Source organism: Hibiscus syriacus, unplaced genomic scaffold (genome assembly GCF_006381635.1).
Source record: "Hibiscus syriacus cultivar Baekdansim isolate YM2019G1 unplaced genomic scaffold, ASM638163v2 tig00110384_pilon, whole genome shotgun sequence".
NCBI lineage: Eukaryota > Viridiplantae > Streptophyta > Magnoliopsida > Malvales > Malvaceae > Hibiscus > Hibiscus syriacus.
In genome coordinates, this window is record NW_024062715.1 from 1630371 (window position 1) to 1702459 (window position 72089).

Consider the following 72089-nt stretch of genomic DNA (forward strand, 5'->3'; position numbering starts at 1 on the left):
ATCGCTAGTCATGGTTTGAAGAAACAGATGGGTCAACATAGCATCTCCACCCGGATGTTGTACTTTCAGCCATGGCCCGAAGCAAGTATCCTCAAATATTTTCTTTGTGCAGGTGAAAGCTTTGACACAATTGTTATGGCCAGGCTTACTTTATTTCTTAAGGTCAATTGAGCCAAATAAAAGTTCTACAAAAACAATAAACATACCAAGTTAGATATACCAAAAACTACACTGTGAAGATATACCAAGAACAATAAACATAAAGAGTAGTAGTTTATTCTTCAAACTTAAATTTGCAACACTGTGAATTTAGTATTTGTCTTTGTTTTTTTGTTGAAATAATGCAATTCATTCAAGTTTCAATTTGCAGAAGAAGAATAGTTTCTGAAACTTAAAATCGCAATAAGAAAATGAAAATCGCAACACGAAAATGACTATCGCAACGCGAATTTGACTATCGCAACGCGAAATGAAAATCGCAACGCGAAACTAAAATCACATTACGATTATGTCGTTGCGATTTTCATTTCTCGTTGCGATTCTCGGTTTCAAATACTAAAATTGAAACTTGAATAGATTGCATTACTTCAACCAAAAGACAAAACAAAGACAAATACTAAATTCACAGGGTTTAAAGACTAAACAGTTTAGCAATATTGGCAGCAATCGAATGAATTTAATAAGCAATCTAAATGAAATGGTTAATCTATTATTGAAATTACCAGTAAACTTATCATCAATTTCAATAGGAAAAACCTAATAATAATGCAAAAATTTCAAAATAAAAATAATTAAAAAAAGCTAACCCTCGGTGGTTGATTTTCCATTTCTGACCGTGAATGATTGTGAGGGTGGCTTTGAGAGATGGAGATAGACGGATTTCGCCGGAGATGGGGACTGATTTCGTCGGAGATGGGGACGGATGTCGCCTTAGAGAGTGAGAGATGGAGATGGGACTGAGTTGTGATTCAGGGTTTTAAGTTATGAGTTGCGATTACGGAATATACTGTGGATGATTCAGTGTTCCGATATATTAATATTCGTGTTTGGAATTTGAAAAAAAATACGCATTGCGATAATAATGGCGCTTTGAAAATCACATTGCAATAGTCAGCATCGCGTTGCGATAGTCAGCATCGCGTTGCGATAGTCAGAATCTCGTTGCGATAGTCAGAATCGTGTTGCGATTTACATATTCGCATTGCGATTTACATATTCGCATTGCGATAGTCGGAAAATCGCAACGCGAATTTAAAAAATCTCAATGCGATAGTCAGAATCGCGTTGCGAATCTGAAAACTGATTTGCGATACCGGAGATCGCGTTGCGAATTATCGATCACATTGTAATTTTGTTGGTCATTTTGGCAAATACAAAAAAAATTGGTTAAAATCGTATATTATAAGACATTTTCGATCAATGAGGTTATTTTCTCTATTTTTTTACTTTAGATTTAATTTTTAATTATTTATTTATTTCCATCATTATATTTCATTCTTCTTCAACATCTTCACTTACTCTGTCAGCCACAGCCACCGTAGATTCTGAAAGTAGACAAACCTTTCTCGCTACTTTCAGACATCCGATAAGATAAATCCCAACATCCTTCACTTGAGTAAGAGATTTCCAGTCGTTGTTCAAGAATCCGGTACATATGTCTCGACTATCCGAGATCCAAACTTTGGCATAGGCAATGCCTGAACCCCACCATTTTTCAAGTAATAAAGTCACACTTCGAACATTTGGCCTTGAAGCAAGGTTGGAGGGCTTTTTGGTGTAATCTGGATACACTCCAGAGTGTTGCAGTAACCTGATATCGCATCTAGATCGACGGCATGTTCGAGGGCAGTATAAACATCAAAACCTTGATCGGCACCAAACTGACGCATATCCGCCTTCGAGTATCCATAATCCCTTGAACGAGAATCCGGCATATCCGTTGGGATCGAATGGACCAACCAAGCTTTGCAAAGTGGCAGTGACTCAGTGAAACGTGTCCGAGTGAAGTTGACCATAAAAAAGAAACAAGAAGATACGATGATATTGTACCTAATCACCAGATGCTATGCGTGCAAATGCTATTGGAGTTCCCTTATCAAGCTAAGCAGTGAACTTCATTGTCCGATGGTGGCCATGGTGGTTGTGATTAGGGATGTAAAATCAGATAATCGGACAAGTTTCAGTCAGATCTTGGTAGGTCGGGTAAAATCGGGTACATGTCAACTCAGGTTGATTTGACATCAGATCTAGATTGGGTTCAGGTCAGGTCAAATCAGTTCGGGTTATTTTCAGGTTGATTTGATACCAGTTCCAGATCGGGTTCAGGTCGGGTCATTTTCAGGTATGATCGATGTCAGTTCAGATAAAAACAGTTCAGGTCCAAAGCAGATAAAGACCAAGTTAATTCAGGTCGGATGTTTATTAGGTACGGATTGAGTTCAGGTCGGGTCTTTTTTATTTTTTGGATTAATTATTTTGTCATCTTTCGTGATTGTTGAATTGCAAGTTGTAATTGTATATGATTTCGAGTAAATTAAGAGAAAAATAAATATTCATGGATCAATTTTGTAAAAAATATAAATTTAATGACAAAATTGAAGAAATGTAAAATTACAAATAAAATCTTAAAATATAAATTAAACAACACACATAGGTAAGGGACTAAATTGAAATAAATTTAAAATGTGAGGTTTAAATTAATATAAAAAATGACTAAATTAAACACATTTAAAAAATTATGGGCCAATTACAAAAATATAAATAAATAACAACTAACAATGGAATATGTAAATATAAATTTAAGGACTAAATTGAATACATATAAAAATGAAAGACTTAAAATTGAAATAAATTAAAAAACACAAAAGGATTAAATTGAAATAAATGCAAAATGTGAAGAAATAATGAAAAATATACTAACTTGCATTCATTTAAAAAATTGAAAAAATATAATATATAGTCTATAAACAATGGTTAATATATGTAACTTATAGTATATGTATACATGTAAACTTTTAGAAAAAAATAACATTTATTTTGACTAATGAATTCATTCGATGAATTTAATTTCTTTATACAATAATTGATTAATGAATGGAGCCAAATTCATGTGCACTATGCCAAAAGATTATACAATATAGTTTCATGCTGCATGCGTGACAAGTAATTTATAGTTTTGTTGGGGCATTAGTACAGCAGTGGGTTCTTCTTTTAAGGGACAAAGAGAAGCCTAAAAGTAGGAGATTTAAACTAAATTATAACATAATACCTCAAAGTGTGGGGAAAATATATATTTTCTATTCCAAGTGTTTTACGAATCACAAGACTAAAATTCCTCGAAATAAATATCTGATATCACAAATAGACATATAGAAAGTAGAATTTATTTAATATAATGTTTATATTATCTATTTTTTTCCAATTACAAATCGAATGATACTGAATATTTATAATTACAACATCGCTTATTTAACTGAAAGTTCGAAGTAATTAATTATCGATATTCAGTCATACATTATAACAATAATTTAGCTTCGATATTTTCCAATATCGATACTAGAATCGGGAGAGACACACTCTTTGGTTACCCATTTTAGTTTGGTATATTGTTTTAAGACACACATAGGTAAGAGACTAAATCGAAATAAATTTAAAATATGAGGTTTAAATTAATATAAAAAAGTACTAAATTAAACACATTTAAAAAATTATGGGTCAATTACAAAAATATAAATAAATAACAACTAACAATGGAATATGTAAATATAAATTTAAGGACTAAATTGAATACATATAAAAGTGAAAGACTTAAAATTGAAATAAATTAAAAAAACAAAATGATTAAATCGAAATAAATGCAAAATGTGAAGAAATAATAAAAAATATACTAATTTGCATTCATTTAAAAAATTGAAAAAAATATAATATATATATAATATATAAAATTATATATAAACTATATTTATATTATAAACTATATAATTATTATAAACTATATAATTATTATAAACTATATATATAAATTATATTTATGTGAATTATATATATAAAAACTATGTATATAAAATTATAAACTATATTTATATTATAAACTATATAATTATTATAAGCTATATATAAAAATTATGTTTATGTGAACTATATATATAAACTATGTATATAAACTATAAAAAGTATATAGTTTATAAAATATTATTTATATTAATATAGTATATATATGTATGTATAACTAATATAACTAATATATAGAATATATATATATATATATATTAAAGAAATACTATGCATAAACTATATAAAGTAATAAATTATATAGTTTATAAAAATCCTAAACCTTATACCCTAAAACATAAACCCTAAATCCTAAACTTTATAAACTATATATGTATAGATACATTTGATAATTAACGTATAGTTTATATAAACAATAGCGTATATAAATTATATATGTAACCTATAGTCTATAAAAAAATACATTAATTCTTCTGTTAAGGAAATATCTAGATATTCTGTTACTAAGTATTGCATGTTGCAGCATGAAAAGCATAAAAAATTACAGCTTGATTCAATGCATTCTGTCTCAAGTCGTGTTTGTTTTACATGTGATGCTTGGTCTACCTGCACTTCACGCTCTTATTTTTCCCTTACTGCTCATTATGTTGATAATAATTGGAAACTTCAGTCTAAAATACTTAATTTTCGTTGTTTTCCTCCTCCTCATGATGCTGAGTCTATCTTTAAGTTTGTGAAAAAGATGATATGTAAATGGGGTCTTGAAAAAAAAAAGCATTTATCATTACACTTGATAATGCTTCTGCAAATGATAGAATGGTTAAGAGACTGAAAGATGATTTGAATGTCATTTCTCCTCTTCCTCGCAATAGTAAGTACTTCCTCGCAATATTAAGTACTTTCATATAAGGTGTGCTGCTCAGATTAATGTAAATCATTAATATATATTACATAATAAATACTTTTATTATTAATATTATTTTTTCTTTATATAAATTAAACTACATAATTTATATAAATTAAACTATATTAATTTTCCTTTGCATTATTAATAATGCTTTATCTAATTTACATTTAAATAATTTATTAATTTTATTAAATAATTTTATATAATATGTCTATTTATTAATATAATTATCATAATAAATATTTTATTATAACATTTAAAAAGTAATCATATTAATATTTTAATTACATCATAAGTTAAAAACTGATAATTTATAAGATTTCCATGGTAATATATAAGTCAGATAAATATCAGATCAGATCATTAACAAGTCGGATCATTTACAGGTTAGGTTAAAAACAGATCAGATTAAAAACAGGTCAGGTTGAAAACAAGTCAGGTTTAAAACAGGTCGGGTAATACCAGTTATTTACCAGGTCAATCTCAGGTTCGGGTTCATATCAATAGGATGCAGTTCGGGTTCGGGTATCATATTTTCGGTTCAATTCGGGTTCAGGTCGTTTTCAGGTCGGATGCAGGTCGGGTTCGAATCCACAATTTCCAAGTCCAAATCGGGTTCAGGTCAACATCAGTTCCGACTCGAGTAGATTTCGGATCGCCACAATGCAGGTCAAAAATAATTTTGACTCGAATCGATTTCAGTCTATTTTACAGGTCGGGTCAACTTTTTACAGCCCTAGTTGTGATCAACGAGGAACAGTTAAGAGGTTAAAAAAAGGTCGTAATTTTAATGCTGATATGGAAATAAATAAATTGTTAAAAATTAAAACAAAATTTAATAACGACTAAGAAATTTTTTTTATATGTTTTAATTGTATTGGTTAGGATCATATCATATTCTACGTGATGCGAAGGGTCCATAAAAAAATTACTCGTACAGAAATAGTTAATTAATTACGTTAGTCGCAGTTTTTTTATTTGTTTCTTTAAATCTTCGTCTACTACTGTATCCTCCGCAGGTAATTAATTGTTTCTTTAGAACCGAAATCATAATAAATATGAATAACAATCAGCATTAATTTATATAGATTAAAATATTTGAGTCTTTCTTTAACTGTGATCTTTAAAGATAAGTTTGCTATTGTCGTAAAACTCTTAGACTGGAAAAGATTAATACAAGTTGACCTATATTTTGTGACTATTACCTTTTTATATAGATTGAATATTAAGTTAATATTTTAAGTATTTATAATTATGTCTCTCATCAAATTATAAATACAACTTATGATATCTACACTTTGATTTCATAACACTTTAATACATATAACCCATGTAACATAATTGATCACTTTATTTTATGTCATACTTTATGATAACATTGTACATTATACATATGTGCCATAAATATGAATCTTAATCCAACATATTCGACTACTGCATCCTCCACAGTTTCTCGAATCCTTTGCCATATTCCTTCATATACCCTGACAATAAAATATATAATAAAAATGGATTTATTTCCTTAACCGAGAATTTGTTGCTTCTTTTTCGAGCCTAAGTTTGCATCCCGCTAGACATTCTTTGAACCAGTAAGAAAGATTGTCATTTTCTACAAAAACCACATACATTAACAATTCAGAATATTTCCAACTCGTTATTTAATCATTATAATGTGATTGAAATTAATTTGACACAAAATACACAATCCAAATGACTGCTACGTACTCAAAATCATGCATAAAATTCAAGACTGAGAACGTATTTATTACTCGATCCTTTTGCACCGACCGACTGCAAATTTGGAAACAGGCGAACTCACGCATCAAAGAGTGAGTTTAACCCAAAACACAACTTTTTTCTATTACATTTCAACAACCATAATCAAAACAAGATATAGCCAGTTAGAAACACTCATAGACATGAGTTCATTTTCCTTCCCGTGACTTGCCGAGTCGCCAGTGCATTAGCCAAAAACCCTCCAGGGCAGACAGCTATCTACCTCTACAGGATGGATCCCCCAAGCTCGGTGTTTTCCGTTTAGCGCTGAGATATTGGTCGAAGCACCGGCAAATAGTTTTCGGTTGTGGACGGTTCGGATGACCGATCCGAAACCACCAAAACCTAGCCAATATGCTTTTATGAAGACCCCATGGATGGATCCTATCAGTTCCAAGGAACTGAGAGGTTGGTTTTGATCATAGTATCAAATTGTGGTTGCGGATTTTGTTACGGATGCGGTTGCGGTGTCGTGGTTGCTGTAAATGTTACGTAACGTGTTGCGGCTGTCCCGGGCGTGATATCTTCCTAAAAATCACAATACGTCTAAAATATTATATTTATACATTTTACAGTTATTTTTTAATATACTAATATTAATATACTCTTTTAATATTTTATTTTGAAAATAAAAATTAAATTTCATATATAAAAATTTATTAAAAACAAATACAAACCATAAAAGTGTTATCATATTGGATATTGGGTAATAACAATTATAATGTAAATGAATAACATATAAACAATATTACTAAGATCATATCAAATTTTTTATATTGTAACATAAAAATGTTCATTTTACATAACTTAGAAAAAAAAAATACATAACTACAAACATACAAATTTTATATCTTACAGTTTCACCTCCAAAATGAATGGCGTGATGGGTCTAAAGCTTTTTCATCTTCGTTATTGTCTTGGTTTTGATTTCTTCCAATTCCATGTGAAGAAGACATCACATTATGTGTATCATAAGATGCATCATTGGTAGGAAACATGTTGTATGATAAATGATGACAAAAAATCCATAACTTAGATTTTATTCAAGGTAAGGTGGATAACATGAATTTGGTTGGTAAGAATGAGAACCATGAGATGATTCACTAATTTCATTATTATTTGTAGCTTAACTTATTTTATTTATAATATTATTTATTTATTTTGTCAAAGAATATATATATTTTTTATTTATAATATTATTTATTTATTATTCTTTATATTATATATATTAGATAAAACTTTTATAGTTTAATAGTAAATAGATAAAATACATATACTATTATAATTATAGTATTATATTCCTATACACAATTTATATAATAATAAATAAACATATAATTATGATACTTAATGTTAATATAAAATTTTAATTTAAAATTAATCACGTTAATTTTAGATATGATAAAAAATTAATTTAAATTTAAATTAATTTAATTTTAAAATAACGTTAATAAATAATTTAATTAATTCAAATTTAAGTAACTATTTTTAAACATAACTATTACGATATTATTAATGATATATATTTATAATCTAGTTTTAAGAATTAAATTAGAACAATTTATCTATGTAATTTTATATTTCAGATAATTTAAAGTTTGTTGCGGCGTTGCAGTGCAATTTATAGCATGTTGCGGTGTTACGCAACGGTTTTTTACCACAACAATCTTGATACAATTCCCTTATCGCGTTGTGTCGATATTACGTCGCGATAACCTTAAAAAACGTTATGATGTGGACGTTACGCTGCGTTACGACCGTAATTTAGTACTATAGTTTTAATATAAATCCAAAGGGGTGTCTCAAAAGCTAGTGGGGGAGGACTCGGCTCTTGCTAGTGGCCATTAAATTGTTGATGATTTGAGAGGAGTGGTGACCGGTGACGTGCTAAACTCACATCTACATTATCCAAACCAGTCCCTTAGCTTCTAACTACTACTTTTTCACCAGGAGAAACTTCAAATTATATTTGTCTTGCTCTTGTTGCGTCACTAAATTTCTTTCCCTTCCGCCCTACCCATGTGCAATAATAACCCTAACATCATCTTAAAGATAACTTAATGATCAAGTTTTTATTTAATGGAAATATTAAAGTATTGAGAATTTAAAATTTTCATGTTTGATTTTTATTATCATGTATATTTACTTTAATTAAATATATTTTAATTTATCAATTCAATTAATTCCTACTCTTTATTAAGGTAAAAGGTGATAATCCGTAAACGAGTGAAGCACAAGTATTGCTAATTTCTAATCGAAAAGTTTAAAGTTAAACTCAACTAGACTCTACTCCAAAGTTCTCAAGCTTAAGATTGTCAAGTTCAATTTGAACTCAAAAAAATACTTGATTTCGGAATATTCTCAAACTTAACTCAATTGTAGCACAAACTTGAGCTCAAATTAGAATATTAAGTATATGAAAATTTTATATTATATATTTTATTAAAAAACATATAAATATTAATATTATTAACTAAATTCGAGAGGAATATTGACTAAATTTTAATTAAATCAAACTCAAATAATTTAAGACAGTTTCATATTATTTTGGAGCCCTGGGTGGTCTGATAAAAGGATAAATAGTGGCAGTGCTTTTCCTCGGTGCCATATTATTTGGATTATTGGACACGTTATTCGTTTTGGGTTGCATCAGTATATCCTCCACTCACTCATGCTCATCTACTCACTTTTTCCAACTGTCTATTTCCCCACTTATTTCATATTACTTGGATTAAACCGAATTAAACCGAATTAATTAATCAAATTTTGCTGACCCTTTATCTAAGGGCCGAATTAAAAATTTATTATAGCAGGATTAAAATATATTTTATTTTTTATAAATATAAAATTTTTAATTGAAATATGTTTGATAAAAAATTATTAATTTTTTCAAAATATATTTTTCAATAATAATTAGGCAATTTTACCCAAATAAACCCTAACAACAAAATATTACATGTCAGATATCCTTTATCCAAATATTATTGATCTAACACCCTTTATGAAAAAGCGCAGATCATGAGGCACGCCTTCGCAGAATATTGTCCGAGCTGGCGTCACAGTGGAAAAGCGCGGATCATGAGGCGCACTTTCACGGGGTTCTGTCAGAGCTGGCGTCACGTAACAAAGGCACGACGCACATTCGTTGGGAAATCTGACACGTGCAGGGAAGGCGCAGATAACGAGGAGCACCTTCCATTATTCACGAATTATTGTACTGTAACACCTATATTCCGTATACCTTTCCGTACATGAAATATAGATGTCACATTACTTTTAGAATAATGTTTATCATTTGAAAATCCTTAAAATTTTATTTCAATTTGATTAACCACAATATAGGGTATTTCTAAAAGTAACATTCTAAAATTATTCCTTAATATCATTATAAAATGTTTACCATAGTTTAATTACATGCCAACTAAGTTCTTAAATTGAATAAGATTGTCATAATATTACTAATGAATCAACCTTTAATTGATGAAAGTTGCTGCTACTGCTACACTCCTTACGCACTAATCCTTGCCTTTACATACGCGTGAAATAAACACACGTTAAGTAATTACTTAGTGAAACATAATATCGTAACGCAACTTTTAAATATACAAATCTCGTACTAAATCGTATATTCTTTAAGTATCATATACTCCTCCTCATTCAAACCATATTCCATTCACCATTTTCTTAATTCTTTTTCGTATGCCTAGCATATTTATCTTCCTTTATATTTTTCTTTTCCATTTATCTCTTTAGTCATTATTCTTTATTTTCATTGATAGCATCCATTCATGATTATAATACATCTTTATGCATTTCAATTATGTCATCCTTACATGTTTTTTATACACTATTTTACATTTCATTTATGGCATCCTTTCATACAATTATGCATTGTTGTACATTATATAAATATATCATCCCTTAATATCACAATACATTAAAATTCCTTTATTCTTTTATTCATCAGTGTTTAACGTTCGTCTAACTGTCATAAATGAAAACTTTATGCCAAATTCACAGCTAGTCCATTATTCTTTTACTCAACGGTACTTAACCGTTCATCTAACTGGCATAATTGACACATTTTTGTCAAATGCCCAGCTAGGCCTCAAAGACACTTAGTCTTTCATCTAACTGGCATAAATGACACCTTTCTTTCATATGCATAGTTAAGCCTCTTGATCTTTTATTTTAGAGCAGTCTCTACTATATTAATCATTCATCATATCAATTAACTCTTTCCATCATTATACATTCTATGGTTTATACTCATACTGTCAGTACAATAATACCTCAATTTTCTTTCTATAATTTACATGAATTACTCATCCAACACAATTACGACAATTCACCCTTTTATTATGAACTTCTGACAATTCCATCTTTCACATAATCTTTCAATTCAATAAGTATTCCATAATCTACATCCCTAGTGCTAATATCATCATTTATTAACCATTTGTAAAATCTATGTGGTTTGCATACCCATTACTAATAAAAGATCCATTTCCTTATTATGTAGTTCTTATGTTTATACCCATATGTTTCTCATACGGAAATTCGTACACATAGTTTGAATTTCTTGTCCTTTAGCACCCAAGATGTCCAATATAGAAATTCATACACTTAGTATGAATTTCTTATCATGTTAACACACAAAGTGCCCTATCTGGAAATTCATACACTTAGTATGATTTCCTTATCATTTTAGCGTACGAAATGCCCTATCTGAAATTCATACACTTAGTATGATTTCTTAACATTTTAGCGTACGAAACGCCCTGTCTTAAATTCATACACTTAGTATGATTTCTTAACATTTTAGCGTACAAAAAGCCCTCTCTGAAATTCATACACTTAGTATGATTTCTTAACATTTTAGCGTACGAAACGCCCTATCTGAAATTTATACACTTAGTATGATTTCTTAACATTTTAGCGTACGAAACGCCCTATATGAAATTCATACACTTAGTATGATTTCTTAACATTTTAGCGTACGAAATGCCCTATCTGAAATTCATACACTTAGTATGATTTCTTAACATTTTAGTGTATGAAACGCCCTATATGAAATTTATACACTTAGTATGATTTCTTATATTTTAGTGTACGAAACGCCCTATCCAAAATTCATACACTTAGTATGATTTCTTATATTTTAGCGTACGAAATGTCCTATCCGAAATCCATACACTTAGTATGATTTCTTAACATTTTAGCGTATGAAACGCCCAATCTAAAACTCATACACTTAGTATGATTTCTTAACATTTTAGCGTACGAAATGCCCTATCTGAAATTCATACACTTAGTATGATTTCTTATATTTTAGCGTATAAAATGCCCTATCTGAAATTCATACACTTTGTATGATTTCTTAATATTTTAGCGTACGAAACGCTCTATCTAAAATTCATACACTTAGTATGATTTCTTATATTTTAGCATACGAAACACCCTATCTAAAATTCATACACTTAGTATGATTTCTTATATTTTAGTGTACGAAACGCCCTATCTGAAATTCATACACTTAATATGATTTCTTATATTTTGTACACTTAGTGCCCTTTGAAAATCACCAATTTACATTAATAAGTCATACAAATAGGTCTATCGTAACATATATGTACATATTTAAATGCACTCACCTGACTTGCCTAACTAAACATCCAAAGCATAAGGCTGATTACTCTGGTACTTTGCCTTTGCCCTTTGTTTTGCTTGACTCGGAAGCTTGGTTTCGATCTGACTTAAGCATCCATTAAAACATGTACCATACCCAAAGTTAGTATTTTTCTAACCATTATACTTAAATAATACTCAAAAGGACATATCATTAACTTTCTATAATAATATCAGCCTATTTTTAACCTTTCTGGCTCTATAGTATCGATACCCCTATCATGGTATCGATACTACTCTACTATGGTACCGATACCCCCTTCTAGTATCGATACCAATTTTTGATTTGATGTTGTTTGGTATCGATACCCTTACCATAGAATAGATACTACTATATATTATGGTACCAATACTCCTTCCAGTATCAATACCCATTTTAGATTCGATATAGACTGGTATCGATACCCTCTACCATGGTATCGATACTACCTTATTGGTATCGATACTACTCAGGTATTTCATCCCATTTTAGCCTATAGTATCGATATTGTTCTTAGCAGTACCGATACCCTTGCCAAGAATTTCCAGTTTTCAACTCGATTTTCATCCCATCTAATACTTACCTATCCATACTAACATTCCTTCATTTATCCTCTTAAAACATCTAAAATCACTCAAGAACATTCAATTCTAAGAATCAAACCACTTTTTCTAATATGTTCTTAATCCCATCTAATACTTATAATCTCTAATTTACCTCTATGACAAGTCAATTCTACCAATAAACCTCAATAAACACTTATATGTTAACATATCACTTCAAAACCCATTTTCTAAAATTTTTCATATTTCCTCCATTTAATAGTTTTAACCTTCTTTAATCCTTCATTAAGCTTACATATCACTTAATGTTACCAAAGCAACCCATAATTTAAAGAAAGAACTAGCTAATGGAAGTTTACCTTATACCATGGAGGATAACACAACTCACGTGAAGGAGAAGAAAAAGAAAAGAAATGCTTCACTTTCCTCTTTTTCCCTATTTAAAATCCCTATCTATGATATATTTTTAAATTCCTTTATCTTCTTAAAAGACCAAAATTCCCTATTACTTTATCAAGTGATACATTTTAGTCTAAACACTATTACAGATCCTTCTCATCTTTTGTTATTTACTCGAATACATCCACATATATTTAAACCCTTTTAATAAAGTCCCTAATTCAATATTTGGGGTATTACATGTGCACTCCATTATTACCTGAGCCAACTCTGTCGGTCACATATCCCCCTCTCCTATAAATACCCCTAAATGCAAACATCAAACCACAGCAAAATTACTTTCACATTCTTCATTCTATTAAGCTATGTAAATTTTGTTACAGTTTTTAGAAGGTAAAATTATTTTTTATTATATTATATTTATTTTATATTTAATTATTTGACCAAATTTTATTGTACTAATTATTTTTTATTATTTTTTGTGGTTGTAAATTTGAAGGCGAGATAATATCTCGAGACATTTTACCGATACGATAACAATATTAAATTATGTTATTTAAATTATTATGATTTTTTTATTTTTTAGCATTAGTTTATATTTTATTTCATATACTATTTATTTAATTAGGTGTGTTTCAACTATTGTTTTGGCAGATATATGACTCTCAATCTTTCAAACTCTCAAAATGAGGCGTATTTTAGCTATTGTTTACTATGATGGAGAAAATCGAGAAGATGAAACCAGCGTTGTCTTCATATCGAATCATTTAGTCAGAATATCCTTCAAGAGAAATATCACTCTTGAGGATCTGATCACTAAAATTTCAAGGAATGTTAATATTGGAAGTACTAGAAGAATGTCCTCACTTTAGTACAGATTTCCAACTGCATTATTTTCGTTAACTTATACAACGTTCAAACTCTCCAACGATAACGATGTTGCTATGATGGTTGATGCTTAGAATCAAAATTCAGACAATGATACATAAATGTAAGCCATATTTTTTTGAAGTGTCTGTGGTTCGTGGTACGCCATTATGCTTCAACTATTGGTTGGCTCAACAAGCTGATCAAGTTGACAACCCAACTCAAGTAATTTGTAATGATTTTAACTCGTTAATGGGAAATCGACATCCTGGTACTATCCCATCAAGTTCAATGGGGAGACATTCATCAGTAACTTGTTACGATCTCCACTGAGGTGGCTCCACAAACAATTTGTATGACAACATCGCCTCTAGTTCAAGGGGAAGGCATTCATCTGCCAATTTCTTTGACCTGAATATGGAGATGCCCTCGACACAACAATCTATTCAGTACCCATTTGACACGATGCCTACAAGTTCCAGGGGAGGCATTCAACTACGAGTTTCTTCGACCTCAATATGGAGATGTCTGCGACACAACACTCAATTCAAAACCTGTATGACACGATGCCTTCAAGTTCAAAGAGAAGACATTCAACTACTAGCTTGTTCGACCTAAATATCGACATCACAGAGGAACCCTCATCTCTACCAAAATAACATCTTCGTGAGCCAGGTGTTGATGATGCTGAGACTGGACTATGCATTGAGCCAGAATCACTGTAATTCAACATGGACTCCGATGATGATGATGTAGATAAAGTTTCCACAAATATAGTACATACAGAACCTCCAGCACACATATATAAATTTGACTACGGTATAATGTACAGGCTAGAATTTACGGATATGCCTAATGTTGGTGACTACGGACTTAAATCATCAGTCAATGATGGTGAGTTATATATCTAAATGAAGTTTCCATCCAAAGAAGAAGTGATGATTGTAATTAAGAATTACAACATTCGTAATTCTCTTCACTCTAGAGTCAACCAATCCACCACCGAAAAGTATGTCTGCTACTGTGTCTAACGTGATAAAGGATACAACTGGATGGTTCGTATATCAAAAAAGGAAGAGGAAAAATAACATATGGAAACTAACATTATACAAAGTCCTTATACATGTGTGGTAAAGGGATCATCTAGGACCATCCTAACTTGAACTCTCATATCATCTGCCAATCCATTATGCCCATGGTCAAAGCAAGCTCCCATATAGCTATTGCGGTGTTGATTTTAGCTATACAGTTTTAATATGGGTACACTATTTCCTAAAGGAAATCATGGAAGACAATGCAGAATGCTATTAAAAACTTTACGATGAGTGTGATTCATTTTACAACGAACTACCAAGTTGGTTTAGGGTAGTGCGCAGACTGAATCCTGGGACAATAGTGGACTTCAAAACTTACCATACATACCATAATGGTCGAGTACCTCGCGATCAATGCCAATTCTACCATTTTTTAAACTTACCTACAGTGCATTAATGTTGTGAAATACTGCAAGCCTGTGGTTCAAATTGATGAGACATTCTTGTATGGAAAATACAAGCAAGTTTTGTTATTAGTAGTTGTCCAAGATGGTAACCACAACATTCTTCTAGTTGTTTTATCCCTTGTTGAAGGGGAATATACATATTCTTGGGTCTTTTTCCTCAAAAACTTACACTTACGTGTTGTCACGAGGGGAAAAATCTGTGTCATTTCAGATCGTGGAGCTGGGATCAAGGCATCAATGAAGTCATTAGGTCAATTATGGAAGCCACCCTATGTCCAACATCGATATTATATCTAACATATTGCTGCAAATTATCATGGAAAGTTCAGGAAGAATAATGAACACCAATTACTTGTGTGCATGGGTATGTCACAATGTCTAATTTCATTTCTCAATCATTTTCATTTTTCATGGGAACTTAACAGTAAGTACTGCATTTGACGCTCATGTTACGAACTAATAACTCAAACGTTTGAGTCCATGCTTCAAGATTTGTGAAGAAAAAATGAGCAAGAGTACAATTACATCAGCCTCTTCAATAAAGAAATGTGGACAAATGCATACGATGGTGGATATTGATATGGACACATGATGACCAACTTGGCTGAGGCTATCAATTCAACATTAAAGGGGACGCGCCATTTATAAGTAACAACTTTGATTAAAATGTCTATTTTTCGTTTAGGAGCGTTTTTTGCAAAGCTCGGGGGACAAACTCTAACTTGGATGCAAAACAACCATACTTATCACCGAAGATTAATTGCAAATCTACAAAAAAGAATTGATGCATCAAATGAAATGTTTGTAACAAGCTTCTCGTCATAGAAATGCCACGACCTCTTCAAGGGATTGAAGCTAACTCGTTCAGAGTTAATCTACAAGACAGGTGGTATGACTGTGGGTTTTTTAAGCTCTGAAGTATCTATGCTCCCACGTCATAGCAGTTTGCTCTTATACCCGTCAAGACTATAATCGTTTTGTAGATCCCGTATACCGACTTTCAGAAGTATTTAAGGTTTATGAATTTGAGTTCCCCCCATAGGTAATGAGAAAGACATATATGAGGTTCATAATTGGCTTCCAATTGTACCAGATACATCCTTATTAAGGGTGGCAGGTCATCCAAAATCCACTAGAATTCATTGTGATATGGATATTCGAGAGACATCTAAAGAAAACAAAGATGTGGGTATTGTAGAAACCTAGGCCATAATAGGAAAATCTTCATCTCTTTTATCATCATGTAATCGTTGATGCTGAGACGATGTAATTGTTGTTTATGAAGCCTCAATTTGTGTTATTTCATTTTCGTTTACTTTTAATTAATGTTTTACTTAAGTGATGGGCTACTCAAGTGAAATTTAAATAAAAACATTACAAATAAAATAATAAAAATAATAAAAACAATTAAATAGAAACATTAAATACAATTGTTATAATTCAAATAATTAAATAATAAAAACATTAAGAAACAAAATAAATAAAATTCCATAATTAAATAATAAAAACATTAAAAAACAAAATAAATAAAAAGTTTATAATTAAATAATAAAAACATTAAGAAATAAAATAAATAAAAAATCCATAATTAAATAAAAATATTAAAAAACAATATAAATAAAAAGTTCATAATTAAATAAAAACATTAAGAAACAAAATAAATAAAAATAAGTCTATCGATGTCTGCGTCTTGAATGTGTTCCACAGGGCGGTGGTTGTCTATTTCGATGATGATTTCTTCGTATAAGTTGCTTTTCCTCCTCACTCTCATTATCATCAGTAGCAATATCAACTACATTTTGTTGAAGAGAGACTAATGAAGATGTAGCACCTCCATAAAATAAGGACCCTAGAGGTGTATGACTAACCATCCCACCGCTCATAGAAAATGTGAAAACTAAAAAAACATCAATATCGATGAATGCAAAAACTAAGCCGGAGGTGTATGTCTCTGGTGAAGCATGACCCCTAAAAATAAGCGGCATACGAAGACCACGTTGGATCTATAAGTATGAGAGTATATCCGCCATGAGGTGTTATAAAACCCTACGATGGAAGCATCTGAAACGGCTGTGGTGGCATCGAAAATGGCTATGGTGTCATTTGAAAAAGCTACGATGGCATCTGAAACGACTGCAAAATCTGTTGTGATGGTTCCGGTGCTACAGATGAGGATGAGCCGGAAGCGTCTACTCTCCGTCCATGAGTCGAGGGATGATAATGTTGTGACGGTGGACGTTTTTCTCGATGCCGACGAATGCTCCCGCCTTGTGCTTCCTCAGAAAGTAGAAACGTTTTTTTGGGCCATATTTAACACACTTCGCATATATTATATATGTATTTTTAGTTGGACTCTGCAACATGAAAATTAACATGGGATTTTATGCAATATTCTTTAATAGTCAATGTAGTTTCATTTTTTCCTTTAAATTGTATCCCAACTGATAATTCATTTGAGTTGTGAATGATTAAGTCATGTGGTACGAATTGAAATGTGGTATGTCAAGAATTCAGGTGCTCTCATTGCATTATAATCTATCTCATACATGTAAGTGGTAGGTTGATACAGTGTTGAAACTTCATCAATGGCCATATCAGGAACACCACCACTGCAAAAATTGTCATCGTCAAACGAAATGGGTTCCTTAGTTTCTTTATCTTCTCTAGAATTATCATGTATTTCTCCATCGATTTTCAGGATCAACATCAATAGTTGATTTTGAATAATGTCCGCTTCTAGCCCCATACTTTGCTGCTGTGATTGTCTCATTGACTTCATTTGTACTTTCCAATAACGCCATAAAATTATCGTAAACAATAATGAACAATGCTACAGTGTACCGATGCATTGCTACAGTGTACCAATACACAAAAACATCGAATATAAAATTGTGTATCGATGCACTACTACACTGTACCGATGCAATGCTATAGTAACTTCAGCTCAACTTATATAAAACTCATAAAAAATTAAACTTTCATCACTATAAAATTACTATTAACATAAATACGTTTAAAACATTACCAAACTCAATCAGAGCATGCATACTTAATTTAACGACTTTGTTTACATGTCAATCTATTTATCACATAATAATACATATTATTTAAGTTTCTTTTGATCTGGTAGTTGTAGAAGTAATGATGTCCCAGCTGTCTAACCTTGTTTGTCTATCTTCTCTGATCCTACGTGTGAAACACTCACACACTAAGTCATCGACTTAGTGAGGCACAATAATAATAACAATGAAATACAATAATGATGCTATAATAAGATAAAGTGTAATGAAATCATATATGTAATCTATATAAGTGCATAACAATGTATCTTACTAATAATCTCATCAAATTAACCATCATGAATTCGTATTAATAAGTTCACTAGCCCATGATACAATACTAAGAACCTGAGGTATGTGAGTATTGTGAGGTTGTGCACTATGATGTCACCACAGCTCGTATAAATTGCACCGAAGTGCCACGTAGAATTGAACCGTAGTGCCATATAAAATTGTCCATAAGGACCATATAGAAATTCCTTAAGAATCATATACATATACCAAGGATTAAGTAGGTGTCTCAAAAGACCTCATACATGTTCAAAAGAATATATATATGTCCCGAAGGACAACGTAGAATTGTCTCGAAGGACCGCGTAGACCCTCTACTCTTGGCATGCCAACTATACCTATAGTTCTCATCTACATAACATGGGCTTTCATAATTCACATAGTTTATATCTCGTAGACATGTAAATTCTTACTTTTATCATATAGCTCGTGTAACTTTTCAAACATATTCAGTTAGAACATTGTCATATAATGCATATAATATGAATTCATGTCATGTATCATAATATGGAATGTAATCATGTATCAAGATATTAAATCTAAACTTATCACAAGTCTAGAACTGAATATACTATTATATTCATGCTATGCATATGCACTCACCTATATTTCCTTGCCTTTCCCTCGATCAATCTTACTTGTCTATTGTTCCAGAACTCGTTTAGGCTTTATATTTTACATAAATATAATTTTCAAGATGATTATCAGAAGCTTAAATCTTATACTTCGATGCTATTAACTTAAATTAATAATCCAAATTCCTAATTTCCTTTAGGAGTGTACCGATGCACTATGGGTGTATCGATACACGAATTAGGTTCAAAATTCCCATGCATTGATACACCCCTTAATGTATCAATGCACCTTCAAAATTGGTCCTAGTGCATCGGTACCCATTCATAGTGTACCGATGCACCCTGCCCAGACTTTTTCACCTGAAAATTCATCAACTCTTCACTAAATTTCCTCATATAAAACTCCTTTCATACCATTAAACTCAATTACAACCATTTTAACTAACTTTTATCATTCCAACACTTTATTATCTTCTTATATCATTCAGATTCTTAAAACTAAGAATCTTACTAAATTTTCCATGTAATCCAAATTTATTTCTAACACTTATAACTTCTTATTCACACTTATGACAAGTCAAATTCAACTTCTGAATTCATTTATACATCCTTATTCAAAATATCACTTATCCACTTCTTAGCTTTAATCCTTTATAACTTACAAATCTTTGAGTTTCTATGACCTTTTTCATCTCCATCATGTTTCCTAAATCTTCCTTAATCAAATCCATACTTTAATCTTAAGGATTAACCAAAAGAAATCCAACTTACCTTCGTTTGGGTGCTTCACGTTGGTGAAGAATAAGATGAATAAGAAATATCTGGAAACATTATTTCCCAAAACATGCTCCACATGGGTATTAAAATACCCACTAATTATTAGTTAATTATTTTCCTTGTTCAATGACCCATTTGCCCTTTGACTCTTTCTTCATTTACTAAATTATCCTATATAAAAATATTTTAATTAATTCCTCCATCTTTTCAATTTATCCAATCTGGTCACTAAATTATTTTTTAAATTTCACACTTTGGTCACTAACCCGGTATTAAGGATATTACAAATCTCCCCCTTAAGAAAATTCATCCTTGAATTTTCATTGCACGAACAAATGGGGGTATTGATGCCTCATATCCTCTTCAAGATCACACGTTGCTTCTTCTATCTTGTTATTTCTCCATAATACTTTGACCAATGGAATAGTCTTATTCCTCAACTGTTTGACTTCATAAGCCAATATTCTCATTGGTTCTTCTTCATAGGTTAAATCAGGTTGGACTTCTACTTGCTATGGTGCAACGATGTGGGAGGGATAGAATCTATATTTCCGTAACATGGACACATGGAAGACATTATGAATTTTCTCCATTTTCGGTGGCAAAGATAACTGATATTCTACTGGTCCTATCCGTTTAACAACCTCATATGGCCCAATAAACCTAGGACTCAACTTTCCTTTCCGACCAAACCGTAATGCTTTCTTCTAAGGAGATACTTTAAGGAAAACTTTATCTCAAACTTCAAATTCAATCTCTTTTCTTTTAAGATTAGAATAGGACTTTTTTCGATCAAATCCACTTGGAGATTATTCTGAATTTCTTGAATTTTTTCTTCTACATATTGAATCAAATCCGAACCAAGAACACTTATCTTCGAGTTCATACCAGTTTAATGGCGTACGACATTTTCTTCCATATAAATCCTCATAGGGTGCCATCTTAATACTGGACTGGTAACTATTGTTATAAGCGAATTCTGCTAGTGGTAAATATTTCTCCCACGACCCTTTAAACTCTATTACACATGCTCTCAACATATCTTCCAAGATTTGAATAGTCCTTTTTGATTGTCCCTCAGTCTGAGGATGAAAGGCCGCACTAAAGTTTAGGCGAGGTTCCAACGCTCTATGTAGGGATTTTTATAATCTCGAAGTGAATCGAGGGTCTCAATCAGAATTTATAGAAACATGCACTCCATGCAATCAAATAATTTCTCTAATGTACAACTTTGCGAACTTTTTCATAGAGAAATCTGTTCTAACCGGAAGAAAATGCGCTGACTTAGTCAATCGATCAATAATTACCCATATTGCATCTCTTTTGTTCGGAGTCAAGGATAACCCCGAAATAAAATCCATCATCACATTTTCCCACTTTTATTGTGGAATAGAAAGCGGTTGCAATAATCCTGACGGAACTTGATGCTCGGTTTTGACTTGTTAACATACCAAGCACTTAGATACAAATTCAGTGATGCTTCATTTCATCCCTAGCCACCAATATTGATCCTTCAAATCCATATACATCTTGGTTTCACCTGGATGCATCTTCAATGGGCTACAATAAGCCTATGTCAATAGATCTTTATTCAATTCCTCATCATCTGGTATCACCATTCTTTTTTTATAATACAATTTCCCATCCGACTTAACCTCAAAATCTTTAATTTCTCCATTCTTTACTTGCTCTATTCTTTTCAAACACATTTCATCTTTACTTTGTAATTCTCCAATTCGATCCAACCACATTGGTTTAAGCTTTAACTCTGCACATAAACTAGCGTCTCCAATTAAAGATAATCTTGCGTCCATAGCTCGTAAAGCTGCAAACGTTTTCCTGCTCAAAGCATCTGCTACCACGTTAGCCTTTTCGGGATGGTAGTTAATTATCACATCATAATCTTTTAAGAACTCAACCCATCTCCTTTACCTCAAATTAAGATCTTTTTGAGTCATCAAATACTTCAAGCTCTTATGATCTGTATACAAGTAACAACGTTCTCCGTATAAGTAGTGACGCCAAATCTTGAGAGCGAACACTACATCAACCATTTCCAAATCATGAGTTGGATAATTCTTTTTATGTGGTTTTAATTGTCTAGATGCATACGCTACTACTTTCCCCTCTTGCATTAATATACATCCCAACCCATTATGGGATGTGTCACTGTATACCACAAAATTCTTGCCAGATTCAAGTTGAACCAATACAAGAGCTTCTGTCAAAATTTTCTTTAAAGCTTCAAAACTTTCTTGGCACTCCGAAGTCCAGACAAATAGTACGTTCTTTCTCATCAGCTTTGTTAAAGGCTACACTATCATCGAAAAATTCTTAACGAATCTCTGATAATAACCTGCAAGTCCAAGAAAATTCTGAACTTCCGATACATTCTTTGGAACTTCCCAATCCATTATAGCCTTTATCTTATGAGGTTCCACCCGAATCCCATCTCTAGAGATCACATGCCTTAAGAAAATTACTTCATTTAGCCAAAATTCACATTTGGACAATTTAGCGTAAAGCTTCTTATCTCTGAGAATTTGTAAGACTATCCTCAAATGAGAGCTATGTTGTTCATGAGATTTTGAGTATACCAGCATGTCATCAATAAATACAACAACAAACTGGTCCAAATAGGGTTGAAAATCCTATTCATGAGATCCATGAAAGCAGCAGGTGCATTTCTTACTCAAAACGGCATCACAATCAACTTGAAATGTCCATATCTTGTTCTAAAAGCTATTTTCGGAATGTATTTCTCTTGAATCTTCAATTAATGATAACCAAAACGTAAGTCAGTTTTCGAAAATACCAAAGCTCCTTTTAACTGATCGAACAAGTCATCAATTCAGGGAATGAGATATTTGTTCTTGATTGTCACCTTATTGAGCTGTCGATAGTCAATGCAGAGACACATTGAACCATCTTTCTTCTTAACAAATAACACTAGAGCTCCCAAGGTGATACACTTGATCGAATAAATCCCTTCTCTAGAAACTCTTTTAATTGCTTCTTCAATTCCTGCAATTCTTTCGGAGCCATACGACAAGGTGCCATTGCAATAGAATCTGTTCCTGACATTACTTCAATTTGAAATTCTACCTCTCTATCTGGAGGTAATCATGGCAACTCAGCAGGGAAAACATCAGGGAACTCTCAAACTATTGGAATCTCATCTAACCCTTTCTCTTTAACTCTTATATCTATCACATTTACAAGAAAACCTTGACATCCTTGTAGCAACAACTTCTTGATAGACATCACTGATATTACATTTGCTAAAGGATTAAACATTTTACTAATCACATATACTTCTATTCATTCTAGACTCTTCAGGGTTACCTTTTTCAATCTATAATTGATATTCCCATAATAATGAAACAACCAATCCATTCCCAAAATCACTTCAAACTCATCAAAGGATAGTTCCATCAGATTAGCATAAAATTCAATTCCCTGAATTCTTATGGGACATCCCTTACAGACCTTATTTACCTAAGAACTGTGCACTAAAGGGTTAGTTACTATCACCTCATTACTCGTAGTTTCTAATGGTATTCTTAATTCTTTTATTAATTTACTGCTAATATAAGAATAATTAGAACATGTATCAATTAATACCAATACCAATTTATCAAACAACTGGAAAGTACATGTTATAACATTGGGATCATCACGGTCTTCACTTGTCCTTAAATTGTATACCCGTGCAATAGAGCGAATTTCAGGTTTTGTAGAGGATTCAGATTGATTCCTCCCTCTACCTCTACCTCTTCCTCGTCCTCATTATGAGGCAGAAAGATTTCTTTCAGATGGTGCAGGCTCAACAACCATTAATGGGCAATCCCGAATGAAATGTTCGGCCTCTCCGCATCGAAAACAAACTCCAGAAGCCATTCGACATATTCCAAAATGATTTTTCCCACAATGTTAACTCTGTCTTGCTTGACCTTGATTGGATCTCCAAGCACCAGATCCCATTGATTGCATCTGTCGAGCTCTTATTTAACTTGTTCCTCTAACAAAAGATGCAACAGATTCAGATCTAGCTTGAGGTTGGAATCTCGAATCTCTTCCCCTTATTAGTGGTGTTGTGCTTGAAGAAGCACATGTCCTCTTAGATGTCTAAACTCTTGAGTCCCCAAATCTCTCATTCTGAGCTCTCTCAAGAGTTTTAACAGGATTAATCACCTCCTAGAATGAGGACGAGTTTATTACTATCATCATCTCTTTCAATCTAGGGCGTAAGCCCTCCACAAACCATTCACAAGCATATTTCTCTATAGTAACAAGCTCAACTGCAAATCGACTCAGTTTATTAAACTCACATTCATATTCATATACGGAGTGATTCATCTGCTTCAAATTCATAAACTCCTGCTTCATTTTCCTGATGAATTGATCTCCAATGTATTTGTGCTTAAACTCTTCTAAGAACAGAGACCAAATTACTTGATCACTTGACATCCTCATGGTGACATTCGTCCACCATATTCTATCTTGTCCTCTAAGTAAAGACACATCTCCATCCATCTTATCCACTTCAGAGTAGTGGAGACCATCTAACATGATTATCAAATCATTTAGCCAAAGATCCGTCGCAATCGGGCCTTCTTCGACTTCTCCCTTAAATTCAGGAGCTCCTAATCCTCTCAAATCCTTTACTACATTTACTCTGGGAGTTGATGGAACATGAGGTTGGAAACGTGTCAATACCACATCTAACATTCTAAAGAACACATCTTGATCAACTACAGGTACTCCAGAAGGTGTATGTTCTTCACCTTGCCTGGCCAGGGTAGGTGAATTACTACTCTCAGCGGGTTGATCATCTCCCGCTTCACTTTGAGAACTATCATGTCCGGACATCTAATAAGAATAAACATATCATTCTATTAGCAAAACAACAAACTCCATACTGTACCAGATCAGAAGTTTTCACATTTAAGTTAGCATGTACACATATAAAGACACTATATACTCTGGTTTATTTCTAAAATCGGCTAAACCGTAGCTCTGATACCATTAAATGTAACACCCCCAACCCGTACCCATCCCGCATACGAGTCTGAGATGTCACATTGACTTTTTAAAACAATATTCTTACAAAATAATAAAACATTTGGACTTATATTAGGAAAATACAATAATATACTATTGAATTATATTTCATTATAACAAATTTAAGGTAAAAATATTTTTATGAATAGTACTATACGGTATGAATAGTATCGATATTGTGTAAATAGTACTATAAACAGTAATAAACAGTGCTACAGTGTACCGATGCTTAAAAACATTGAATATACATTACGTATCAATGCAATGCTACAGTGTACCGATGCACTGCTACAGTAACTTAGCTCAACTTATATAAACCTCATAAAAATTTAAGCTTTCATCACTATAAATTTACCATTTACATAAATACGTTAAACATTACCAAACTCAATCAGAGCATGAATACTTAATTTAACGACTTTATTTACATGCCAATCTATTTATCACATAATACATACTATTTAAGTTTCTTCTGATCTGGTAGTTGTGTAAGTGTTGTCCCAACTGTCTAACCTTTCTTGTCTATCTTCTCTGATCCTACGTGTGAAACACTCACACGCTAAGTCATCGACTTAGTGAGGCATAATAATAATAACAATGAAATAAAATAATGATGCTATAATAAGATAAAGTGTAATGAAATCATATATACAATCCATGTAAGCTGCATAACAATGTATCTTACCAATAATCTCATCAAATTAACCATCATGGATTCATATTAATAAGTTCACTAGCCCATGATACCATAATGAGAACCTGAGGTATGTGAGTACTATGAGATTGTGCACTATGCTGTCACCACATCTCGTATCAATTGTACCGAAGTACTACGTAGAATTTCACCAAAATGTTGCGTAGAATTGCACCGTAATGCCATATAAAATTGTTCATATGGACCACATAGAAATTCCTTAAGAGTCATATACATATACCAAGGATCAAGTAGGTGTCTCAAAAGACCTCATACATGTTCCAAAGAATACATATATGTCCCGAAGGACCACGTAGAATTGTCCCGAAGGACCACGTAGAATTGTCCCGAATGACCGCGTAGACCCTATACTCTTGGCATGCCAACTATACCTATAGTTCTCATCTATATAACATGGACTTTCATAATTCATATAGTATATATCTTGTAGACATGTAAATTCTTACCTTTATCACATAGCTCGTGTAGCTTTTCAAACATATTCACTTAGAACATTGTCACATAATGCATATAATATGAATTCATATCATGTATCATAATATGGAATGTAATCATGTATCAAGATATTAAATCTAGACTTATCACAAGTCTAGAACTGAATATACTTTTATATTCATGCTATGCATATGCACTCACCTATATTTCCTTGCCTTTCCCTCGATCAATCTTACTTGTCACTTGTTCCGGAACTCATTTAGGCTCTGTATCTACATAAATATAATTTTCAAGATGATTATAAGAAGCCTAAATCTTATACTTCGATGCTATTAACTTAAATTAATTTAATAAGCCAAATACCTAATTTCCTTTAAGAGTGTATCGATGCATTATGGGTGTATCGGTACACAAATTAGGTTCGAAATTCTCGTGCATCAATACACCCCTTAATGTATCGATACACCTTTAAAATTGATCTTAGTGCATCAGTACCCATTCATAGTGTACCGATGCACCCTGCCCAGACTTTTTCACCCGAAAATTCATCAACTCTTCACTAAATTTCCTCATATAAAACTCCTTTCATACCACTAAACTCAACTACAACCATTTTAACTAACTTTTATCATTCCAACACTTTATTATCTCCCATATATCATTCAGATTCTTAAAACTAAAAATCTTACTAAATTTTCCATGTAATCCAAATTTATTTCTAACACTTCTTATTCACACTTATGACAAGTCAAATTCAACTTCTAAATTCATTTATACATCCTTATTCAAAATATCACTTATCCACTTCTTAGCTTTAATCCTTCATAACTTACAAATCTTTGAGTTTCGATGACCTTTTTCATCTCCATCATGTTTCCTAAATCTTCCTTAATCAAAACCATACTTTAATCTTAAGGATTAACCAAAAGAAATCCAACTTACCTTGGCTTGGGTACTTCACGTTGGAGAAGAAGAAGATAAAGAAGAAATATCTGGAAACATTGTTTCCCAAAACATGCTCCACATGGGTATTTTAATACCCACTAATTATTATTTAATTATTTTCCTTGTTCAATGACCCATTTGTCCTTTGACTCTTTCTTCATTTACTAAACTATCCTATATAAAATATTTCAATTAATTCCTTCATCTTTTTAATTTATCCAATCTGGTCACTAATTTTTTTTTAAAATTTCACACTTTGGTCACTAACCCGGTATTGAGGATGTTACATGACTTTCCAACCACATTTCTTGATGACCCAAGAACATCAAATATCTTACGCACATCAACAAATAACTCAATAACTACAATATTTTTTTCACTCATGCAATTCAATCATGGTTCTGATACCATCGTCTTCTTTAAGTGGTACAACAACATATCTGACTGGATTGAGACACGTCATAAACTTGTACCTTAGATCATCAATTGTAGCTCAAATTTTTCTTTCTATCATATGGTTCATTTATACAAATGTGATGTCACTTTTAAGCATCATATTTATAGGTCTTTTTGACTGAAAAATAAATTCGACCTCATTTTTCATAATCTAACCATTATAACGGACAATCATAAAAAAAATGTTCCTCATTTTCTTTACAAATTAAAATTTTAAATTTAGAAAAAAATATATATATATAATAAATAGTTATACTTTGATCATAACACGAAAAAATAAATATGAAAATGATATTATAAAAATAATATTAACATAATAATAAATCATAAAAAACAACTACAAATATTAAAAAATGATATTGACATAACAATAAATCGTAAAATACTTCAAATAAAATTTCTTCGCACTTACTTGACCTTTTCTTTTGACAACTTGAATTGAAAAAAAAAATCTTTTGATCACTCTTTTATATGTAAAAAAAAATAACATATTAAATAAAAAATATTTAATAGAATAATATGAGACAAAATATAAAAAATTTAAATAAACTTACCATGTGATACTTACTCAAGTCAGAATAACAAAATAAAAAGGCGTACCATATTTTTTGAAATGCTCTCTCTATCAATCTTTTTTGCATTTGTTCCCTCTATCAATTACTTCGTGTTTCAATCTTCTACTCTTTTATGGGTTTTATGATGCCCATTCATGAACTTAATCATACATACATATATATATATATATATATATATATATATATATAGTTGAAAAAAAAATTCTTATGTTAAAGTTGATGTAATAGTTAGCAGAGTATGAGAGCATAAAATTACATGGCAAAGACCAATTTTCGGTTACGGGAATAGGTTGGCAGTTATGGGATTCAAATTTTCAATAACTTGTCTGTTGTGTCAGTCATATAGAAGACGAACTGTCTTCCCCACACTCGGGGCCGAAGCAGGACCGGTTCTGACTTTATTTTAACCCGGAATAAAATTAAAAAAAATTAGACTCTAATTTAAAATAATATTAAAAAATATGTAATATAAAATTTTAATTATTTTTTTATTAAATTAAATAAATATTAATTCATTACAATATTAAAAATGTCAAAAACATATTTAAGCATATAAATACTTATAAAATATTATCTTCGAGTATTTCTTGATGCAAATTCATTGATGATAGTATCAACATCAATGTTTTCCAACATATTTTTCTCAATATATAACATAGATAGTACATTCAATCTTTCTTGTGACATTGTTGACCTCAAGTAATTCTTCAATAATTTCAGCTTTGAAAAACTTCTTTCCGCGGATGCTACCGTTACCAGCATTTTTAATAAAATTCGATAAGCAATTGAAACATTAGGATAACAATCTCTAGCTTTAACAAACTAAAGAACTTTAAGCGTTGACATGAATACATTTGGCAAAGTTAGTTGCAACACTTTATTTTCAGAAGAAAAAAAATCATCTGCATCAACATCTGACAAATTATTATGAGAAAAAATAATCTTAAAATTATTACAACATTTTTTTAATAAATCAATAATAAATAAGTTTATGGACCATGCTTTTAATTTAGTTTATTAATATTTATAGGCCCTACTTTTAATTTAATATATTAATATAGTTTTTAACGTTATGATGAAAACAATAAATCAATAAGAAATAAGTTTATGGGCACTCTCGTATTAATATAAGAAAATGATATATTAATATTTATGAGCCTTATTTTTAATTTAATCTATTAAAATATAATAAATTAATACAAATTAAATTATGGACCCTGGGCAGGTGCCCATTTTACCCCTGCCCAGAGCCGGCCCTGGGTCGAAGACGTATGGAAAACCATGTGACACACCAATCTTTGGATTGGAGACGAACTGTTCTCATTGCGTCTCCCATGTGACGCCTAGAGTGCTATGTATCTTCGCTCCATTACCGTAATATTTGCCTTAGATCAACAAATAATTCTACGGGTGTATTATCCCAATAATTTTATAATCCCATTGTCTCAACAATTTTGCCTATGCGGTCATGTGACATTTACCTTTTGTAAAAGAAATCATTAATTGTTATTGATCAAAACCTTAGGGGGCTCTCAATAATTTATCCAATTATTTATTGGTCGCTGCCGTAGTGGTGCAGCCAATGGTTCTTTGATGAACCCTTTAAACTGACTGTTCAAAAGTTCGGTTAACCGATAAAATCGATCGAACTAAATTTTTTTGGGTTAATCGGTTGGTTAATTTTATGTTTGGTCGGTTAATGATTAATGATTTTTCAAAGTTCGGTTATCGATTAATTCGATTCGAAATCGATTAATGAACTGAAATTTTTAAAATTTTAATATATTATTTATATATTAATAGCTTTAGAAGTATTTACATTTCGGTATTAACCAAATTAACTGAATTAGAAAAAAATATTTAATATTTAATATATAATATATATTATTTAAAATTTTGGTTAATTCGATTAACCAACCGATTAACTAAACTTTGTTTGGTTCGGTTAATTATTTTTTTAAAAATTTCAATTCGGTTAGCGGTTAAAGTGAAAAAAAATTCAGTTAATGAAATTTTGAAAGTTCGGTTCTATCGGTTAATCAAACCGACTAATTGAACACCCCTACTTTAACCTCTAGATCAAATATAATAAAAAAATTCTAACAATAAAGATTAAACTTTCATTAATTAATTAACACTTTTTACTTGAAAAAATCAAACCATATGAAAAATTAAAGGATAAAATTGTAACATCTAAAAAATCAGTCTAAAATTTTAGAAGTTGGATGATCGAAAAATAATTTATAGGGTTTATTTGATTGTTATAAGCCTTAGAACATGTATCCAATGAAAAGAATTGAGATCGGTTAGACTATGATTTGATTCAGTTTTTAGAAGTAATGACTGAATTATAAAGATTGGAAGTTTATGTACTAAAGTTTGAACGATTTAGGTGTCATTAGACCATTGTTTGAAGTTAGTGGGGTTTAATGAAAGAGCATCTAGGTGTCATCTTTTTGTATTTAATTTTTATTTTCATATTCTATTTTCAATCAGACTAAATTTTTTATTTTCTTCCCCATCTCTTAATTTATATTTTCTTTGATTTATGCCACATCACATTCGAATCAAACTCAAACACATCCGCTTAATCTTACAGCTCTAATCACTTAATAACAATCAAATACCCCGATTTGTTAACAGCTAATAACTGAACTTATTGTTTCAAAAAAAACTTATTATAGTACATGGAAAATATATAAATAAGATAAACAAATTATTTAAACAAATATAAAATGGGAAAAAAATCTTTACTATTTCACGTAATAAGTAATCAAGTATGGAAGCATCTTTATTGAAATTACAGAAAAGTAAGCACTGAAAAGGCCACCCTGCAAGATGCAACTTATTATAATATATACCAACATATTACTTCTTTGAATTTAGGTACCTTTATTTTTCTTTTTTTTTATTCTCACTTGCCATTCGTTATTCTCTCTTTTTAATCCTCATTTTACGACTTTGAAAAAGAGTAATTAATACAACAGATGAATAAATAAAGAACAAAAAGGGATCACATCTGGGGTCTTGTCTGGACAACATAAACCTTGCCATCCCTAACCACACCTTCAACGTCTTGTGGGGATCCGTACAGCTGCTCTATTGCATTTCCTATACCAGCAATGCTGGACAGGATCCGTTGTTGGAACTCGCCATCATTTATCAACGAGTCCGTCGAGTAATCGACCACTACTTTCTCTTCTTCGTCCATCGGCACACTGCATTTAACATCGAAGGGTCCGTATAACGATGATGAGCTTTGTTCGGTTAGTTCAAAGCTTACGACGTATCTCCGAATAATAAAATGTCAAGACATTGCTCAAGAGGGATTGAGAAATATTAATAAGGATATAGCACAATCTCGACCTCTCTTTCTGTAGCACATGGAATAATATGTACGTCACTGTCTTTGTGAAGGGAGTTTGGAAGGGAATTACCTGTCATAAAGGCCAGCACCCGCATAACCTTCGAGATCTTCACCGTTCGAGTCAGAGCGGAAGATAATCGAACGTCTTATGAAGAGAGCAATCGGTTTGCTTGGATATCCCAGCACCTGAATGTTTTGGAAGTTGTTAGTGGCATTGTGATCAAATGTGATTTTATTTTGTGGTATCAAGTTTATGTAAAATCTAAGATTATATCTGCAGGGATGTTTTACCTGAGGGGAGTTGAGATTGCTTTTCTTGCAAACAAAGCTCAAAGCACGACCCGGATAAGCTCCAACCAGAGTTTCTCCAAGTCCCTTCACCACCTATGTTAAATAGAATGAAAAGAAGCCCATTTTCTTTCGAGGCAGAAAAATTAAATGAGCATGACAGAGTGACGATAATCGGTGATACATACCTCGGCGTAGATCTCTGATGAATCCCCTGAAGAAGGATTAGTAGTATGGATTACAAATGCATAATCAGCATTGATTATTTCCTGAACCAAGACAGCCATACATAGGCAGTCATGGTCTAGTTTGACTTTCCTGGTGCTGAAATACGCTCTCTCATTCCATTTCGAAGCCCACACCTTCTTTATAGCAGTCCATGCTTGCTCAAACCTATGTTCGCCTTCATCTCCGGGCCAAGGCATTCCAGAATCATGCATCTTGGTCTTCAGCTCTTTCACCTGAAAGTAATAAGAAATTGACATCAATCTGACTACTTGCCTCCCGAAAAAATCTCCGACTCGACGTCTCACGCTATGGTGAAACATCTTAATTTTGACAGATAAAATGCATACCAATTCGGGTGGCGGTGCCAACTGTAGAACTGTCTGACGAATTTCCCGAAGAGCATCGAAGTCTTCTTCTCCTAACTTTTTCTTCAAAATTTGCAACTTCTCAAGCACCCCCTGAGAAATACAAGGAAGAGAATAGGATGAGCTTTAACCCCTCAATCAGGCCATTGTAAACAAATTGCAACTATACAAGCATTAAGAATACTGAAGATATTATACGAGTTCGGAAGGAGAATAACCTGGTTTAATTTATCGGCAAGAACCTTCTCAAACACTCCAAATGGCAGGGCAACTGATACGGGAATCCCGATCCAATGTGGTACTTTTCCTTTTAGATATGCGATATTACGTGATTTAGCACCAACCTAGGGGCAGAAAATGTTCACATGCATAATTTAGACGTACCCCATTACGAACATAATTTAGAGCTATATCATGCAAAGAATAAGTTTTGCAGGTCAACCATTTCAGGTGTAAATTCCTCTGCTGATATGGCGTATTTACCACCAAACTGCTTTTTGACCAAAGTAATGGATGATGGACCATAATCTCCCTTCAAGTTACTTGAACCAGCTAGGACACCCTCCCTCACCTCACTAAGTCGATGCACGAAAAAGAGAACAAAATTCAAATCACCTATTGCTTATATATTTGTATTGTTTTGTATCATGATTTTTGATGTATTAGACATATTCAAAACCTAGATAGAAATGCCACTACCTGTAAACTACATCTGCAGAAGACGGTTTTAGGTGCAACAATTTCCCTTTGTTTGCTTGAAGGTCGGCCAAAATATCAGGATCAAAGCATGTAGCGAAGCAAACCTGCAATCGGTATTATTCCGTCATTTCCTACGTGGTTAGTTACTAGCTATGGAGAAGTAACAATGAACCAGGAAATCACCTTGCAATTTCTTGCTCGGACAGAAACATGTGATAAAACATCAGGCATGTCAGGTGTTAATACAGCGACCGTGCCATCTGGAATTTCTTCTTCTCCTTTTACCCTTTTTGCTACTAAAACAGTAGGCCGGTCGTAAGATTTATTCTGTACTGCAAGCAGCTCTTCTACAACATCGATGTATCCAACAACTTCAAACGGACTGATAACCTGCCAACTGTAGCAAGACATGATAGCTTGCATTAGCAACTTCTTGGCAGCCACAGACTCGTCTTTCTTTAATCCTAGGCCAAAATCTTCTTAAATGAATCAAGCCTATGCATAATTGTATACTAAATTGTTTCACTCCTAATATTTTCTAAATTATTAACCCAGTTAGCAGACTGATGATTATATACACACCTGCCAAGATTAGCAGTCTTCCTAAGGACAGGATCAAAACGATTAATAAGAGAGGATAAAGTAGCAGCTGAACCAGCACGGATAATTTCTTCGGTAAAGATGTTGATCTGAAAAAAAATTCAAAGACTGCACTTAATCTTCCAATTTTGGTAAACCAGATCAATGTCAAGTAGTGCACGGAAAGTTAAAAGTGACTCGGTATTGAGATTTAAAGAAATAATAACATACAGCCCACGGATCTACTCCAAGCAATGTTCCAAGATATTCTGCAGATGGTTGCAAAATACGCTGGTACCACTCAGCCTTGGTAGTCAGTGCAAGGCGAGTTCTGTCCAGTACTGATTTTGAGTACAGTGCCCAATGACCACTTTGGCTCCTGCACATGCTTATGGCATATTTCCATCCCTGCATGATTAATGAAGTTGCACATATCATCCATGATGAAAACACAGAGAAATTGTATGACAGTATTTTACCTTCAAACAATAGATCAGATCCTCATTGTCATCTGATGAAAGTACAAGGTTTTCTAGGACGAGAGTGATGAGGTACATGATCTTCTGCATCACGCACAAGAACTTAATCAGGATTTCATATACAAAATTATGTAACTAATATCATCCACCACAGAATACGATAGACATACAAATAAGTTGTGCATCATACAGTGAATATGACAGAATTTACCTCTGGTTCAGCATTATTCAGCTCCTCGAAACTTCTCTCAATTGCCGTCCTAATCACAGATTCAAGAGCAAGGTCTAAAAACAATAGATCCTTCAGACGGTCACAAGACTTCAATAACAATGGTCGAAGCTCCTGACGAGCCTCAAGCAAACTCTGTAGAAGGGGTGAAAGACAGTATATCAGAGAAATTAAACAGGCATGGTGATTCCTGATTTCCGATCTAATGACACAAACCTCAACCAAGCCTTCTACATTTCTGTCTTCAACGTGTCCAAGAATAAACCGAAGCAATTCCTGTTATAAGTGGAACTCTAATTAATGATTACATCTGGGACAAAAAACCCTCAAACATTTGAAAGAAAATTGAAGATCAACTTACTGGAAATCCCGAGGGCAAGCCAGGTACAGGGTTTATTTGCACCCCAGCCATGAAACCTTTACCCTGAACACAAAGAAAGCTTTTGTCAAATGCTGATCAATAATACTCTGTTCACATAATTGTACCTTGTTTCTGATATTACCTCTGCTTGGTAGCCCATGCAATTAGAAATAGCAGACTCAAGATCTGCACCAGAATGAACGGCCTATGCATACACCACAATTAGAAAGAAATTATCAATATAGTAAACATATACATATATATGCTTAAAAAGCGAAATTAGGAATCTCTATGATAGTGTGATAAAAATACAACCAAAGAACTTATGACCAATGTGTAAGGGTTCCTATTATAAAAGAACTGATGACAGTTCAAGAACATTATAACGAGGCAACTATAAAGGTTTAAGAAGACAGACCTTCAAGGTCCTCATATAATTTCCAAGATCACGCAGAAGACCGTCCTTCTGGTCTCTCGTAAAATTTGGTTCAGAATGGATAGCGCGGTCATAACTTAAGAGGCGCTCCTTTGTTATTCCATTCTCGTTTAGTGTCTTCCAGTAGACGCAGATATCGAAGTCACTTCTAATATAGTCAATCAGTGCCTGCAGGCATATTTTCTGTTAGTTAATGGAAACCACTTACGAAATTTCATTAAATACACATCTGGTACCTGACAGATTATAACGTCATCTGGACTTGTGTTATTATGTAACTTCTGGTGCCATTCCTCCATCATCCCTCCCTCGCATCGATTGTTTCTCTGAAATAGATAGATAAAAGCTCCATGTAAATATAAAATAAGACAAGTTGAAGAAAAAAGTAACATGTTTTTCAAGATTGACCTGGATGACCAGTATTTCATCCCTAATTCTTTGTCCCACATCCCCTTCACCTCCATGACCAACAGTAGACATAATCATGCGCAAAAGCTCACGATACTGTGGTTGAGTGATGTAAGTACTCTGGAGCAACTCAGTGAGTCTATCCTGTGCCTTGCTTATCTCCCTGGACAATATACAAATAACAACATTCACATTAATATAATCTTCATGCATGATAGCAGAAAATTTACACAATAAAGTTGACTAATAATCTCAAGCCAATTAATCTAAATCTGTACGTGCCGTGGTTTCACATTGTAGTTTTTGTTCCATATGAGCTGCCTTGTAGCCATAAACCTCATCCACACCAAGATCCCGGCAAGGCCCAATTCACCGGTATCTTTGGCTTGATCCATTAAATCTGATGCAATATTAAACCTAAAAGGGGAAACAGAGAAGGCTTGGTATTGCATGCTACAAAGATAACTAAATTCCTGACAACCGTGCAATATCAAAGATTAGAAACAGTAAAACCAAAATGAAGTCTACATCCCAGAAGTTCATTGACCTGTGCATAAAAGACTTTTGTGCCTCACTCTCCAATTCTGCTATTCTATCCAACAAAACCTTTGAAGTACCTTTGCCCTCACCAGCATCCTTCAATTTTCAAGAGAAGTTTAGTTAATCATAGAGGGAAACAGATCAAACAGAAAATAACATATGCAAAACATGATGAACCAAAAGTTTCCTGGTTGAATTCAAGAACAAGAATATGAACCTGCTTGAATTTCTGACTGAACTCCACATAGAAGTCGGAACCATTATTTTTTATCCACTTATCCCCAGACAGCAGAACAAATGGCAACCCTTTACAATTACCATCCTCGATCTCCAACTCAATGCATTGCACCTAAATATGATTTCAGGATATGAATGCAGGGAAAGATCTTTGTATCTTGTTATATTTTAAATCTTGGCTATAGAACTTTGTTCACAAGGGACACAAGATAAGAATGAAATCTACTTGTGAACCTGTTTAGGAAGATCATCAGAAGAGCATGTTGAAAATTTTGATTCAGCAGCTCCACCCAAAGAAACTGAACCTGGAGGCAGAAATGAGCGAGGTGGTGGCTGAAAATGTTCGCATAAACTAGTCTCAGATTTATATGAAAGAAAGATTGAATCAATTCCAAAGTCCAAAGTCTACCCGAGGAGTGTAACAGTTTGATGAATCTTACCTTCCACTCTCCAGCCTCTTCAGATAAAGCCCAGTGAAGTGCAAGTGGTTCTTGAAAATCGCTAGCTATGTGAATCTTTGTCTTACCAGAAGGTTTGGTGACAAGCACCTGGAATATTAGGAACGAGTCAAGAAGTTCTAAAAGGTTTTCCATGCAAACATTCTTAAAGAGAGAAGGCAATCAGAGGAACACCAGTTATCTTACCAAAACCTCCATGTCTCCAAATTTGTAAATTTTCTTGTTCATAACAGGGCTGCCATCCATTTCCAATTTCTTAGCAAAGCTTTCGACCACTGTCGGTGGTTTTGGTTCAGCAGAGATACTTCCCACTACAGATTGCACCGGATGCTTATTATGAAGCATCCTCAGGTCCCTCTGCTTGCGCTGAATCCGTTCTGAACTAAAATGTCTTTGGTTCTGCGGTTGCTTCAAAACCTTATCGTTCATCTTCTCATTATTAGCTACGTCCTTAAATTCTTGTCCACCACCTTTTGTTAGTTTTGTTCGGATGTCATCCACAGAAGAACCCCTGGTTATTTCCTCCAATAGCTCAACACGAGCTGCTTCATATTCTTCCTGTGACAAGGGAAGAAATTGAACAGTGGAACAAGAAGAAAGGACCAGAAAAAGAACCAAAGCAAATGCAGGACTTTTCTTCAACAATATGAACAAATAAACTATACAAGTATTAAACCTATTCTTGCCTTCTCTTTCTCTGGGGAGTACATTTGTCTACCATTTCGCTCCCACCTCAAATATGCTTGAACCTGAACAAGATCTTCAGGTACTGAGATATTTGAAATCATTGTCTCCTTCAGAGGTAACTTTACGTGAAAGTTATGACCATTATTTTTTATCCTACAAATGGAAAGAGGAGGAATAACAGTAAATTCATTTTAAGTAACCTTCTAAATCTAATGAACGTAGTAAACAACAACAGATACTTGCCATCTATTTCGGGGCTTCATCGAATATGAGAAACTCAATAGCTTCTGCTCTAGGATAATCAATTTCTAACTTCAAATAGGAACCGGAGCCAGACTACAGAAAAGCAATTCAAAGACAAACAAAATATATTAAGATAGGTCAAATTAGAACTTTTGTGATTGTCTTTATTGATGCTAACCTTCACCAATCGAGATCGCAGGGCTCTATTCTTGTAGTTTATGGTCCCTTCCGGCTGACGTGACGGAAGTATCCAGTTTCTGCCAAAGAAGAAAAAAGAAAGAAGCAGATGAAACTACAAAGAAGGTAATGTTCTTAGACCACTAACTGGTACAAGAGAACTTACTCGTTTCCACCACATTTCACTCCCCAATGCAGTAGCAAAGAATCACTATGATACATGATTCTAAAATTTACTTCTGTAATAGACCCTGATATAGTAGCATCAACCTGCAATAACTTACAAAGCTAAGATCAATTGAACTGGTGGTTTATGCAAAGTATATTTAAAACCAAGCAATAAGTTACCTGCAATTCAATCCCATCAACGTTGAATCTCTCAAGTTGCTGCAGCAAAGTAAGAGTTCGTCAAAAAATTTAAATGTTTGATAAAGAAACCTACTAGAACATGCAAATGTCAACCCTTTAGACGAACGAATTTAAATATCTGAACTCACAATCCGCATAGATAACAAAGATTCGGATAGTTGATTTTAACATTCGAACTTACGATCAGAATTGTCATCCCTAGCAACAAGAGAAGAAAAGATATTCACCTTGGAAAATTTATTAGCAGCTAATACGGCTCGAGGGCTGAACGTAAAAACCCGGTGGTTTCCCATGGCTAATTTCTGTTTCCTCTTACTGATCAATCTGTCGCCATAAAATTTAGTAGATATCTGAAGCTTGCGCGGCTGAGCAGGCGATTTCTTCAGGTAAACAGCGGCACAAAAGGAACTTTTATGAACACCACGAGAATTTTTGAGTTTGCTTTGACGCCCTAAAACCGTAGAACCCAGGAAATAATGCTGCTGCATCAAATTCTGGCCAACGCTATAACTCATCTTCCTTGTTAACACTTCGAATCTCTGACGAAATTTGATTCCAACAGTCATATATAATAAGCATTTTTCTTTTTCAGAATGATATAAATTCAAAACTACTAGAATAGCATTGCTAATCGCTCTGCATTTTCCACATTCATGATGATCCCATACTAACAGGACTAAAAAAAACAAACTTACGATCCAAGAAAAGAAGAAACTTGACCACTATAAGTGATAATAATAATAATAATAACTACTAACCCTTCGATAATTTCGCAAAAGAAAACATAATCGAATCAAAATTTACAAAATGCTAGTAAAAATCTGAAATTATTAAGAACAATACCTTGAAAGAGTTTATTCTTTTAAAATTTAATCAACAATGTATTTTGTTTTTCTCTGCAAATGGTGGTCTGTTTATAAAGCAATTGAGGCTTAACTCTGCAGCGAGTAAAAGGCGGGGGACTGTCGAAATTAGGCATCTGTGAGTTGTGTAAGGCGATTCATCGTCACCGATGAACACGTTGAAGGTTAGGCTAAAGGCAAGTACCATAATGTTCGGCGTCGGGTTTTGTCATTTTGTCACGTTCCAGAATGAACGGAGGGAAGGATGCACGTGGGGTGGTCCGTCAACGGTATATATTATTATTTTATTAAAGTCATTTTATACTTTTTTATAACTAAAAAACTTAATATGTTTTCAGTACTTATATTATATATTGTTATAAATTCATTTGACAAGGTATAAATTATATAATTATTAAAAAATATATTTTAAATATAAAAATAGTTAACAATGATTTGATATCTATTTTTACCCTAAAAGCTTTATAAGATCTAGTTTTTCTTGTCCTTAAACACCAAAATAGCTTTGTTTCTAATCTATATTTATTAAATAAATCTATCAAGGTCTCAAGCGTCCTCTGATCTTTTGTTTAGAATAAATTAATCTGAAATTACAAAATTTTATCTTGTGGATTGTATACGACCGCACTAGAAAATTTTACCATTAATCTCATCTTTTATTGTTATTTTGATTTTTCTTTTTACTCGTATCATTTTATTAAATTCATGTTTAAAGATTTAAAAAAAAGATTAAAATTTAGAAAGTTTTTAAAGTAAATTAGATACAAATCATTAGTCAAATATATGGTTCATTTTTTAGCAATAATATATTGATAATAAACTTTTTATTAACGTCGCACATCATCAACTTAATGAAGACGACGATGTATTGATCATTTTGTTACAAAACGACAACGTTAATGATCATTTTGTTACAAATTTTTTTAGATAAATTTCTCATATTTTTATCCAAGAAGCAGTAGAACACACTGCTACAAATTAATACAGTCAAAACACAGCCTCTCTAAGAGGTACAAATCCCCCAAGCTATACAAAGATTCTTATTTACAACATCATCATCAATGACCCTTCTAAGCACCTTCACCCTAACAACTCCTTTAATGTAATCCAACATATTCTCAATACCTCTACTAACACCCCTAAACTGCCTATAATTTCTTTCCTCTCACATACAATATATATGTACACCAAGCTACCCTAAGTATAAAAACAAAGAACGATTTACCTTTGAACCGAGAGATCGCCTAATCCAACTCTTCATCCCAACTTCCCACATTCCTACCAACGTTGCATAATCGAAGAACCACCTCCCAAACTACTTTCGAGAAAGAGCATTCAAGGAAAATATGGATGCGAACCTTATGCACATATCCACATAATTTACCCTTAAACATCAACCTCAATTCTCATTCTAAGCAATTTGTCAGCAGTTGGAAACCTATCAAGAATAGCCATCCAAGCAATAAGAGAATGCCTAGAAATGTGCATAGGAAACCATACAAGCTTTTGCCATAAAACTTTCTTTTTTCTCCCCCTGATTTCCTGCCACAACCATCGAGTATTGACTTTAGCCCAATTCGTAATCCCAGATAACAAAGGTTGAACCTCCTCCCTCATTTTCATAATTTTTTGCAAACTCTAGCTAAAAGAGGTTTTACATTCAACATACCAAAGATCTATGCCCTTAAAGACATATGTCCTTACCCAAGCCACCCAAAGAGAACCTTCAGTAACAAGTAAGTTCTTCACCAGCAACAACACACAAGCTCTATTCCAACATTTTAGGTTTTTCAGACGCAACCCCCCTTCAGACTTAGGAGTACAAATACTCCCCCAGCACACTCGAGCTCCCTTTTCTGGCACATCTCCACTCTTTCAGAAAAATCTAGCACAAAGTTGGTCCACCCTTTAATCACAGCAGAAGGAAATATTAGCTATCTACACCAGAAATTGGCAATACTGAATAAAACATCTTTAACCAATTGTAACTTTCCTGCATAGCTTAACCATCTATTCGACCAAAGCTGCAGCTTAGCCTTAATTTTCTCCACCAAACTTGCAGAATCCTTCTTTGTTAACTTCCTAAAGACAAAAGGCACTCCTAAATATCTCACATGAAGACCGCCTATTTTAAAACCAGTTGCCTCATGCACCAAAGACATCTGACTAGCTAACATGCTAGCAATAAAAATTTCAGTCTTTGAAACATTAAGCCTTAATCCAGACAACTCATAAAATTTCTCCAAGACACATTTCACACCTATAATAAAATCCAGATAACCTTTGTAAAAAATCAATAAATCATCTGCAAAGCACAAGTGAGTTAGCTTCACTTTTTTACACTTAGAATGATACTGAAAAATCTTTCCAGAAGCAGCAATATCCAACAGTTTAGAAAGGTCATTCATTTCAATAACAAACAAGGTGCATCGATGCACTAATTGCATTCAAAATAGAGTGTATGGATGCACTCAGGGTGCATCGATGCACAGTGCATGGATGCACTTTGACACCCTTTAGCATTTTTGCTCAAATCCGAATTTAATGGACTTTGAATTATTTTTGAAAACTTTTGAAAACTTTGAATAAATTCAATTCAAGTCCAAAAACATTTTGCCTTAAAATTTGTTATATCGAAACATATTTCAATAGTAGTTCATCATGAACATGAAGACACTCCTATTTTTCGAGGAAACACGAGGCGGGAACATTCATCGGCATCAAGAAAAGCGTTCACCGTCATAACATCATCGTCCCTTGACTCGTGGATGGAGATCAAGCGCTTTCGGTTCATCCTCAGTTGTAGCACCGGAACCATCACAACAACCATCGTCTACACCAGTTTACATTCCATAATCAGTTCAGATGCCACCGCCGTAGGGTTTTATGCCACATCCTGGCGGATATTATAGTTCCATGCCTGTAGATCCAGCGTGGGCTTCACATTACACCATAGCCAGATTCATACATATGTGTTGAAGGTCTGGTGTGTACCGTATTTGTGGGAACTTCATCTACATCGTCATCATTGAAGTTCATGTTAAACTGCGGTGATTATGGATCAATGAATAGTCCAGTCTCAGTATCATCTGCACCTGGCTCACGAAGAGGTTTTTCTAGTAGAGATTAGTGTTCCTCTATGATGCCGATATTTAGGTCGAACAAGATGGTAGTTAAATGCTTTCCGCTTGAAGTTGAAGGCATCGTGACATACGGGTTTTGAACTGAGTGATATGTCCCAGACATCTCGACATTGATGTTGAAGATGGTTGCAGTTGAATGACTACCCCTGAAACTTGAAGTCAAAGAAATTGGCAAATGAATGTCTTCCCCTTGAACTGGAAGTGATGTTGTCATATGAATTGTTTCTAGAGTCACCTCGATAGAGATCATAACAAGTTGCTGATGAATGTCTCTCCATTGAACTTGATGTTATGGTACCAAGATGTGGATTTCTCATTAACAAGCTAAAATCATCACACATTACTTGAGTTGGGCTGTCAACTTGATCAGCTTGTTGAGTCAGCCCATAGTGAGAGCATAATGACATACCACGACACGAACCGCAAACCGTTCAATAAATGTTGCATACATTTCTATATCAGCGTCTGAATTTTGATTCTGAAAGTCAACCATCATAGCAACATCGTCATTGTTGGAGAGTTCGAATGTTGTATAAGTTAATAGAAATTCTGCAATTGGAAATCTGTACTAAAGTAAGAACACTTTTCTAGTACTTCCAACATGAACCTTCCTTGAAATTTTAGTGACAATTGAGTCTTTTATCTGCAAAAACAATGGTTGAAATACACCTAAATAAATAAATAGTATACATATTAAAATATAAACTAATGCTAAAAAGTTAAACAAATTTCACAGTAAATTAAATAACACAATTTAATATTGTTATTGTATCGGTAAAATGTTTCGAGATTTGATCTCACTTTCCATTTTACAACCGCAAAAAATAATACGAAATAATTAATACAAAAAAATTTGGTCAAATAATGAAATATAAAATAAATATAATATAATAAAAATAATTTTACCTTTTAAGAACTATAACAAAATCTACTTAGCTTGATAGAATGAATTGATATAAGGAAGAATATGAAAGTAATTTTAGTGTGGTTTGATGTTTGTATTCGGGGGTATTTATAGGGGAGGGGGATGAGTGAGTTACCGAACTTTAAGGTTTAGGTAATAATGGAGTACCCAATAATTCAAGGTGAATAATAGAAGGTCGCGTGTCAGCTTTACCACGAAGGCATAGATGGTGATCCGCACTTTGCCCTCGTGGTGCCAACTTGGACGAAAACACAGGAAATACGCGTCTGGTGATCACGTATTCCGTCCAAGTCAACAAATAAGTGTTAAATCGGTAAAATTTGATCAATGGGCATGTCAAGTAATTATTGGTTATTTCATGCATTTTGGGTGAAAATACCAGTTTTCATGGCGTTTTTCCCGAAAAATCACCGGTGACCGGTATATTTATCGATCTAACACCGGTCAGACTATTTCCTGATCTAATACCCTTAGCAGTAAAGTCTGTCCTTGCACCGCGCTATATGCTGATTTGGCGCCACGTGGGGTAAGGCGCGTCCCCTACAGCACACCTTATACTGACATGAATACACGTGTGTATAACGCTGCCCCTGACGCGCGCCTTACCTTTATTGGGTTCTTTTTCCCACACTCTGCGGCAAGGCTTCCTTTATTGGGTTCTTAACTGAGTCACCCTCTCTTTTTCTCAGTCCACAAACACAACTTTTGAAATAAACAATACTTTAATACTCGTCATATATATAAACAAATAAACAAAGCAAAAGCCTAAATAGTAAAGATTGTCCATTTTCCTTTTGTTTCCTGTGAAAATTTTCAAAAAGGAAAGAAACTGGAAGAGAGAAAATCAGGTGGGTGATACGGGTGTCAGGACGAAGAGTGCAGAAATTTGTACTCTAAATATTGATATTATAATTAAAATAAATTATATTATATTTAAAAGTAATTTATAATGAATTAAATATTTGTATCAACCACTAATCGAGATTGATTCAAGTGGTAAGCAGTTTCATCTCGTTTAAGTAAAATCTCGAGTTTGAGTTTTTATGTATGTAGAAAATCCCTACTAAGAGATTTACCCATTAAATTCAAGTGCACGACAAGGATCGATCTGAATTAGTTAAGATGTACAAATGACATATCCTCCATATTTGGTTCACTAGCTTTCTTTCTTCTCCAAAGTCAGTGAAATAGGAAAAATGACTCGGATAATATAAGTGAGATTTTTTAATTCCCAATATAAACATCGGGGATTTCTTCTCCATATCTAGGATGAATTACAATACCAACCTAAAGACGGCAGATGCTTTACCCGTCTTCAAGTTAAATATAAAGATTCTACGACTGCATGTCGCCTCCGTATTTGTTTTAAGTAAATTTTAATCATTACATATTTATTCTTTAATATTTTTAACATTAGAATATGAGATCTTAAAAAATAATTATTATTATTTTATCGTTAAAATCGTTTGGTTAACGTAAATAAATTGAGGGGTGCATGTTAGTGAAGAAGTGGAGTCCAGTGAGTACAAATTTTACAGTACCCACGTCTCTCTCAATATCTGCACTCTTTCCTTTTTGAAAAATTTCACATGAAACAAAAGAAAAATGGACAGTCTTTACTATTTAGGCTTTTGCTTTGTTTATTTGTTTATATATATGACGAGTATTAAAGTATTGTTTATTTCAAAAATTATGTTTGTGGACTGAGAAAAAGAGAGGGTGACTCAGTTAAGAACCTAATAAAGGAAGCCTTGCCGCAGAGTGTGGAAAAAAGAACCCAATAAAGGTAAGGGCCGTGCTATACTCATGTGTATTCATGTCAACATAAAACACGTTGTAGGAGGAGTATCTTACTCCACGTGACGCCAAATTAACATATAGAGCGGTACAAGGGGCGCACTTTACTGCTAAGGGTGTTGGATCAGAAAATATAATCTGACCGATATTAGATCAATAAATATACCAATCATCGATAGTTTTTCAAGAAAAACGTCGGTTTTCATGCCATCAGCCTTTTATATTATATATATTCTACTGGTTAGATTATTTTAAAAGTAAACTATCCAATCCAAGGGAAATATGATGTTTTAAGGTTGCCTGTTCACCCTCGGGAAGCCATAGCCATCGTCGCAGGTTACACTCCTCCAAGTCACGGATAGCAAATAACCAATCTTGAAAATACCAATTGTATTCTTTTTCAATGGCCAATATTTTTTTTAATCCATAAATATCGATATTCTTCTTTGGAATCCGAAATAAAATGATTATATTGTAAGAAATCAGCAGCTCCGCACTATATAAGTGCATTTTCTGTTAAAAAAAACTAGCAAAGACAAAAGATTAGACTGAGATTTCCATTAATAAATGGAGATATCCAGCACCGCTACCCAAACCCAGCCGAGGTTTGCTCTTCCAGTGGATTCCGAGCATATGGTGACGGAGTTTTGTTTATTCTCGGTGGCTGCGCCACATATGCGAGCTTTTCACTTGTCTTGGATCTCATTCTTCGCTTGTTTTGTGTCCACTTTTGCTGCTCCGCCACTCCTCCCTATCATACGTGATAACCTAAACCTCACGACAACTGATATCGGAAATTCTGGGATTGCATCGGTCTCCAGCGCGTCTTTGCTCGGCTTGCAATAGGAACCTGGGTATCAAATTGCGGTCCAAAAACGTGATAGCAGCCGTGATATTGCGGTAACGCCGTTGTTCGAAACCGATTTTCATGATTTTTGCGATAGGTCACAGATTCACACCAATCTTGAAATTTTACGCCAGTAATTTATCGAGAAACAGTTGATTGCACCAATAACAGGATGCAACAATTGTTATTCCAACAGTGATTCCAATTTTCAACAACAATTTTTTTTTTTCAAAATATGAAAGGTCGGGGAGGAGAAGGAAGGGAGAGGCAGAAAGATTGAGGAGGGGAGGCAGAAAGGTGAGGAAGAAGAGGAGGTTTGCTATATTTTTTTAATAATTTTTAAAATATAATTTTAAAATATATATTAATTTCATCCTCCACTTTTAGAATTTATAATTTAGTCTCTAGTTTAAAATTTAAATTTAAATTTTTAATTAATTTAATCTTATTTTCAGTAATATAAATTTTATAAATTTATTTTAATTATATTTAATTTATTCCTTTGAGGATAAGTTGTGTGACATTTAAAAAAATTCACGACGATACTCGTAATGACATCTATTATGTAATGCGACGCGACCGAAAACGTGACCGTGAATTTTATTTAAAACCCTAAGGAGAACTGCTTGCGACTTATTCGGACCACGTGTTGCTTGGGCCTCCCTCATCCTCCTCACAGCACCGGCAGTTCACTTCACCTCCATTGCCTCGTCCCCCGCCTCCTTCCTTCTTGTCCGTTTTATCACAGGCTTCTCCCTCGTCACTTGTCCTCCGTTGCTCGGACCACGTGTGTTGTACCATGGGATCACAAATTACAGAGGATAGATCCTGGCCTTAACAATATGGATATTGCTTCGGGGTAGAGCTGACAATCGACAACATCATCGTCAGTACTTTTACGATCGATTTAACCTAAAACTCCATGTAGCAGGAATCATTGCGGCAATTCGGCTTAGCGAATATCATTTCACGACCTACAGGAGGTATACTGTCCGATACGATAGCGAACGGATTCGGAATGAGGGGTAGGCTATGGGCCCTGTGGACAGTGCAGACCTTAGGAGGCGTTTTCTGCATCATTCTCGGACAGGTCGGATCCTTGAGCGCAGCAGTCCCAGTGATGATCGTTTTCTCGGTCTTTGTTCAAGCTGCTTGCGGTCTTACATTCGGAGTGGGGCCCTTTGTTTCCTGAAGGTATAATAGCTGCAACTATAGTTACACCAGCTTTGTGCTTTATATCCATTGATTCAGATTGTTTTTGTTTCAGGTCATTGGGTCTGATATCAGGGATGACCGGAGGAGGTGGAAATGTGGGTGCAGTTTTGACTCAAGTAATATTCTTCAAAGGCTCCAATTATTCTAAAGAAACTGGGATAACTCTGATGGGTGTCATGATCATATGCTACAGTTTACCACTATTTCTCGTATATTTCCCGCAGTGGGGTGAGATGTTTTGTGGTCCGTCTTCTGATAAGAACTCCGAAGAGAAATGGTATGCACCAGGGAAGCTTGAAATTTGCTGAAAACAGTAGGAGTGAAAGAGTAACAAGGCTGCACTCTCAAACTTTGCCTACTACTCCATCCGCAAATGTTTAACCACCTGCTCTGATTACGCTTCCTGTCATTTAGATTTTAGGGTAAACTACACATTTAATACTTAAACTATTACCTTTATTCCATTTTGGTATTTAAACTTTTTTTAAAATTATGTCTGACGTTTAGTTTATGTTTCATTTTGGCACCCATCGTTAAAAACTTAATGGTGATGTTGACGTGTCACCATAAGGTAATGGATATCAAATTGAAACTTAAACTAAACATTAAGTATACTTTTGAAAAAAATAAAATTTAAGTATCAAAACAGAATAAAAATAATACTTTAAATACTAAATGTATAAGTTAGCCTAGGTTTTAATATGTGTGTGTCTTTAGCATGTTAAGGTTTGAAAGTAATCAAATGAATGTCATCAAACCTAGAATAAGCCTTAAATGCACAAAATAAAGTTAAACTATAAGGTTAATCATCTTGTTTTTTTTTAAGTTTTATACATTTTTTTATTAAATTCAAGAAATATACTAATATTTGATCAGTTTCGGTTTAATTTAATAACGATGTAATCACTAAAAATTAATTATGGTTATATTTTTGCACGAACCAACTTACCTCAGTGGTTAAAAGAATTGTTGTTGTTTCTAGTGGTCACGGGTTCGAGCACCAACGATTATAGCAAAATGAATGTTCATTGTTAAATGGTTGAGAGTATTTAGAACAAATACTATTTTATAATCACTTAGCTTAATAATAGAGTATTTTTTTTGGTGAACAAAAGAAATAAACTGCAGTAGATTAAACTTCTGCTATCAAAATGCAGTCGGCAGCTTCCTGTTGAACTAATTCAACCACTTCCCGCGGTGGAAGGAGAATACCTTATGAACCTCCTCTTGTTATGGCAATCTTAGCTAGTCGATCGCACCTATTTGTAGTCCGGCTTATATGCCTCAAAATAATATTTCAATCTCGGTTAATCAACTCAAAAACGCGGTCAAGAAGTGTAAAAATCGAGCCTCTCTTAGAGTTTACCTTTAGCATTCGGACAACCTCCAAACTATCTGCTTCCACTATGATTTGCCTTTCTCCTAAGTTCCAAGCATGAGAGAGACCTTCATGGATACCCCATAACTCCACTTCAACTATGGAACAAACTCCAATCACTTTAGAAAATCCAAACATCCAACCACCATTCGAGGATAAACTACACAAATGATCACTAATATTTGAGTAAATTTTTGTTTTCTCCTCTTGAAATTTTAAAAGTGCAAATTGATCGAGACTAACCGAGAATGATCCCCACCGATACCGAACTACAATTCGCAAAGGCTAAAGCTGAAGAAGAGGCAAAAGAATTTGCTGAGAAAGCTCACAAAGAGACTGAAAGAAGAAACGAACAAGCTACAAAGCAGGGCTGCAAGTGGAGCCGATGAAGCATAGGAGAACACAGAGGGTGCAGGGGAAATCCATGGAAGGCATCTTGAGTAAAGCAAAAGACATTAGAGCAAGATTTACTTTGGAAAATTTCAGTTGGCAGATAGCAACTGCAGTTCAAAAGCCTTGTGATGAAGAGAAGCCTAATAGAGGGCAGGTTGCCACTGTCAGGCTGTTGTCAAGCAAGCTACATTATCGTTTTTCCTGAAGCCAAAAAAGACAGATCAGAAGACAGAAGTGAGGAAGGCTTTTGGAGGACTCTCTCAGCAAGAAACCATATATGTCGATGATGACTGATTGAAAGATTCTATATTAGTCGTCAATATCTTCAGCTTACACATTCCAACCCCATTCTCTACACAAAGAATGGCCTAACAAATTGATTATGCTGCAATCTAAATCTCTCACTTTCGGTAAAATAACTTCCTCGAAGCAGGATAACAACGCCACCTTCAAGAATTACAGATCACAGAAGTTTGGAGACCGAAGAAATGCGATATAAAAGTTCCAAGCTAACCGAAACATAAAAGCCGAAGCAACCTTCCCTTTAACATTACAGCAAATACAGCAAATTCAGCTGAGCTCCTGATGCGAAGTCAGATCTCGTCTTCTCATGCCACAAACTTGCAGCACACAACACTACAACTGCCTAGAATAGACACAATAAGAATAAATAAATGGTTCCGAAACTTGGTTTCAGGCAAACACAGCACATAGATTATCAACCTTCAGGCTGATCCCGAGGCTTTTGATTTTTCAATAGTCAAAATTGAACTCACAACACCATCAAGAAGGCTTCCAATCGAGGTCTACTTTTTTAGAAGTCTTTTTTAATTGAAGTGAGTTTTTAGAAAACATGTATTAAGTTTTGATAAAACAAAAATAATGTAAACCCCTAGACCCGGCCTGAACGTTAGACCCAAACCTAAGCAGTCACATATCTCATTCAGAGATTCTTTTTATATTTAAAACAACTTATAAAACATTAGAGGTAATATGTAACAAAATATCGATAATATGGTTATATCCAAAACGATAGCAAAATACATGTTACCAAATACAACTAAAAAAACATGTAGAGGTATTCGTTCATACAAAAGTAAAAGTAGTTGATCTCCTCTAATGCCAAATCTGTTAGATTACAGTCTGTTGTTACCTGAAAATGGTAAAAATTACAAAATGAGCTAAAAAGCTCAGTATGCTCCATACAGTGTATAAAAACATATTAATAAAATATTCCAGTAAAATAGGTTTATCAAACATGTTTTAAAAAAAATATGAACACTACCCCATCCATCAAGTTCAAAATGTGTAGGTTCCCTAGAACCATACACACACCATCAAGTCCAGTAGGGCCCTGAGCACAAAGCCGAGGAGCCTCCAGGTATACTTCCTCCAACATTATTCCCCCAATGACAGTAATAAACATGTATGTATTCGAGTGAAAATGGAGATTAATCCATTAAAACTTGAAAATGTTTCATGCTTGAAAAATCATATACCGAAATTACATAAACCATAAATCAAATCAGTAATATCCGGTAAATCAGAGGTCGGGTAACCAGTATTCAGAAATCAAGTATCATGTCGTAACAATATTCAAAATTATCACCAATTTGAAACAATTCAGATAATAGTTTAAAACAGTACGATAACATCGTCAGGAAACACACTTGTAGCAGTTTGAGTAATCGGATAGGGAAGGCTACTACTGGGTCTGTTGATCACGCTCTGCTGCAGCGCTAGATTCTACTAATCGGAAAAATCCATATTTGAATCCTAATATGAATAATCTTAACCTTTATTTAAATAATTTACGGAAACCTACGGGTAATTCTCGTAGTACGCGGTTCAGGCAAATCTGACGAACGAATAACACCGGACCTAACTGATCCTCGTTAAGGTGAAACACGAGTACCTTCATAAAATATCTTACTGAATTAATTCCATAACCATATCTCAAATAAATAATTAAAAAATGCTAAAATACTAAGCATTTTTGGGTTAACGAGCTCGATTCGGGGATTTCATGTCAAAATTTAGAAAAAGGACGTCGAAATCAAATTCAGGACGTCGATAAACATAAAATATGACCTTTCGAATTTTTTGACTTTTTGGTCAAAGTCAAAGTCAAAGTTAACAAGTTTGACTGACGATTTGGAGGCTTTCAGGTTTATACCCAGAAAAAGTCAACGATCATTTAATGGTCGCTCAACGCTGGTCAAAGTTCTGGTTAACGGTGGTTAAGGACAGTCAATAACGGTCAATGGTCAACGTGGTCAACGGTCAACGAGTTGGGTCAACAGGTCGGATCGGATCAACGGGTCGAATCAAAACTGCCCTAATGCCATTTCGAAGCTCCCTCACGCTCAGGGACGACGTGTGGGGGCGAGTGCGGCGTGTTCTAGTGTCCTAAAAATCAAGGAAAAATTTCCTAAAATTATTATAAGCAATTTTGAGGCACTTACAAAACTCGGTTCACAATTTTGAACGGTGGAGAGCTCGATTTCAACACGTCAGAAACTTTGACCGCTTCACCTCCCTCACACGCCGCCGCCGACAAAGAAAATGAGGACACGGGCGAACTCGAAATGACACAAGGAACATGATGGTGCGGGAGGTGTCGAAAATGGAGCAAAGATCGGCGATGAATTGAAGATTTTCTCGGTAGTGGTGCTAAAAAATCGAAACTTTGAATCTAAATTCACGACGTTTGACAATGTTTCACTTTAATTGATTTGAGGGGGTTTGTTCATTGCTCGATGACGAGCATGATGGTGGTTTCAAATCGACGATCGAAGGACGGACGGCGTCGGGATTTGGTTTGGAAGTTGGACGTTGGAAGAGGAAATTTGGGAGTAATTCATTTCTGATTGAAATCAGAAATGAATTGCACGCATATAATGTGTTTTCTGCCGATACTATTTGGGTAAATTAAGGGTTTGGTCCCTAAATTTTCTTCAACTCTAAAACAGGCTACAAGTTTTGAAAACTTTCAATTTAATCCTCAAATTTTGCCAAATTACTTAATTAATTTTTTTCTTTTCTAATTTTCCAGGTTGTTACAATTCTCCCCCTCTACAAGAAATTTTGTCCTTGAAATTTACCTTATAAAAATAGATGAGGAAATTGAGCCTCCATTGACTCCAATGTCTCCTAAGTAGCTTATGAGGGGCCACGTTTACTCCAATGAACTTTGACTATTGGAATATGCCTATTCCGAAGAACTAGCTCATCCCTTTCTAAAATCTGAACGGGCTCCTCCTCATATGACAAATCAGGTCTCAGCTCTATCTCATCAACCTGAATGATGTGATCTGGACGTTATTACCTCAACATAGACACATGAAAAACATCATGAATATGATTGAGCTGGGGAGGCAACTCGCCCAATAAATCTCAGACTTAGTTTTCCCTTACGTCCAAATCTCAGTACTTTCTTTCATGGAGATATCTTGAGAAAAACATGACCTTCAACCTCAAACTCGATATCCTTCTGTCGCTTATCTGCGTATGATTTTTGCCTATCAAATGCCTCTCTTAAGCGATCACGGATCAGTCTGACAGTATATTCAGTCTCTCAAACCAAGTCTAGACCCAAAGTTTTTCTATTATGCAACTCTGTCCAACATATAGGAGTACGACATCTACATCCATACAGAGCCTCATACAGTGCCATGCGAATACTTGCCTGGTAACTATTATTATAAGCAAACTCGGCTAATTACAAGAAATCTTCCCAACTACCACAAAAATCAACCACACAACCCCGTAACATATCTTCCAATACCTGAATAACTTGCTCAGACTGACCATCAGTCTGTGGATGAAAATCTTTACTGAAATTCAAACGAGTACCTAGAGCCTCAAGCAAAGCCTTCCAGAACCTGGAAGTGAAACTCGGATCTCGATCAGATATGATAGTCAACGGAACACCATGATGTCTAACAATCTCATAAATCTACAAACTAGCCAGTTTTTCCAGAGAATAATTAACCCGAATAGGGATAAAGTGCGCTGACTTGGTAAGTCTATCAATAATCACCCAAATAGAATCCTTTTTTGGAAGGAGTCAGAGGAAGACCAGTAATGAAGTCCATCGTAATACGCTCCCATTTCCACTCAGGAATCTTAATTTACTGTAACAATCCAGATGAATGTTGGTGCTCTGCCTTAACTTGCTGACAAGTCAAACACCTCGCTACAAAATCTAAAATATTTTTTTTCATACCAATCCAAAAGTAGCGCTCTTTGAGATTATTGTACATTTTGTCCCCGCCAAGATGCATAGCATAAGGACTACTATGAGTCTCCTGAAGAATAACCCGTCTCAACTCATCATCTTTAAGGACGCAATAACGACCATGAAAGCACAAAATACCATCATGATCCACAGTATACTCTGAACTTGATCCCTTCTTAACTTGTTCAATAATGGGAAGCAATGAGCTATCAAGGAGATGTTTGGCCTTAATCTCCTCGGCCAAGGTGGGTTTAACTTGTAACTCTGCTAACAGATTATTGTCATCAAATAAACTCAAGTTGGCGAATAAGGCCCTGAGGTCTGATATCGCCTTACGACTCAAGGCATCGGCCACCATATTAGCCTTTCTTGGATGATACTCTATATCAAAATCATAGTCCTTTAGAAGCTCCAACCAAAATTCAATTCTTTATGAGTAAGCAGATACTTCAGACTCTTATGATCGGTATAGATATAACATTTTTCTCCGTATAGGTAGTGTCTCCAAATTTTTAAATCAAAAACCACGACAGCTAACTCCATATCCTGAGTAGGATAGTTACGCTCATGCGGCTTTAACTAACGTGACGCATAAGCGACAACTTTCCTAACTTGCATCAAAACACATCCTAATCTAGAGTGAGAAACATCACTGTAGATAAAAAATCTTTCCCAAACTCAGGCTGAATCAGTACTGGGGTTTGAGTTAAAACAAACTTCAGTTTCTTAAAGCTAGCTTGTTGATTCTCAGACCAGACAAATGAAACATTTTTCCTCAATAGTTTCGTCATAGGAGCTGCAATAAGGGAAAACCCCTTAACAAAACGACTATAGTAACCAACTAAGCCCAAGAAACTGCGGATCTCAAAGACGTTCTTGGGTTGCTTCCAGTTCAGCATAGCCTCCACTTTGCTCGGATCCACTCAAATACTATCAGCAGAAACGATATGTCCAAGAAAAGTCACTTCGCTGAGCCAAAATTCATACTTTCTCAATTTAGTGTATAACTTATTTTCCCTTAGAGTTTATAGAACAATCCTTAAATTCTCCTCATGTCCTGCTTTAGTTCTAGAATACACCAGTATATCATCGATGAACACAACTACAAACTGGTCCAAATAAGGTCGAAACACCCGATGCATCATATCCATAAAAGTAGCAGGGGCATTAGTTAACCCGAATGACATCACTAAAAACTCGTAATGTCCATACCGAGTACGAAAAGCAATCTTCAGAATATCAGAATCTTTCACTTTAAGTTGGTAATAACCATATCTCAAGTCTGTATTTGAAAAGATAGAAGCCCTCGAAATTGGTCAAATAGATCATCGATCCTAGGCAGAGAATATTTGTTTTTAATCGTCAGCTTGTTCAGTTTCCTATAATCAATACAGAGTCTCAGTGTCCCATCTTTCTTCTTGACAAAGAGAACTGGGGCTCCCCACGGTGATATACTGGGTCGAATAAATCCCCTATCCAACAACTCCTGAAGTTGGACTTTCAGTTCCTTAATCTCCTTTGGGGCCATACAATAAGGAGCCATTGAAACCAGGGTGGAACTAGGATAGATTTCAATCTCAAACTCAACTTCTCTATCCGGTGGTAATCCAAGCAACTCCTCAAGAAAAACATCGGGAAATTCCTTGACAATCTAGATGCCTTCAATATTAGATTGAGAACTCCTAGTGTCCAAAATATAAGCAAAGAATGCCTCGGGACCCTTCTTGATCATCTTCTCAGCTGCCAAAGAAGACACAACATTCGTCAGAAATCCACAACGTTCCCTGATCATTACAATCTTTCGGTTATCTAGGGTCTTCAGAACAACTCTCTTGGTCCCACAATCAAGATTGACTCGATGTTTGTCTAACCACTTTATACCGAGAATCAAATCAAACTCTTCCAAAGGTGACTCCATCAGGTCGGCCAGAAAAATCTCCCCATTGATCTTTATAGGACACTCTCAAAAAATACGATCCAACACTATGAACTTGCCTAAGGGACTTTGAACTATCACTGAATTCTCAGTATTCTCAACAGGAATATTCAGACCCTTAGAAATGGAATGTGATACATAGGAATTGGTAGAACCACTATCAAATAATCCAAAGTAGGGAACTGAATGAATAGTAACAGTACCTGCAATCACATTAGGACCATCACGATCTTGTCGAAGTCTAGCAGTGTAAACCAATACATGCTGTCTAGCCTCAGATCTGACTGTACCCCTACTCTGAGATGCTCGGCCTCTACTAGCTGATCATGGTGCTCTGCCCTGACTACGAATCCCTGTTGGAGTCTAAACAGTACTCTGAGTACGAGCGGGAGTACGAGCTAGCGTCTGAATTGAACGATCTCGCTCTGGACAGTCTTTCAAGAGATGATTATCAGAGTCACATTTATAACATGTACCCAATTTCATCCTAAATTCCCCAAGATGATGTTTCCCACAATAATCACATGTCTGGAAAGGTTATAACCCAGAAGATCCACCATGTATAGAAGAATGAACAACTGAAGAACCAGATACAACAGGTCTGACACTCGCACCACCTCTCTGAAAGGACTCACCCCTGCCTCTCTTGCTGGGGTGTGCAGAAGAATCAACAGAACCAGAAGGTCTTCTGAATCAATTTTGAGCTCGATCACTATCTCTCTTGCGCTCCATACCTAATCGCTCTATTTCCTCAGTAGTCTTGGCTATCTCAACCAAGGCATCAAAATTCCTCTCCTGGTGGGTAGCAACTCGACTCATGATCTCATACTTGAGTCCATTCTCAAACCTCAAGCATCGATCTGTCTTAGTGTCAATAAGTCTAGGAGCATAGCGGCTCAATCGGATGAACTCAACCTCGTAGTCCATAACAGACATATTACCCTTCTCCATATTCTAAAACTCCTGGCGTCGCTCCTGCAGATATCTCTCCCCAATATAACGACTCCGGAAACGTGCCTTGAAAAGATCCCATGTTAACTGGTTTCTCGGATTACTACCAGAAATCGATTGCCACCATCTAAAGCTCTATTTCTTCAACATAGTTAGGGCTCCGTTTAACTTCTGCTCAGGCCTCAGATCTATCTCATCCATAACTCTCTCAGTATCCTCCAGCCAATACTCAGCATCAATCGGAGGTCCACCAGTAATACCCTCAAATGGAATTACTCCAGAAGCTACCAAAGAATTCGAAATCTCGACTGTAATCATATTACTAGGGACTCTAGCAGCTCTCTGAAACATGTGAAAGATAACTCTATTAATGACATCTTCATTTATATCAGTATCCTCATCTTCAGTGATGAGAGGGTCTCTCACGGGAGTAACCGGATCATCATGAGAAAGGGTCGGATCTACTTGCGGAACAGGAGGATCACGTGGTGACATCGGATTATTTATCGTAACAGGAGGTCGAGAAACTCATCATCGTCCACGGCCACGTCCTGTCCTACGACCTTTAGCAGCGCTCATTGTTGGATCTATAAGGCTCTACAGAAAGAATTTGAAACATAAGTCAGATTAGCATCAAGGATCTCGGATAAAAAATAATTCATAAAATAAGATGACATTTTTTTAAAATATCAAAATTCCTAAAAATCCAGGGTTTAGGACTCATCCACAGTCCGAGTGTTTAAAACCGAAAGCTCTGATACCACCAAATGTAACCCCTAGACCCGACCTGAACATTAGACCCAAACCTAAGCAGTCGCATATCCCATTCAGAGATTCTTGTTATATTTAAAACAATTTATAAAACATTAGAGGTAACACGAAACAAAATATTGATAATACAGTTATATCCAAAACGATAGCAAAATACATGTCACCAAATACAACTAAAAAAAACATGTAGAGGTATTCGTTCATACAAAAGTAAAAGTAGTTGATCTCCTCTGATGCCAAATATTCTAAATTACGGTCTGTTGTTATCTGAAAAGGGTAAAAATTACAAAATGAGCTAAAAAGCCCAATGTACTTCATACAATGTATAAAAATATATTAATAAAATATTCCAGTATAATCGGTTTATCAAACATGTTTTAAAAAATATGAACACTACCCCCATCCGTCAAGTCCAAAATGTATAGGTTCCCCAGAACCATACACCCACTATCAAGTCCAGTAGGGCCCTGAGCACAAAGCCGAGAAGCCAGTAAAGCCCTGAACACAAATCCGATGAGACTCCAGGTATACTTCCTCCAACATTATTCCCCCAATGACAGTAATAAACATGTATGTATTCGAGTGAAAATAGAGATTAATCCATTAAAACATGAAAATGTTTCATGCTTGAAAAATCATATATCGAAATTACGGAAACCATAAATCAAATCAGTAATATCCGGTAAATCAGATGTCGGGTAACCAATATTCAGAAATCAGGTATCATTTAGTAACAATATTCAAAATTATCACCAATTTGAAACAATTCAGATAATAGTTTAAAACAGTAAGATAACACCGTCAGGAAACACACCTGTAACAGTATAAGTAATCGGATAGTGAAAGCTACTACTGGGTCTGTCGATCACGTTCTGCTGTAGCGCTAGATCCTACGAATCGGAAAAAATCCATATTTGAATCCTAATATGAATAATCTTAACCTTTATTTAAATAATTTACGGAAGCCTACGGGTAATTCTCGTAGTACGCGGTTCGGGCAGATCTGACGAACGAACAACACTGGACCTAACTGATCCTTGCTTAGGTGAAACATGAGTGCATTCATAAAATATCTTACTGAATTAATTCCATAACCATATCTCAAATAAATAATAAAAAATGCTAAAATACTAAGCATTTTTGGGTTAACGAACTCAATTCGGGGATTTCGGGTCAGAATTTGGAAAAACGAACTTCGGAATTAGATTCAGGACGTTGAAAAACATAAAATATGACCTTTCGAAATTTTGACTTTTTGATTAAAGTCAAAGTCAACGGGTTTGACTAACGATTTAGAGGCTTTTGGATTCGAATTTGGAAAAACGGACCCCAAAAACAGACTCGAGACGTCAAAAAATATTAAAATATGTATACCCGGAAAACGTCAACGGTCGTTTAATGGCCGGTCAACGCTGGTCAAAGTTCTGGTTAACGTTGGTCAATGACAATCAATGACGGTCAACGGGTTGGGTCAACGATTTGGGTCGGGTCAACGTGTCGAATCAGGTCGGATTGGTTCAGACCGGTCAAACCAGTCAAACCGATCAAACTGCCCTAATGTCATTTCGAATCTCCCCTACGCGCAGGGGCTGCGGGTTGGGGGCGCATGCAACGTGCTCTAGTGTCCTAAAAATCACGAAATATTTTTCTAAAATTATTTTAAGCGATTTTGAGGCACTTACAAAGCTCGGTTCACAATTTTGAACGGTGGAGAGCTCAATTTCAATACGTCGAAAACTTTGACCGCTTAACCTCCCTCACGCGCCGTCGCCGACAGAGACAAGGAGGACACCGGCGTAAACGGAGCAACGATCGACGATGAATTGAAGATTTTCTCGACGGTGGTGCTAAAAAAATCAAAACTTTAAATCAAAATTCACGACGTTTGACAGCGTTACACTTCAATTGATTTAAGGGGTTTGTTCCTCGCTCGATGACGAACACGATGGTGGTTTCAAATCGACGATCGGAGGCCGGACGACATCGAGATCGGTTTTGGAAGTTGGGTGTTGGAGGAGGAAATTTGGGAGCTACACATATAATGCATTTTCTGTCGATACTATTTGGGTAAATTCAGGGCTTGGTCCCTGAATTTCCTTTAACTCTAAAATAGGCTACAAGTTTTGAAAACTTTCAATTTAATTCTCAAATTTCGCCAAATTACTTAATTAAAAAAATTTCTTTTCCAATTTTCCGGGTTGTTACAAATAATATGATAACTGAATTTACTATTTTTTAGAATAATTAATGAATTATTCTAATTAAGTGAATGTTGTGAAAATTTGATAATTATTATCTAAATTAAAGAATTCATTTTAATTAAATTAGAAAGAATTATGTTATAAAACGAACAAAAACTCAAAATATTCAAAAACAACTATATTTTAAACTTTTAAAAAGTTTGTTATGACATCATTTTTCTTCAAATTCTAGTAATATTTTTACACTTACTTTATAAACTAAATTCTCTTTATTTCTATAACTAACTAAATTATTATATATCTAAAATCCCCACACACTTTTACCCTCACAAATTTTGTGAAAATTCTCTCTGCTTTCTTAGCTTTTTCTCAAAGCTTTTAGAAATATAGGTTTTTAATTAGTTATGAAAACGAATTAGAATTAACAGAATTTATTTTATAAACTGGGGTAGGAAATATTAGGGAATTTAAAGAAGGGTAAATTATGCGTTTAGTATCTAAACTATCAATTTTAGCCCGTTTCAATACCTAAACATTTTTTTTAAATCATACCTAATGTCTAGTTTTTGTTTCATTTTTGTACCCGTCATTCTTGGTCATCCAACTTCCATGGTCCATCATCTAATAGCCCTGAAACTGGATTATGTTGGTCGGCATGCCATTCGTTAGTGGTCCACTATTCGGATTGGTCATCCATCCACCAGAGCTATATCACGTCAACTTTTTTGTTAAGTTTTTAATAGTATGATACAAAAATGAAACAAAAACTAAACGTTAAATATAAATTTGAAAAAAATGAAAGTTTATTTATGTACTAAATATTGGAATAATTTACCCTTTTAAAGAAAAATGAATGTTATAATTAACTTTTTAAAATTTAAGGTATAACTGTCTTCAGAGATTTAATTTTTTTTATACAATAATCCCTTTTTATTTAATTAAAAGAAATTCTTTTAAAAAGGATGCGTTGAATCTTATTAGAAATAATAAGCAAACTATATTTTACGCTGTCCATATATAACTCTATATTTTAATCCTGAATCACTCAAAATTACTTGATTAATAATATCTATAAATAAGTTATAATTTTTTTACATTAACATTTTAAGAATATTTTATCTTATAATATATTAAAATTAAATTTATATAATATATTAAATTTAAATTTAAAAACGTTCCATCATTTGTTATCATTAAACTCATTGATAGTGGTGATATTCGTGCATCATATACGTTATGGTGAGCAAAATTTGGTTCGACTTGAAAAATAATTTTTTTTTATTTTGAGTTATTCGAGTTAATTCGAATTATCAATTTAGTTTTCGAGTATGAGTTGAGTTGAAATTTTGAGTTACTCAAAAAACTAAAAATTTGACTAAGTATTTTGACAATTTTAGGATTTAGTCTCTATTTCATTATTCATTCAATTTCTCTTTCATTTTAAGTCTATTTTTATCAAATTTGAACCACATGATCCTAAATCATCGTAGAATATATATGTACTTTCAATTCCTCTTTTTGATAATAATTTTTTTAGTTTTCAATTTAATCCCTCAATTTTTCATAATTTCCTTATTTCTTCAATTCGTGCTTTATTTTAAGTATGTTTTTACCAAATTTGAGTCACAAGCTCATATACCACAATAGAATACCTATTTAACTTCAATTCTTAATTTTTCAGTAAAAATATACTCTCTTTTTTATTTAGTCCCTTAATTTTGCATTTCACTCAATTTGATCTTTTGACTACAGTTAATTGCAAATTCTTTCTTTCATTGTTTCATTGACTACTTTATACTCTCATCAATATTTTACTCTCAAAATATTTTCTTTAAAATATAATATTATGAATATGTTTTATAATTTTAGATTGTATTTGATATATTAAATAACGTTGTAATGTGAAAAGAATATACAATATATAGAAACTCAATAACTCGAGTCAAAAAAATTTCAAGTTAAGTTTAAATTGCAAAATATGACTTGTTAACTCGAAATTTTTTTACTCGACTCGATCGAACGATCATACTAATATACACCGTTTGCAGTGCATAAATCTGATTGAAATGTGGAGATAGCCAAGGCAAAATAAAAAAAATGTAGAAGTCAAACAATAATAGTCATAGAACAATTAATCCGAAGATTCCTCAGCTAAAATTTCATCACTTTCATAAAGGAAAATTTAAAACAAACAAGGAAAGGTCGTCCCCACCTACACTTCTCATCGGTTCAAGTCTTCCTCGTAGCTCGGTTCACGCGTTTTTCCTTCCCAAGACGACATTAAAGCTCTATGTCAAGGTTTCATCATTAATTCATCTCCTTTCTTTCAACACTTTCTCATCAACAAATGAACCATCAGGTGTTACTCCTCTTCTTCTTCATCTTCTCTTCGTTTTCAAACCTTTCTCTCTCTGATCCACGAGCTACCGAGGCAGCTCTCGTATGCACCAACAGAACCGCTTCAATAACCAACCGCAAGACCTTTGCCGCCAATTTCTTGGCCGCCATGAACACATTCACGCCGCTCATCGTCCGTCAGAGGTACGCCGCCTTCGTCAACGGAAGCGGTGACACCAAAGTCTACGCCTTCGGTGAGTGCATGAAAGACCTGGATCAAAGCGACTGTAACGTCTGCTTTGCCCAATGCAAAGCGCAAGTCTTGAGATGTCTCCCGTTTCAGTCGGGCACACGCGGAGGCAGGCTTTTCTACGACGGCTGTTATTTAAGGTACGACGATTATAACTTCTTCGGCGAAAGCTTGAGTCAAGGAGACACTACTGTTTGTGCCACCAAGGATGTTGTCGGGTCCAGTAACCGAACAGGTTTTAGAGCAAACGTGATGGCGTTGGTGACAAATTTGAGCGTCGAAGCCCCAAAAAACGATGGGTTCTTTGTTCGATCTATGGGTAAAGATGACAATGTTTCGGTTTATGGATTGGCTCAGTGCTGGGAACTGGTGAATGCGAGTGCTTGTGGAAGTTGCTTGGCTGATGCGGTTTCTAGGGTTACTTCTTGTCTTCCTAAGGAAGAAGGAAGAGTGTTAAATGCTGGTTGTTACTTGAGATATTCGACTCGTAAGTTTTATTACAATTCAAGCGTCCCACCAGTTTCTGAAAATCCAGGTGAGTTCAGATTTTAAATGTCCGCAATCGTAATAAACATAACATAACGAAAAACGTGGCCGCCCTTATTATCATTGCTCTATATAAATGTTACCATGTTTTTCAGGAAGAAGAAGATTAGCTATTATCCTGGCAACAACGTTCTCTGCAATGGCTCTAACATTGATCATTGGAGCAGCCATTTTCTTTGTTAATAAGAAGCTTGTGAAGAAAAGGGAAGGTAGGATCCTTGTCCTTGGACATCTTGAAATGTTTTTGTTTGGTTACCTGGAAAATGGAACTGATTTTTTTCTTTGGTATAGAAAGTAAACAACTTGGAGCTTTATCACCCTTGCTGAACAAGTCCAAGTTGAATTTTTCGTATGAATCTCTCGAAAAGGCTACAGATTACTTCGACGACTCGAACAAGCTCGGACATGGCGGATCCGGTTCGGTGTACAAAGTAGGTTGTTATTCGATAATTTAGTTGTCTTAGCAGATAATCAAGGTGCCATTCAAGGAACTAAAAAGGTTTTTCCTATAAATTTGCTCTGTAAAATAGGGAACTTTATCTGATGGCAAAGTTGTTGCAGTAAAGAGGCTTTTGTTTAATACAAGGCAATGGGTGGATCATTTCTTCAATGAAGTGAATTTAATCAGTGGCATACATCACAAAAATCTCGTTAAGCTGTTGGGATGCAGCATTACCGGCCCGGAAAGCCTTCTTGTTTACGAATATGTGTCGAACCAGAGCCTACATGATTACCTCTTCGGTCGATATTCGTGAACTCTGGTTTAGTATCCTGCAATTTTAATAACTTGTGTGTTTTCACTTATGAGCTGATCAATCTGATACAGTTAGAAGAGATGTTGAGCCATTAAGATGGGAGGCACGGTACAAGATCGTGTTGGGTACGGCCGAGGGCTTGGCCTATCTGCACGAGGAATCGAAGTTGAGGATCATACATCGAGACATAAAACCTAGCAATATTTTGCTTGATGAAGACCTCAATCCAAAAATCGCTGATTTTGGCCTTGTTAGACTTTTCCCGGAAGATAAGTCTCACATCAGCACCGCCGTCGCTGGCACATTGTAAGTTGAAGAGTATTTGAAACATGATCTCATATTTAAACATGTTGCAGATCGATCATGTTAGTCGTTTAAATTTGGATATCACTAACTTGGAGTTCAATTGCTCTGCATATCTAGAGGATACATGGCTCCGGAATATGCCGTCCGTGGCAAGTTATCTGAGAAGGCTGATGTTTATAGTTTTGGTGTTTTCGTTGTTGAAATTACTTGCGGGAGAAGGAACAAGTGTTTTTCTCCTGATGTTGTCTGTATCCTACACATGGTAACCTATTTTTCCGAGCTTATCGAATACACTACGCTTTTCGTCTCTAGTTTTAAGGTCTTAGACTGATCGAAGATCATTTTTTCGGAATCGAAAGGTTTGGGATTATTATGCAGCAGATAAATTGAGGGAAGCTGTTGATCCGGTTATAGAATATCATTTTCAAGAAAAGGCCTCTAGGTTGCTTCAAATTGGCCTACTCTGTGTACAAGCCTCGGCAGAAATTCGACCATCGATGTCAAGGATCATGCAAATGCTTACCGAAGATACTCTCGAAATTCCCCGGCCGATGCAGCCTCCACCTTTCTATTGTGTTAGTAGTTCGGAAGTTAGCCAAAACATTACAGCTGCAACTTGCAATTCTCAACCCGAGTCTCACATGCCGTCTTTGGGGAATAGCACGAAACAATGTACGATTGAGCCTAGACGAATTGCTGGTTCGAACAGGATTCACAACAATGGACTCGACGGTTTCCGAGGATCTTTATCGGCTCCTCTGTAGCTTTATTGGTTCTTTGTGTTTCCGGTAGCACTACGAATAAGATGGTATTTTCAAATGACTTTATGGTAGGCATAAATTGTTGTGTATATATCATACAATAGGAATGATTTAGATTTATTTCGTCCAATAGTATTTCTATCACCGATTAAGTATAAAATTAAATGTTAGAACTAAATTCATATATCAAATTATAGATTTAATTTAATTTTAAAAAATTTCGAAACATTTAACTTTAAAATCAAAGAGCGTATGAAAATTAGGGTGAGCTTTTAATCAAGTCGAGTAAAACAAATTTAAGTTATTCGAGTTGACGAGTCCTATTTACAACTCGGAGTTGACTTGAAACTTTTTCGAGTCGAGTAATGTAACATCCCAAAAACTGGGTTAGTGACCAATTTGTAAGATTTTAATATTTCGCGATCAAATTAGATAAATTGAAAAGTTCAGAGAGTTAATTTGAAATTATTGGTGTAGGTTAATTAGCAAAGATAGAAAGATGGAAGGGAAAAAAGGTCTTTTAGCAAGAATGGGATTAAAAAATCATTTGGGGTGTATTATATTACACATTGAGTAGGGGAAAGGGAGAAAAAAAGAGAGAAATCTAGAATCCTTCTTCATCCTTTCTTCTTTCTCCCACCGTGAGTTCTATTGCTAAGGTAAGATTGTTTTCAGTTGGATATTTCTTGTAAGTTATGAGTAGTTTTGATTCTTGGAGTATTAGAAATGCTTAAGAAAGCTTAAAAAGAAATAGAAACTAAGAGAATTATAAGTTATGGGGGATTAAACATAAAGGGGTTTTAAGTGAATTTTTGAGAAAAAGTTAGTAAATAAATTTTGAAGTGAAATTTGACTTGTCATAAGCTGAAATAAGAAATCTAAAGTGTTAGAAATGGGTTTAGAGCATGTTGAAAGTTTGGTAAGATTCTTAGTTTCAAGTGATATTATGGGAATTTTGATAATTAAGTGTGTTATAGTAATATAAGTTGATTGTTATAAGTGTAGTTAAGTTTGAAGGCTTGAAAGGAAGTCATAGTGGAAGGTTTAAGGGAGTTTTGGTCAAATTTCGAGTTGAAAAGAATAAGTTCTTGGCAGGGGTATCGGTACTGGATGAGCAATACCGATACTTCAAATTGAAAATAGGTGATAATTGGGTCTGGGTATCAATACTGGATGAACAATATCGATACCATAAGTCAAAAGTTGAGGAATTATTCAAAAAGTATTGATACCAAAGTAGTAGTATTGATACCATTTTCAGAGATGAAATTCCAGAACCGAGAATAGGTATCGATACCGAAGTATAGTATCGATACTATAAGTAAAAAAGTATCGGTACTGTACCTTAGGTACCGATAGTATTCATATAGAATTGGTGAAATTAAGTGCATTGTTTAGCTTATGTTAGTAAGAATTGATTATAGTGATATGAATTCTGATATTTATGTTAATCGTATATTTGTGTAGATATAGAACACAAGCAAGTATGGGACGAGTCAACAAGATAAGATTGAGCAAGAGAGGGATAAAGAGTTATAAGCGTTGATTGGACTAAGTGAGGCTAAGATGAGTGCATGCTACTAGGAAATATGATCATATGGAAAGAAAACTTGCGATGAGTCTATTTCCAATGTATGATTGCATGATTTCATTAATACAAGTCTATTATTGATATGATTTCTATGTGTACATGAGTACATGCATATGCTTATATGTTATACACACTGTTATACATGAGCTATGTATTATATGTTATTCTATGTGTTATATGATCTATGTGAATATATGAGAACAAAATATAAGCTATGTGATATGATCTACGTGATTACATAAACATGTGATATAAGCCATGTGACATGACCTACGTGATTACATGTCTATGTGATACAAGATACAATAAATGATATAAGTGGTAAAGGCCATATTATGTGATATGAGAGTTGAGGGTATAATTTGCATGCCAAGAGTCGAGGGTTCTAAGCGATCCTTCGGGACAATTCTATATGGTCCTTCGGGACATTTCTACTCGGTTCTTCGCGATAATACTATGTGGTCATTCGGGACATTTTTATGTGGCACTTCGGCGCAATTTCTACGTGACACTTTGGTGCAATTTATACGAGCTGTGGTGACAACATTTATGCACAACCTCAATACACTCGCATACCTTAAGTTCTCAGTAATGTACCATGAGATACTAAAAGATATAACATGAATTAACACTGCATAATGGGATGTGTTATTATTGGTTAAATACATGATGATGTATGTTCTTGTTGATTAGATATATGATGATTCATGTATATTATGAAAGTATGTGATTGCATGTTTCATTATTTTATTATTGCATTATATGCCTCACTAAGTCCGTGACTTAGCGTGTGAGTGTTTCACACGTAGGTTCAAAGAAACAAGAAGATCCAAGCTAGGACAAGTCAGCAAGACAATATATATCAACCGAAGATCAAATCAGAATTGATTTAAGTTGTAAACCTTTTCGATTATATTTATGTAAATTATTCAATTTTATTTTAATGAAAGTTTGAATTTTCAATTATCTTGTAAAAGTAAATGATTTGAAAAGTCAATGTGACACCTCGGATTTGTATCCGGGTCGGATACGATTCGGATACGGGTCGGGGGTGTTACATTTAATGGTATCAGAGCTATGGTTTAGCCAATTCTAAGCTTAAACCGAAATCAAATGTGTTTTAAAAAGTATACATGCCAATAAGAAGTGAAAAATTTTGATCTGATAAGTAATGATTATGATGTCTTGCTAATAGAATTCATTAGTTATATCTTATTAGATGTCTGATCACGAGAGCTCCCGAAATGAAGCAGGAGAGGATAAACATGAGAGAAGTAGCAATTCACCTGCCCTGGCCAGGTAAGGTGAAAAACATGCATCTCAGGGAGTGTCTGTACAAGATCAGAGAGCATTTTTCAGGACGTTGGACGATATCCTGACACATTTCCAACCTCATACTCCCTCAATTCCTAGAATGAATATCGTGAAAGAGTTGAAAGGACTATGAGCTCCTGAATTCAAAGGTGAAACAGAGGAAGGTCCTGTTGATGCAGACTTTTGGTTGAATAATGTGAAGATAATGTTGGAAGGACTCCACTGTTTTGAAGTGGAGAAATTAAATGGACCAGTTTCGTTGTTGCGAGGGCAAGCTAGAGTATTGTGGACAAATGTCACCATGAGAATGACAAGTGACCAAGTAACATGGTCCTTGTTCTTAGAAGAGTTCAAACATAAGTATATTGGAGATCAGTTTGTAAGGAAAATGAAACAAGAGTTTATGAGCCTGAAGCAGGAGAATCACACCGAGTATGAATACGAGTGCGAGTTCAATAAGTTGAGTTGATTTACTGCTGAATTGATTCCGAATGAGAAGGATGCATGCGATTGGTTTGTTGAAGGCTTGCGTCCTCGATTGAAAGAGATGCTAGTAGTTTTAAATATATCCTCATTCTAAGAGGTGGTTAACTGTGTTAAAGCTCTTGAGCTCAGAATAAGAGATTTGGAGAGCAGAAAGCTTAGATGTCCAAGAGAGTTGGTGCTTCCTCGAGTTTAGCACCATTAAAGAGAGGCAGAGATTCTCGTTTTTGATCTCAGGCGAGGTTTGAGTCAGCTGCATCCTTTGTCAGAGGATCAAATCCGATGAGAACCAGACAGACACAATCAGTAGGGTCTGGCACTGGAAGATCTAATTAGGATCAATCGAGATAGTGTCAGCACCGTGGAAAGAACCATACCGGAGTATGTAGGGTAGTCTTCGGAGCTTGTTTTTTATGTGGAGACATTGGACATTTTATCCGGGATTGTCCAATGATGATGGGAGAGACTGCCCAATCTGAGCGATCAGCTTCATTATCTCAAAGAGGAAGAGGTAGAGGAAGAAATCAGTCTGAGTCTTCCACCCAACAGGAAGTGCGCTCAACTACCCGGATTTATAACATAAAGACCAATGAAGATCGCGATGATCCAGAGATCATTGTAGATATTTTCCAGTTACTTGATAAATTTGTTTTAGTATTGATTGATTCATGTTCCACTTATTCATACATTAGTAACAAGTTGGTGAAAGAGTTGAGAATACATCTAGAAGCAACAAGTAACAAAGTAATAGTGACTAACCCATTAGGGAATAATGCTCGGGTAAATCAGGTGTGTTGAGGGTGTCCCATAAGGATTCAGGGAATTTAATTCCCTGTTAATCTGATGGAATTACCATTCGACGAATTTGAAGTAATTCTGGGAACAACACTTATTGCTATAACTCCTTACCGAATGACTCCAAAAGAGTTAAGTGAGTTAAAGATTCAGTTGCAAGAATTGTTGGATAAGGGATTTATCAGACCTAGTGTGTCACCTTGGGGAGCTCCAGTGTTATTTGTAAAGAAGAATGACGGTTCAATGCGTCTCTAGATTGATTATAGACAGCTCAACAAGGTGACCATAAAGAATAAATATCCCTCCCAAGAATCGATGATTTGTTTGATCAGTTAAAGGGAGCTTCGATCCTCTCTAAGATCAATTTACGATCTGGGTATCATCAATTAAAGATTCAAGAAAGAGACATTCTAAAGATGACTTTCAAGACAATATATGGTCATTAGAGTCCATTGTTATGTCGTTTGGGTTGACTAATGCGCCTGCTGCGTTTATGCATATAATGAATAGAGTATTTCAACCCTATCTTGATAAGTTCGTGGTTGTCTTCATTGACGATATTCTGGTATATTCAAATTCCAGTGAGAAATATGCCGCTCATATTATAATAGTTCTACAAACTCTAGGAGATAAGAAGTTATATGCCATGCTATCTAAATGTGAGTTTTGGTTAAATGAGGTGGCATTCCTTGGGTATGTGATTTCTGCAGAGGGGATTCGAGTAGATCCTTAGAAGATAAAAGTTATATTAGACTGGAAAATTCCAAAGAATGTGCCAGAAGTTTGGAGTTTCATAGGTCTTGCAGGTTATTATCGAAGGTTTGTTAAGAACTTTTATATGATAGCTTTTCCTTTGACCAGGTTGCTAAGGAAAAATGTATTATTTAATTGGACCTCTGAATGTAAAGAAAACTTTGAAGCGTTAAAGAAAATTTTGATAGAAGCTCCAGTATTGGTCCAACCTGAATCGTGAAAGAACTTTGTAGTTTACAGTGACGCGCTCCATAATGGCTTGGGATGTGTACTGATGCAAGAAGGGAAAGTGGTGGCATATGCATCTAGACAATTAAAATAGCATGAGAAGAACTATCCGACACATGATTTGGAGTTGACTGCAGTAGTGTTAAATCTCAAGATATGGCGTCACTACTTATATGGTGAACGTTGCTATCTATATACGGATCATAAGAGCATGAAGTATCTGATGACCCAGAAAAAATTAAATCTGAGACAGGAAAGGTGGATCGAGCTTCTCAAAGATTATGATATAATAATTGACTTTCATCTTGGAAAAACAAATATAGTAGCTGATGCTTTGAGTTGGAAAACATTTGCAGCTTTGCGAGCTTTATATGCGAGATTGTCAATAAGTATAGATGGTGCATTACTTGAAGAATTATTGTAGAATTAAAGCTTAAGCCAATGTTGTTGGATCAAATTAAAGACTTGCAAAACAAAGATAAGATGTTTTTAAAAAGGATGAAATAAGTGGATAATGAAAGGAATAAGGATTTCGAAGTTAAGTTAGATGGCTATCTATATTATAGATGGAGGCTATTTATTTCAGGCGATGAGGAATTAAAGAAACATATATTGACAGAAGCTCATTGTAACCCGTTGACTATGAACCCAAGTGAAAACAAGATGTATATGGATCTTAAGAGTCAGTATTGGTGGCCAGGAATGAAAAGAAGTATCACGGAATTTGTGTCTAAGTGTTTGACATGTCAGCAAGTTAAAGTTGAGCATCAAGTTTCTTCAGGATTGTTGCAACCAATCTCCATTACTCAGTGGATGAGAGAATGTGATGATGGACTTTTTGACAAGGTTACCTATGACTCCGAATAAAAAAGATTATATATAGGTGATAGTTGATCGATTGACCAAGTCATCACATTTCATTCATATTCAAACTGATATCTCTATGGATAAGTATGTTGATCTGTACATTAGAGAGATTGTTCAATTACAAGGTGTACATGTTTCGATAGTTTCTGACCGAGATCCTTGATTCACATCAAGATTTTGGAAAGATTTACATGGAGCATTAGGAACTCGATTGAACTTTAGTACAACTTTTCATCCTCAGAAAGATGGACAGTCCGAGCGGATGATCCAAATCCTGGAAGACATTCTAAGAGCATGTGTTATCGAGTTCAAGGGATCATGGGAGAAGTATTTGCCACTTGCAGAATTTGCTTATAATAATAGCTACCAGTCAAGCATTAAGATGGATCCCTATGAGGCTTTATACGGGAGAAATTTCGTATGCCATTGAACTTGTTTGAACTTAAAGATCGGAGTGTTATTGGTCCTGATTTGATTAAAGATGTCGAAGAGAAAGTTCAGGAGATTCAACATAATCTCAAAGTGGCATCCGATAGACAGAAGTCGAATGTTGATTTAAAGAGAAAAGTGATTGAATTTCAAGTTAGAGATAAAATATTCCTGAAAATTTCTACTTAGAATAAAGTGCTACGTTTTGGTCAAAAAGGAAAACTTAGCCATTGGACTAGTGGCATATAGAAAGGTTTATTGGCCCATATGAGGTTGTTAAAAGAGTAGGACTAGTGGCATATCAATTAGCTTTGCCATTGGAATTGGAAAGGATTAATAATGTTTTCCATATTTCCATGCTTCGAAGATACTGATCTGATCCTTTTTCATATTGTTGCACTAGAAGAGGTAGAAGTTCAACTTGACATGACCTATGAGAAAGAACCGGTGCAAATCTTGGCACGTGAGGTGAAACAGTTAAGAAATAAAACGATTCCGTTGGTCAAGGTTTTATGGAGGAAACATAAAGTAGAAGAAACAACATGGGTAAATGAAGAAGATATGCGTAGACAATTTCCCCATCTCATTGTGTAGTGAAATTTGAGGATAAATTTTCTTAAGGGGAACATTTGTAACATCCCAAAAATCGGGTTAGTAACCAAATTATAAGATTTTAATATTTCGTGATCAAATTAGAAAAATTGAAAAGTTCAGGGAGTTAATTTGAAACTATCAGTGTAGGTTAATTAGGAAATATGGAAAGATGGAAGGGAAAAAGGTATTTTAGCAAAAATGAGATTAAAAATTCATTTCGGGTGTATTATATTACACGTGGAGTAGGGGAAAGGGAGAAAAATGAGAGAAATCTAGAATCCTACTTCATCATTTCTTCCTTCTCCCACCATGAGTACCATAGCTAAGGTAAGAATGTTTTCAGTTGGTTATTTCTTGTAAGTTATGAGTAGTTTTGATTCTTGGAGTATTAGGAAAGCTTAAGAAAGCTTAAAGATAAATAGAAACTAAGAGAATTACAAGTTATGGGGGATTAGACATAAAGGGTTTTTAAGTGAATTGCTGAGAAAGAGTTAGTAAATGAATTTTGAAGTGAAATTTGACTTGTCATAAGCTGAAATAAGAAATATAAAGTGTTAGAAATGGATTTAGAGCATGTTAAAAGTGTGGTAAGATTCTTAGTTTCAAGTGATATTATGGGAATTTGGATAATTAAGTGTGTTAGAGTAATATAAGTTGATTGTTATAAGTGTAGTTAAGTTTGAAGG

The 72089-nt window shown here is 34.4% G+C and overlaps 2 protein-coding genes and 2 pseudogenes across 2 annotated transcripts; 2 read left to right on the top strand and 2 right to left on the bottom strand.

Annotated features, from left to right (window-relative positions):
- Positions 1-31515: 31515 nt before the first annotated feature.
- On the bottom strand, positions 31516-39585 carry LOC120122055 (annotated as a pseudogene).
- Positions 39586-40983: 1398 nt separating this feature from the next.
- On the bottom strand, positions 40984-43233 carry LOC120122161. The gene is made up of 7 exons (XM_039141384.1): positions 43150-43233; positions 42592-42642; positions 42307-42430; positions 41558-41857; positions 41427-41503; positions 41267-41340; positions 40984-41071 (listed from the first exon to the last, which is right to left on the bottom strand). Exons 1-7 carry the CDS (start codon positions 43231-43233, stop codon positions 40984-40986), a joined length of 798 nt encoding a protein of 265 aa, XP_038997315.1.
- A 2796-nt stretch (positions 43234-46029) lies between these two features.
- Positions 46030-47905, top strand: LOC120122162 (annotated as a pseudogene).
- Positions 47906-61688: 13783 nt separating this feature from the next.
- On the top strand, positions 61689-64409 carry LOC120121957 (cysteine-rich receptor-like protein kinase 3). The gene is made up of 7 exons (XM_039141220.1): positions 61689-62516; positions 62623-62736; positions 62819-62958; positions 63058-63268; positions 63354-63588; positions 63706-63850; positions 63948-64409. Exons 1-7 carry the CDS (start codon positions 61742-61744, stop codon positions 64350-64352), a joined length of 2025 nt encoding a protein of 674 aa, XP_038997151.1. The 5' UTR covers positions 61689-61741; the 3' UTR covers positions 64353-64409.
- Positions 64410-72089: the final 7680 nt, after the last annotated feature.

Excerpts from the sequence above, each read along its gene's own strand:
- LOC120122161 (XM_039141384.1), bottom strand. The coding sequence starts at position 43,233 with ATGGTTGACTTTCAGAATCAAAATTCAGACGCTGATATAGAAATGTAT. Across the intron at positions 42,431-42,591 it reads ATGAAGTTCCCACAAATACG|ACGATGGTTGTTGTGATGGT; the intron begins GTACACACCAGA and ends AAACTGGTGTAG. Across the intron at positions 41,341-41,426 it reads AGCTCGAGTGTGCTGGGGGA|AACTTACTTGTTACTGAAGG; the intron begins GTATTTGTACTC and ends TTGCTGGTGAAG.
- LOC120121957 (XM_039141220.1), top strand. The coding sequence starts at position 61,742 with ATGAACCATCAGGTGTTACTCCTCTTCTTCTTCATCTTCTCTTCGTTT. Across the intron at positions 62,517-62,622 it reads ACCAGTTTCTGAAAATCCAG|GAAGAAGAAGATTAGCTATT; the intron begins GTGAGTTCAGAT and ends CATGTTTTTCAG. Across the intron at positions 62,959-63,057 it reads GATCCGGTTCGGTGTACAAA|GGAACTTTATCTGATGGCAA; the intron begins GTAGGTTGTTAT and ends TCTGTAAAATAG.